At 41.6% G+C, this 62,270-nt stretch overlaps 1 long non-coding RNA gene across 1 annotated transcript; it reads left to right on the forward strand.

The window, feature by feature from the left end:
- Positions 1-33,750: 33,750 nt before the first annotated feature.
- Positions 33,751-36,747, forward strand: LOC131502399 (uncharacterized). Its single transcript, XR_009257039.1, has 2 exons — positions 33,751-34,987; positions 35,418-36,747. It is a non-coding gene; the product is annotated as an uncharacterized LOC131502399 (long non-coding RNA).
- The last annotated feature ends 25,523 nt before the right edge of the window (positions 36,748-62,270 follow it).

Consider the following 62,270-nt stretch of genomic DNA (forward strand, 5'->3'; position numbering starts at 1 on the left):
TCCACCAAAGAATAGAAAGAACTGGTGAAAAATAAACACTAGAGCTCAGAGGGAAAGCAAACCTAAATAAAAAACGCAGATCCTGAAATTACTTCTCACAGCTCACAAAAGCCTTGTGGTGAATTTGGCCTCGATGACTCCTTTCATTTCAGCATCCACTTGGTGCAATTTAGAGTTAGGAAATTTAAGAGGAAATTCTTTCTTTATCTTCATCTTCTTTTTTTTTTCTTTTTTTAGAGTAAATGTCTTGTAAAAATTAAAAGCAAGCCCATATTTGACTCTCACCTGGGACCCCCACACTCATTTTTTATAGGAGAAAAAAACAAAACCAAACAAAACAATCGTCCCCTCTTCTTCCATTTCTTCTGCTCTTAGTTTTAGTCATTAAAAAATGCCGCCTTCGCTCTGTTTAAGTGTGGAAATTCTCATTTTTCTGCAGTGCTTCAGACGCTCATAGACTCCTTGGGGACATAGTGAGGAGCTAACCAGTGCACATGGGAAATGAGAATTTTCGTGGTTAGGAAAACTGCAGCGTTTGGTAATTTTCCACATGGAGTACGAGTCAGCAGTGACTTTTTTCTTTTAAACATAATGACTTTACTCAAGCACTTGGTATATAGAGTTGTAGGTTCGAGTTCGAACATTTGAACGCGTGGGAAGTTCTTACAAAATTTAACTAGACCCATCTTTATAAACATTGTCACTGTTTCCGAGTGCATAATAAATAGGTTGGAAGAGGATCCCCTCCCTTCTCCCCGCCACCCCCGACAGAATTATAAAAGGCTACTGTCTATAAATGAGAAATAACCCTGGAGGACCCACCAGCCGGTCATGCAGTATATGACACAGACCACCAGGGGCTGAAATGAAACCACGAACACTTTTTTCATAGGATCATTAGCTAGAGTGAAACAAGGTGTCCGAGTGAAAAGACGGGGAGGTTGACCTGGCTCCTTACCTTTGCATGCCTTCACTTTAATTATTTTTTGCATTAAAATTAAACACTAATATTCCATTTTATAATTTAAACACGTGGTCACCCAAAGACAATACGCCGCTTTTTGTGTTGTTAAGCGATTCATAATGTGTTATTCTGTGGTTCCTATTTATGGCCCGTTTTCAATAGATACTAACCATCTTGTGAAAATGCCAATTTAGATTTCAGGCTAAGGGGAGGTTATTTTTAAAATTTTCCCTGTTGTACTTTATGAGGCAAAATTAATTGATTGGTTTTTGAAATTTGGGTCTTAAGTTAAAATCTGCCTCCAACCAAGATGGGTAGGTCTAGGGTTCACGGAGTAAGTTTGCTTAAGTTCTTGACCTTGTACTGACAGTTACTGGGAAGGATATGTTCTCTTTATAATAGCTGCTTTACCATTTCAGAGACATTGCTCAGCTCTCGCATGTGCTAATGCTAGTTGCCCCCTGTACCTTAAGTAAAGCCAATCCAATAAATTTACGATTGTGGTTGGGAAATAAATGTCACGTCAGTAACTCTCAACCAGGTATCAGAAGAAGGAGTATGTGATTGTTTAGTCCAAAAATTAAGTTTCGTGTTTTTAATTGGTGTCATATCCTGTCCCAAGCCTATAGTGCTTCTATCAAAGGCACCTATATTAACCTGAAGGGGAATCATGATAGCAACTCCTTTTATCCCCTGGCTCACATGTTTGGGTGTGCAACCCTAATTTTTGTTAAAACACTTTCAGGCCAAGGCAACAGGAAATCGTAAACGTGGCTACACCATGAAAATAATTTTCGAGTACGTTATTTCTCTCCGTGTTCAGAGTGACTTGTGCAAGCTGCAGAGGAAACTGTTGTATCATTAAACCCAGTGCGACGAAAACAGCCACTCTTCCAGCAAAATAACTACCCTCCTCCTTTCATAAATCTTGATTCCAACTAGACGGAGGCCAGAAATTGACTCTGTCTCTCACATCAGTGGCTTAAAACTGTTGCATCACAGTAGTATGTTCAAAGGGAATCAGAACTATCCAACAACAACTTCAGGGGCAGGGAGGCAATTATAACTGACAGCCAGATGTCTGGCCTGGCTGCTTTAATACCCATCAAGACTGCAGATGGTCTTGAGACCTCTGCATCCAAACAGTGAGTCCCAGTGAATGATAAACAACAATACCACAAATCATCAGCGCAAACCAAAAATGCCACTGGGACTGATCAAGATTTCAGATGTCAAGAGTTGGCCACCTTCTCTCCCTTCTTCTCCCCCTCCCCCACGCCTGACCCCTCTCCCAAACAAAAAGCTTGTTAGTGGTGGAGGGCCCAGCAGGAAATGTTTTTACACCCAGGGCCAAATGCTAATCCTTCACTGAAGCTTTTAATATATTTAAATGTTTACATGAAGGAGGCAAGAAACGGATTCCAGTAGAAATCACTTGACATGTGGGATATGGAGATTTCATAATTTGGTTAAGTCTATATCACATTCAGTGGACTTCCTCTTCAATTTAGGATTACCTTAAAGGAGCACATTCTAATTCAAAGAGAAAGGGAATTGGCTTGAATTATCCTTTAAGCAACTACCAGCATGAAACTTTTCGTTCCTTAAATGCGTGTTTCTGGGACAAAGCACGAATAAGTTCTTAACCTATCCAGGTGCACGTATTTCTTCATTTCTTCATTTTCACTGGCTGCACATTGTGTTGTCTTGAAATACTTCTTTGGGCATAACTAGACTTGACATGTACTTGCGATTCATAAACTATTACAAATCTCAAACCACGCTCCTCCAAATACGGCTAAAGGATTCTGGGGAAAACTCGGTAAAATTGTCTTGGTGTGTAAAGTGGTTTGAATTTTTCATGATGGCATCAAATCTTTGCAAACCTGAAAGAACTAGGTTCTTCCAATAAGCAGTGGTGGATTTTCACCCGTGTCTCTTAAAGTAACTACAAATATGCCTTCTCAAGCAAATTCCTTTCTATGAAGTCTTCACAAAGGTGTTTCAAGTTCCCATTTCAGATACATCTCCCTTTTGTGACGTTCTCCCCAAGAGCTGCGGTGCACACTCCTGTAGTTATCTGTCCCAAACCCATTTTGAAACTCGGCTTTCTCAATAAAAATGTCAAAACCAGGGGCCTTTCAGAGTAGCTGCTATGAACACGAGCCCTTCCTTCACAGCCGGCCTGACCGTGTCTTCAGTCTCCATCAGAGACCTGCCGCGTGTGGACACGCATAGCAGTTTTCCCAACAGAGACGCATCGAATGCCCTTTTCCGGAAACAACACTTCCAGAAATGTGCTGACCAAGAAGAAACAGCAGGGGTGAGAGAGGTGGCCAAAGCACTCACAACATCTTAACAAGCACTAATTAAATGTCTTTCTTTAAAAATATGGCTTAAGAAAGCCAAATACAATAACTTCTTACAGATGGTTTTAGGAACTAACAAGACCCATAGGAAATGGTGCAGTCATTAAGATTAGTGTCCCCAAAGTCTCCTACAACCATTAGTGACTGGAGGTGCTGTGCACTTTAGGAAGAAATGATGAGAGTCTGTCTGATGTGAAGTGCCCCCCACCCCCCCGCCCACCATCACCATTTGTCTCCGAAGGGAACTTTGCATCTGTGTTAGTGCATTACACAGTCAATTATTGAAAGAGCTAGTCAATTGAATATAAAAAGAGTATTAGCAGCCTTAAAATCTAGTTTTCTGTCGGGGGGCCAAAGTTATCGTGAAAAAGGATCGTCAGTACCAAAAAGGCAGGAACTGTGTGTTATCATATCAATACCTCAAGTTCCAACACATAGTGGGCATGTGGTAAGTGCTCATTCATTTATTGGACAAATATTCCTTTAGTGGTTACCCTGTGCAGGCACGGGCGAAGCTTTGGAAATAAAGTAAACGAGAAGACAGATAAGGCACCTACCTTTTAGAATAGATAGCCTGTGTGAAGATGTTTGTTAAAGGGATGGATGGACGGATGGATAAATGATCTAATAAAAGTATTTCTCAGACGCACTTCTGACTTTCTTTTAGGATAGGAGCCTTGGGCTGAGCTCATTCAAAGAAATGTAGAGCCAGGTTCCCAAGAGAGATGGCTCAAGACAATCCCCGTGGCAGTGATTGGCTTCAGCGTGGGCTTGGAAATAGATGCTTCCACGGCAATCTGAGTTTCAGACAAAGGAGCTACTAGTGTGAAATGAAGTTTAAAGGATCTTAGAACCCGTTTGAGATTACTATTAGCACTAGTGTTCTTAAATTTTTTTTTTTTCAACGTTTTTTATTTATTTTTGGGACAGAGAGAGACAGAGCATGAACGGGGGAGGGGCAGAGAGAGAGGGAGACACAGAATCGGAAACAGGCTCCAGGCTCCGAGCCATCAGCCCAGAGCCCGACGCGGGGCTCGAACTCACGGACCGCGAGATCGTGACCTGGCTGAAGTCGGACGCTTAACCGACTGCGCCACCCAGGCGCCCCAGCACTAGTGTTCTTAATAGGATCTGAAGACGCGCCTCTGGTAATAAAGGAAAACCCAGGCCTAACACTCAGAAAAAAGATTTTCACCTTCAAAATATAACTAAAAGACTAAAAGGTAAGTGTGTGTCTGAATGTATGTTTCAGAAAAGGCCTCTTGTTTCTAGCTATGTGTGTAATCCCCCTCTGGAAGACGTGTCTTGACAGCCCCCAACTGCTTTTCACTCTGGCAGGCTTCTTGATCTCTTTGCTGTTTTGTTTTTCTTAAAAAATTCTATTCCCATTTGCCATTATTCAGCTGCTTAATGCTGATGTTCTACAGCTTGTAGATGCAGGCTTCATGATGCAGACTGGCATCCAGGAGCAAAATGACTGTTTGGAACCAGTAAGACCAGAGGGACAGGAGACCTTCACACCCGCTCCCCAGGGCAGTTGGCTGAGTGCTTTGGGGACGTGGGCCCTGTCACAGAAAGCATCAGGTAAAACTTCTTGGTGGGAAACAATAAGTCAACCTAGCCTGGCCGTGGGGGAGGTGGGGGAAGGGATTCAGGGGGAAAACTCCTGCCTAGGCGTTTTCTGTAAAACAGCTAGTTAACTGGATGGTTGCTGGTTGCTTTGCAGTATGATGAGAGAGAATTTCCAAGTTATTGGGTTGATGGGCCAGCACCGGACCCCATAGAAACACCTGTGCCAAGTCACTCCGTTTGTCAACATGACTTACCAACCACCACCACCACCCTTCACAAACAAAGAATCCTTACGGCGACCAGTGGGAGAAAACAAACTCGCTTTGGATGTGGTGTGATTTATTTCATGCATTCACTCAACAAACACTTACTAAGAAACTCTTCAGTGTCATTTGCCGAATAACTCTACCTGAGCAACTTGGCAGAAAACAAAGAGCTGCTAAAGAAGCTATTAGGGGAAAACATTAAAATTATAGCATTACAAATCAAATCTTCAGGCTTGGGGACAGAGTTGGGGGAAAAGTTGCTGCATGTGGCTACCATTCACAAGGTGATTGCTCGCCACAAGACCCCACTGCGCTCCATTCCTTCCTTTCATTTTGTTGTTTAATGGCTACAATGAATCTGTTAAGTAGGACTCATTAGTCTCATCTCATAGATGAAGAAACTGACGGCCAAAGAGGTTCAGTAACATCTAGTAAGTGGGAAGATGTGGTTTGCACTTTCAGTCTCTGCAAACCTCCCTCCAAAGCCCACAGGACTCTCCGGCTTCTCTCACATGCTCTACTGCTCACATTTGAGGCCAATTAATATTCAAGTCGAAACTTTAGGTGATTGTCACTAACGCATCTCACACATGTGAGAGTTGAGTGAGTGTCTTTTAAATGCATGTGTTAAATGCAACATTCACAGGTATGGTCCAAAAATGTTAGTAATATTTTATGAACTCCAAATCTCATTCTTTGTGTTCTCTTTTACATCAGACCTCTCTCAGAGGGGCTATAGATACAACGTTTCAGATCAAAAGTTGTTGATCTTGAGGGCATTTTGCTAAGTGAAATATGCCAGACAAAGAAAGGAATGCAGCGCAATCTCACTTACATGTGGAATTTTTAAAAATCAGATATGGTGGAAATGGGGATCCGATTTGTAGTTGGTGGGAGTGGGGCAGGAGGGTGATTTAGGTAAAGGTGGCCAAATGGTACAAACTTCCAGTTGTAAGATAAATAAGTCCTGGAGACGTAACGTACAACGTGACGGCTATGGTTAGCAATGCTGTATTGTAGATTTGAGAGTTGCTAAGAGAGGTGTGTGTGTGTGTGTGTGTGTGTGTGTGTGTGTTTGAGGTGGGGTGCAGAGACAGAGGGAGAATCTTAAGCAGGTTCCATGCCTAGTGCAGAGCCCAATAAGGAACTTGATCTCATGACCGTGAGAGCATGACTTCCACCAAAATCAAGAGTCAGGTGCTTAACTGACTGAACCACCCAGGCTCCTGGAGGGTAGATCTTAAACGTTCTCATATGTAAGAACTACGTGATTGGATGGGGCCCCTATGTGTGGTGATGAATATTAACTAATCTTATTGTGGTAGTCATTTTGCAATCTAGACAAATATCAAATCATTCTGGTGTGCATCTTAAACATACACAATGCCATATGTTAATTCTGCCTCAATAAAAACGAGGAGGGGGAAGGTGTTGCCTTTTCCTCTCCCCGACAGCACAGTCTTGCCTATGTTCCTATGGCAGCTGTGATGGTCAAGGAGCCCACATAAGTGATGCCTGACAGGAATGTCCCTCAGGGGTCTGAGGTGCTGGTAGGGAAGAGGAAAGAGGAGGGGAGGAAAAGCAAAGCTAGCAAAGCAGAGGAAGAAGCAAGGCAGAAGGAGAGAGAAAACCGCTCTCCTGTCTTCCTCTCGCATCCTTGTAGCCAGTTCTGTGGTCACTTCACAAACAGCCAGCCATTTGTCACCATCTTCCAGGTGGCCTCCCCCCTCACCCAGGCTGCTTTCAGAAATGAGCAAAAGAAGTGTGTGGGGGCAGAAGACCCAGAAATTTTGGCTTGTCATCTGAAACTTATGAACCCAGGCAAACCATGAGCCTCTCTGGGTCTGTTTCCTCATCTGTAAAAATAATAAGGTGCTCTTCACCAAATATTGAACATCTAATGAGATTGTGCATTTTCAATAGTTTCATTGAGTTATAATTGATACATGACAAACTGCATATGTTTAAGAGACAGCACATTTAAAAGAGCATTTGTAAACCATAGAATTTTCTTCTCCACCAGGCTTAAAATCTCTCAGTAGTGCCTGAATTTTTGAAGACAGTTTCTGCTTAATCTTTTTGATGTTTGTTTGCTTGTTTGTTTGTTTGTTTGAGACAAAGCACAAGCAAGGAAGGGGCAGAGAGAGAGAGAGAGAGGGAGACTGAGGATCCAAAGTGGACTCCCAGCACCCCTTTATTATTTATTTATTTATTTATTTATTTTTATTTTTTTAAGTGTTGAGACAGAGACAGAGAGAGAAGAAGGGAAGGAAGGAGGGGGAGGGGCAGAGAGAGGAGGGAAGGAGAGAATCCCAAGCAGGCTCCACACTGTCAGTGCAGAGCCCGACATGGGGCTCGAACTCACAAACCGTGAGATCATGACCTGAGCCGAAATCAAGTCAGATGCCTGACCAACTGAGCCACCCAGGCGCCCCTTCCTTCCTTCCTTCATTCTTTTTTCTTTTTCTTTTTTTTTTTTAAATCTGCTTAATTTTTAAGAGCCCTTCATAACCAGGCTGTGCCTTAGCTGGTCAACCTCATTTCTCACCACTTCCTGATTCAGTCACTCTGATACAATAAGACTAACCTTCCTCATTTCACATTCTTTCAGCTGGCTTTTCCCTGGAACAGTACCATAAACTCCAAGCTCCCACCACTCATGGGCCAACACCTTCATAGTCCTGCATTCATTCAGCCCTTGACTGAGCACAGACTGTCTGCCAAGCACTGATCCAGGCCCTGGGGCTGCTTCTGCGAGCCAGCAAGACAAGTCTGCTGTCCTCAAGGACCTCCGAGAGGGCCCTCTGCAGTCTACCTGGTGCTCTCTTGCCGGAATCGTCCCTCCCTGGACAAGTCCTCCCAGCTTCCAGTTCCCTCTCCTCTATGAAGCCTTTCTGAATTCCTATTAACTCATGATCTTGTCCCTCTTTGTTTCCTACGGCACCTGAAGGCTGTTTCATACAATTCGATGTGTGTCATTTTATTTCATAAAATTCCCACAGATTGAAAGCACCGTGCAGGAATCTATTTTTCCACATCCTCACAACCCCGAATAGACGCACGAAATGCCTATTGATTTCAGAAGAGTACACCAGAAAGGCGGGGCATGTGGGAGAAACTTTCTGAGGGAACAGAACCCCCCATGGCCACTCTGTGTCACATGCACGATGGGCTGGTTGGCTCCTTGGGAAGGGCAGCACCAGCGAGGACAGACTGATTCATGGCTTGTCCAAAGCCAACCACAGGGGAAGCCACGCTCAAGGACATGTTCCTGCCGCCAGCGAAAGACGAGTGTCTCCTAGCAACCAGATTCCAGTGGCTTCCTGGCCTCCAGAGTTTGCCCCTGCTCACTGCTTTGTTGCCTCTGGGTTTGCATTTTGGCGTTTGCTGACCATGGCATTCATTCTTGATTCCAAAACTTGAGGAAGAATGTCTGATCCGCAAGCTAGCTGACTGGACTAGCTCTGAGAACCATTTCATTCATGACATCCTTTCGGTAATGCTATAACTTTCAAGGAACAGAATGTTTGCTCTTAGCTTAAAAAGGGTGAATACATTTTCCCCCAAGATTTTTATTTATATCAGAGCAGCTGGTTTGAAAGATACATAAAAAGGGAAGAGCATACATTCTTTCCATCAAATAATCAAAAAGTACTCAGACATTTTCAAAAAAGATACACTGTCATTCAAAACCTGTTTGAGCAATAAACTTTAACTTGGCAAATTCACAGATGCAGAAGGAAAGGCAAGTCAAATTTGAAGAAAATGACTCAAGGTCCTTAAAAGTTTGGATGGCTAATAAAATTATGTCTGCTGCAATATATGGCCTCAGCATCAATTCTTTCAGGGTTCTTTCTAGAGATTTCCAGCCTCAGCTCTGTTGTAGGTAGTGCTACGTTTTTAAACTAGCGGGACGACATTTAGCAGCTAACATTGTCTTTTTTGTTTTCTCTTGTTCTAATCAAATATTCATCAAGACACAGTTACTCACCCATTTTTTAAAAAATGTAGTTCAGACTTCATGGTGAGGAGCTCAAAACCAACTCTATAGCCTTAATTCCCCAAGCCCCATAAATGCGCGTGAAAATTCGGATGACTTTTCTCTTTCAAAAATAACAACTCGGAGACTGAAAGGTGAATGAAGTGCCTGCGTCATGTTCTCAGAGGACTGGTACCCCCTGATACCCGAGCCAACCCCGAACCACCGCGGCCTGAAATTGCCTTTGATTCGCGAGGAGCAAACCCAGGCTTGCAGAGCCCGCTGCTTCTCCATTCGCACAGTGAGCTTGGTCTCCGTCGAGTTATGAGTCCTTTGGAGGTATCTCTCCCGTTTCCTCTCCCTTTCCCTCCCCTTCCCCCAGCAAGAACAGTCACAAAGTCTCAAGTTGAAGATTCATTCTAACTATTTCAGTGGTGGGGGAGGAGTCTCACTAAACCTAAAATCGAGACTTTGAGGGATGGGTTTGTACTAAAGCAGTGTTGAATATTCCCTAGAACAACTTAACGAGCTCTTTGATACGCTCTTCTGGGGCTCTGTGCACGTTCGTTTTAAGGGTGCAGAATTCATCACGTGGTTAAAACCATGCACCCCTGCGTTACCCACGGCTTGCTCGTTGAGAGACCTTATTTGTGAATCGAGGCTTTTCTTATTGTCTCAGGTTGTTCTTCTTTCCCTGAAATGGTTAGGACACCCACCAACTCTCTTTGGAGAGTGGGTATCCTTAAAGTCCCCCGGTGAAAAGGAAAACCTGTGCTGTCCCACACTTGTCTAAGGTCTGGTTCCTCACTCTCTTTTCCATGCAACTCCATTCACGCGTTGCGTGAGGACTAAGTCAGCTAAGTTTAGCATCGTCATGGCTTTTCAAAGGGGGAAAAGTAATCCTGACTTCTCTGCAGGCCCTTTTTAAGCACCAGTTGGGGATAGCCCCTGGGAGGCAGCGCTGTATCTCACTCCCTTGAGCCCAGCATTCAGATCACTGCACAAGACACAGATGATTCAAGAAGAGTGGGCCTAGGTTTCAGCCTTAATCATTTCCATTTTCACCAGGACTTATACAATCGTAAATGACCAGATTGCTTAGGGGTTCTATAAAGCCAAGCAGACTGGGAGGCAGTGTAGAATAGTGGTCAACTGACTGCATAGCTTTTACATTCCCATGGCCCTGGGTTAAACTTCCACGTCTGTCATTCCCTAGCTGTGTGACCTTGGGAAAGTCCCTTGACTTCTCTGAGCTTCATCTGCCTTACCTGTAAAACACACATTGATAACTCCCTGTATGAAGGTCAGTGTGAGGAGGAAGTAAAATGACATATAGAAGAATTCAGCATAGTGCCTGCAATTGCTGCTTATTAAATCATAGATTATACTGGAGAATGCTTTGATATGTATTGGTACATTGACTTATCAGTTTTCTGTTACTTCGATACAAGCCACTGTGCTTAGTATAAGGACTTCCTCCCCACCCCTCACCCCGACCCTGCAATTTGAACTCTCTCTTTCCCTAAAAACTGTTAGCTAATGGTTAATTGAGAAACAATATAGAATTCCACAGGAAAAGTAAAAGAGCAGTTGGGCACAACTTTTCCTGGGGCTCTATCTATTCTCAGTAGCGTCGAGACCTGAGGCTGATACATGTGTCCCCATGGGTCACACCTGAACGACCAGTGCAGTCAATGAAATAACATTCAACACTCATCCAACAAGCATTGATTGACATCTACTATGTGCCAGGTGATGGATATGTCAATCTCCCTGGGGTTTGTTTTAAGCAGCGCTCAAGGTCTGTTTTAAACATTTTCATATAAATTAACTCTTTTTTAAATTGTTGTAATGTTCATTTATTTGACAGAGAGAGAGAGACATGGAGACAGAGACAGGGTGTGAGCAGGGGAGGGGCAGAGAGAGAGGGAGAAGCAGGCTCCAGCCTCTGAGCTGTCAGAGCCAGAGCCCGATGTGGGGCTCAAACCCACAAGCTGTGAGATCATGACCTGAGCTGAAGTCAGACGCTTAACCGACTGAGCCACCCAGGCGACCCTAAATGAGCTCTTTTCACCCTTCAACTAAAGGTGGGAGGTACTAGCATTGGTCCCATTTTACAGATAAAGAAACTGAGCACAGAGAGGTAACGTGTCCAAGGCCACACAAGTATTATGCAGAATTGGATCAAGACCCAGCAAAGTAGTTGTAGGGTCTTTCCTCATCATCCCCATGTCTTACTGCTAACTGCATTTGCTCATCTGAGCGGCCAATGTCATGCCTCCAGCTTGGTTTCTTTACTCCCCTTTTCGAAGCTGGATTCCCTAGATGATAGGATTGGGGCTTCACTCTTTCCTCTCTGCTCTGAATACCTCAGAAGGGGCTGTAAAATCCCCCGGACGCTGGTTAGGCCCTCCATTGATCAAGCCGTGTGTCATCAGTTACTGTGTTGAAGACAATCTCTTGCTCTTTCGAGTAAGAATTATAAACATACTTTGATGCATTAAAAATATCTACCTTAGGGGAGGTTTGCTTCATAATCTAATAAAACAGATTTCTAACTTGCAGGTTATTACAGCCTTTGAAGTATTATTTAAATTGTCCTAGACACAAATTACTTATAAAATTGAACTGTCACTTTATAGCAGAATTAAAATTAATATGCTCCTCTTGATTCCCGTACTTGGGTATAAATTCCCTTATGTAAAATGCCCTGAAATTTGGAAAGCTCAAAATCTGCACCCATTTCTCTGTCCACTCTTGTGTCTCTTGGTAAAAGGGAAAGAATACAAACTGTCACTAACAACCAGAGTGAAGGAAGAATGTTTATTCAGAGCCAAATGTCACTTTCTTTCAGCTATGTTAAAAAACATCACTTGAAAAAGAGGAAAAAAAAAACCCCTGTCATATTTGCAAATGGAAAACACTATAAAAAAGAGAAAAATGGCTGCCCAAATAATCCCAAGATGTAAATTTTTCTTAAGGGGTGGGTGCTATCCTTCATATGCTCTTTTCAGAACCTAGACCGTCCTGCACACACAGTAGACTATTAGACCAGGCACTAAGTTTCATCCCTGGTTAGCAAATGACATACAAAGAACAAAATTGCTCCCTTGAAGTTGAAATCAAAGAGCCCTGGTGAGCAGCCGTATGTCCATCAGGACGGGAGAGCACACACATGTGGGTGATGGAGGCAATCCAGAGAGGGGCATGCCTCCCAGGGGTTGTTTTAAACAATGACAGACTGCAAAATCTGAAAGTGATGTGTTGGAACATGAAACACACACGCACGCATGCACACACACACACACACACACACACACATACACACACTTGTAAAAAAGATCACCAAAGTCCCTCAGAGCCAAAGTTTAAAAGAACACGTGCTCTGGACATAGTAACAGTAATTTCAAAATCACTCCATTTATGACTCTATTCCTCATCTCTTTGATCACTTTGGCACACTATTCAGGAAATAACAGAAAAAGAAATATGAAGCTGGAGACAGAAAATTTGATTATAAAACAAAGCCACCCACCTTGCTTTCAGGGTCAGGAAGTACAATGGCCTTCTTTTGCAGCAAGAATGAACTTAACACCAGTGTGTTAAATAATCATGTATATATTTAAAGGAAAAGGAAATGGTTCTTTAAAAAAAAAACTGCAACATCTCAGTCCTCTTAGCAAGTCTTACCAAAAAAATAAAAATAAAATAAAAGCAGCATACTGTGGTTCTTTGGCACAAGGCAGAGAGCGGCGTCTTCAAGTCACTATTTCCCTGTTTTGCAAAACCGAACAAAAAGCAACGGCAGAAGATGCGGGGAAGGACCTTCAAACATCTCTTGCCCTCCTGGGTCCCTCCCAGTGCCTCCTCTCCGTAAGGGCTGTAGCAGCCGCAAAGATCAACACCAATGTCACCATCGGCTGCTTAAATGCCACAAAAGTACACTTAGAAATGAGAGGAAAGTGACTGACACGGATTTGCTGAGCCAGCCCCACTGCCACTAGAACAGCCTTAAATGCCCACACAAGGAGAATAAAAAGAAAAGCACATTTTGCAATAGAATAAATTCTTTTTTTTTTTTTATTGAGACCGCGGAAAGTCACATGACCCTGCATGTAGCCTTTTAGGAAAGCAACCGAAATGGTAAAGAAAGGCGTGGGGGCTGCCTCCTTCCTCCCGCCGCCTCTCAGCCGGTCCCGCCGCGTGTCCGCATTCTTCTGGGCGCATCTGTGGAGCTATTAAGTGGGATAATCCCTCTGGCCTTTGATACATTTCTGGACATGATTATTTCATTACTCGCAGTATATCAGTAGGATCATAATAAAAAGGACTTCTGACAACCTGCCAAGAGTTTTGTGGCCTTGTAAACACAAAAGTGCTCTAATAAAATTTTATTAAGTGTTAAAAAGTCATAAAAAGTGAAATAACATAAACTACAAAATTTACTGTCCTCAGCAAATGCTGAAAATATCGTCCACAGTAAAATTAAATTAGCATGTAATAGACAGAGAAGCAGTGTGGAGTGGATTTAAAAGAGGATCCAGGGAAAATGACACTGTAACCCAATCTGGGTCACGGGGATTTAATTCGGATTCTTCTCCCTAAATGTGAATAAATGTGCTGATTACAGACAAGAGCTCCGGGGTTATTGGAGTCTCACACATTGTCAATACTTTGGGAGAAATAATATATTGCAGATTGTAATGAGCGGGGGAGCCCGAGAGAGCGCTGCGCGGAGCGGGCTAGGGGCAGGGCGTCCACTAGGGCGCGCTGCGAGACCGGGAATCCCCGCCCGGCGCCCGCGGGGCCGCGCCGCCCCAGCCGCGCGCGCACGCCTCGGCCCTTGCCCCCTCCCCCGAAATCATATTTAGAGGGTTTTTTTCTTTCTTTCTTCATCCCCCCCCTCCTGTGACATTTTCTCCAAATCGGATAGTGAAGTGTAAGTCGAGCTTCGCCGCAGGCAACCCTCGGTCTCCGCCTTCAGACTCGGGGTCCCTGAGTGGGGTGCGCTGCCCCAGCGCTGCTAACCCAGGGGACGGTGTGGGGTCCCCCCCACACACACCCCCACCCAGCCGAGCGCCGTGGGCCCGGCCGTTCCACCGAGGCCGAGGAGCGCGTGAGGCCCACGCCCGTCTCGGGCCGGTGCACTGGTGCGCTCCGAGCACGACGGGTGGCCGGCCTCGCGGCGGGTTCAAGTGCACGCCCGGGGTTGGAGCCCGCGGCTCGGCGAGCGAGTTCTCTCCTGCTCAGCCCCCTCTCCGGAGTTCAGTGTGCCCCGCTGCTCCTGGGACCCCCCTCTCCCAGCCCTCCCAGTCGCGATGAGCCGGCGGCCTGGGGCGCGAACCCGGGCGCGCTCCACCCCGGGCCCCAGCCCACGGCGCGGGCTCCCCAAGAGCAACGTGGAGGCTCCGCCTGGAAAAGAAGTCCGACTTCCTCTCCGCGCTGCTCTGGTGCGATCTGGAATCGGCAGGAAATGGCTCGAACACCCGTCCCGCGCCTTTGCAGTCAGCCCTCGCTTTGCTGAAGGGAAGCAGCTCCTACTAAAGTCTTACCGCCCCCTCCCCCACGAAAGACCCGCGCAGGTTTGTAAAGAAGGGTGCGAGATCTGAAAAGTATTTGTCTTCTAGGGAGAAAGATGTTGGTGACGGAGCCCAATGAAAGATGGGGTGCTTTTTAGGTAGAGATGATCAGTGGGCCACATCTTGTTTTGCAGTTCCAAAATGATGCAAACGCGGCCAGCTGCGGAGTCAGTATTAGGAGCGTATTGATGAGAAGTTAGTGAAATAGGAAATAAATGGGAGTGACATTTCGTGGCATCGTTTTTCCTCCCGGATGTTCAAGGTTTTAAGCTGCATTTAACAATTAGCTACATTCTGCCAGAAAGTAAATACTAAGCAAACTGGTTGCCGAAGCTCAGAAGAGGTAAGTGCAGCTTCCCATATAAGACCTTCCAGTTTCCTGTTGAGGCTTGCACAGGTTACTGGGATGAGGATACCTGATACTTGTGATTTGACAGATGGCAAGAACGTTTGATTTTGATGTGGCAAGGTAATGTTTAAAGCAAACGGAGCACCCAAGGATCTTTTTGATAAAGTAGTGTTCACTTCTAGCCCGAAAGAAATGTAACTCATTTATAGTGGTAGCTATAGCCCCATGTTTTAGATTTTTTTTTTTTGTTATAACACACATGAAAAAAAAAAGCGGTCTTTTAATAATTTTTTTAAACACTGTCTATTGTCATTTGCGAAGTATTGAATTCAAAATAGCCTGGATGGGATCATTGGAGTTAAAAAAGCAAACAAGTCCATTTAACTACGGTTTGACATTTGCTAGCCAAGGCTTTGAGAGCTACTAAAAACAGAATTAAAAGAGGAATTGAGCCATTCCCTGCAAACAGCAATTGTAATGTGGTCAGTCAGTGTTGCCTTTGAAAACGAAGGCCAAGTATGTTTATGGAAGTACGGAAACAAATATTTTACTGCATAAGATTTTCTCAGTTCAGACTAAAAGTTTTGTATTTAAAATTTTATGATACACATTTTTTCGTTCATTTATGAAGTCCAAAAGGAAACTTTCTGTGTTCACATTTCAGATTGAAGTTCATCTGTCCTTCAGAAAAAGTATTTTCATAACTACTAAAACACCATCATGACTAGTATTTTTAATTCTCTTCAGGTAGATATATGACTGGTGTAATTTTTTTTTTTTTTAAACAAGATTAGTACAGCCCTATTCAAGGAGTTCAGGGGAGTGAACAAGGTTTCCAAACCTGTGAGTGCATCTGTGTAAAATGGTAAAATCAAAGATTGTTGTAAGGAAACTTGGGAATTAACACATTTTAAATGAATATAAAAACACTTTTGAGAGGGGTTCTTCCCCACTATTTCTGTTTTCCAGAAAAAAAAAATCAGAGACTGTTTTCCATTCTATAGATCTACTATAATCAGGTATAAGAAAAATTATTACATAACAACAGGTCCATCAAGATGGTGGATATTTTGAATGTATTACGAAGGAAAAAGAGCATCTTGGCCTTTGGTATGTTGGAGGTACTTGAAAAGGCAAGAAGTGTGTAGAAATATTTTACTACTGAAATCGACAAGACCATTAAAATGTGCAAGTAATTATATTCTAAGTGGCTGAGAAGTATTTTTTCCAACTGCTTTTGAAACTTGAAAAATTTTGTGTGTACTTTAATTAGTACCTTTGTTAAACGTTCCAAATATTTTGTTATATGAGCTGTATGGTAGAACTATTATTGGACTTTGTGGTTTTCCTTTTACATGAACAGTTAAGAAATGTTTTATTTAAATCTTCTCTTATATGTACCATGGGATAAATTTGAACATGTACCCTGTTGGAGTAAAGATCAACCCAAGTTCATTTTTCTCTCCAAAACCTGACATTGATCCTGATCTCACAGTTTTTATGTACACAATCTGCTATTGAAATCAATTTGGACATCCCAGTTTGTAGGGAAATTTTAAGACAGTGCAAGTTTTCCATGGAAGAATATATATTAAGGCAGGAACTAGCTAATAACCAAAATTAAATCAGGAGCTGTGCTTGTAGCGTTCACTCATTTGGATGATAACTTTTAAAGGTAGTTTTGCACTCAGGAAGGATTTCCTTGTGCTCTGTATTTATGTATATCTAAAGTATGCTACCCTGCAGTGTAAAAACTCAATAACCAGATAGTAAATTTATGTATTTTGAAGGTAACTAAGGCCAAGGCTATGAGGAGCAGATTGGCTCCAAGAAAGAAAGCGAGCATTTAAAATTATATTTTAAAATATAAACTTAATTTTAGTTTCTGACAGAAATCTTGTGGCCAGCTCATCAGTTTTCCAGATCAGTTTTAAAGCAGCATGTGAAAACTACCTTTTCCACATTAGAAGTTCATATTTAAGTTTCCTTAGCTGCAAAATCACTCTGAAACAGAGTGTTTTATGTTAAGGACCGTTCATGTGTTGGTCCCATTGATTACATACGAATGTATAAAAATCTTGTTTAAAGACCAGTAAAAGTGAGGAAATTCCAAGTCAAGTTGGCTAATTCCATTCATAATTCATCCCGAGTGCCTGACTTAAGAAACTTGCAAACAGTTTATAGCTATACATACAAAATCGGTTGACTTGCTTTGTAAGCAGGGAAGCAGGGTCAACTTTGACCTCCTTGTTCAGAGAGGCTTAAGTTGATAAAACTATGGAATGTAGGTTAAGCTTTTCGGTTACGCAGGAATTTTCCAATCTCACCCTTTTTTTTTGATTTTCACTTTTTGAAAATGTAAACAGGGAAGGACAACTTTTGTGCTCTGAAATGGGATTGACTTTCACCCACCCATTTCCTTCCCGCTTGCACATTTGTTCAGTAATACTTCTGAGTGCTGGGAGAGCAAGAGGCCCTGCAAGGAGAAAACGGCATGCACCGTAGCTCTGTCCCCTTCAGCCATGCCTACCCCCAGCCCTTTTATTCTGAGAGAACTGGACGCGAATTTAGTACTCCTATTAACATGGTTCAAACTGCTGCATCTGTGGCCATAAGTCCTTTTGGGGATTGGCAAGAAATCCCTGGAGACTTTGCATTCTGAGTGGGGGTGGGGAGCTACTGGGGAGTCCTGTGCCTTGATAATGGGGAGCTTCTGGGCTGACCTTCAAACTGAAGCAATCATCGCTCATTTTCCAAGGCTGCACCATAGGCCAATGCCTTCCCCGAGTTTTCATGTTCAGGAAGACATTAAGACATTTTCAGAGTTTCTTAAACATTCTGAGCTACTGTAATCTTAAACCAGATGAATTTTAAGAGTGAAAACTGGCCCAGAGAGAGTCTTTACATAGTAACCTCAATCTGATGTGAACTCCAGCGACTTTTTAAAAATAAGGTCTTGAAAAGGTGAGTTTCTGGTGGAAAGGCTGCGGTCTCCTTAGAGTAGGGATCCTCGAGACCCGTTAATATCCACCAGACACGCTTCATTAAACTGGAACAAACATGACTCTGAATCACCGGCTCCCCGTTTTCCTGAATGTAGGTCATTTCGTGTCCTTACAATTTAACGTCCGAAGGGATTTCCTGTCTTTGAAGTGTAGCACTTTGTCACCTGTTTGGATAGGCTCCCTAAAAGTAAGGGCTCTGTTCCTACTTTGCAAGACTTAGTGACTCCATGTTCCCTGGCTGGAGTTTCCCAGATCACTGAAGGTCGCGCACTGCAGGTGTGGGTCTTTCCTTTACAAGTCGGCGCCTGCAGATCCCATATTCCAGACTTCATTCCTCTAGGTCAGAGCCTACGAGAAAAGCCCGGAGCCATCCACTCACCTGGGTGAGGCCATAAAGAGGTAAGCTTTCATAATGAGGAGCCATCTATCAAAATTCATAGCTTCTGAGAACCGGAATAACTAGTGCTTAGGCATTAGAGTCTCTTGCTAGAGCAAAACACAACAACTGGGGATAAATGTGCCACAGTGGGCGACACCCATTTAAGTAACGACCCACGTACAAATGTGCTTTTAAAAATGTATTATTTTTTCCAAAGAATGCATATTATTTCATCACCTTTTAGTATATGGATCCTACAGTTAAATATTTTTAGCGAAAATTTGCATATTTACGAGGAAAATGCGATTCCCGTTGAATAACGTGTTAGGAGACGGCCATGAATTGATTCTAGGAACTGCAGGTATGCTTATTTTTGCCAAATGATGCAACATGTGCCAAACCTCTTTATAAACTATAACACACCCTGCGAATGAAAAGGTATTTGTGTAGATTGAAATGACCATTTAGCCTTAGTATGTCCACCAACTGATCTGTTAGTTAGGCACATCCACCAACGAATCACTACAAAGACTCAACTTGTTCTCTTTTGGAGAGGTTCACTACTTGTTTGAAAGCTTGGGCACAAATCAGGCATCTTCACAGTATCCCTCACCAAGAGTGTTTTCATGTGAATATTAAGTAAACTATCAGAAGTTTACACATTTGGGGTGCTTTCTTTTCAGAGAACTGGATGCTCGTATACATGAAATTAAGACCTTTTGGTTAAGTAAGAGGGAGAAAATCAAGATAGATTTCTACACAGCTCCGGTTTAAGGTCATGATCAGAGAAGAAACTGAGCGTGCCTAAAGGAAGGAGTATGGGGCTAAATATGTATCTGATTTTTTTCATAATGAATGGAAATGCAGTTTTGATGTCTAGACATTTTTCTTTAGGTGGGTATTAATCACTTTGATCCATTTGATTTCTCGGGAAGAAATTGTAGCCGTTGTAACTGAGTCCATCCTACTGGGTTGCTTTCTCACGAGTGGCATAGGAATCATCTAGAAAGAAACATCACGTGCACAAAGCATCCACCCAAGGGGCACACCTCTCTCATCTCTCACAAAGCAAATGGTAGGCTGTCCAGCAGAGGAAGTAGACTCAGATTCATGCACTTGTCTCATGTTTTTGGTGATCTTCTCCCTGGTCCCTGCTCTTGGTAACTGTAAGCCAAGTGTGTGTGTGTGAGTATCAGACGGATTCTCTAGCTCCCAAATGAAAATTCTGTCTTTAGTCACACACTCCTGCACCTTTCACATGGGGAAAATGTTCCAATTATTCCTTGATTACATCACAGATCATATGAGAACCAGACGGGTGGAAACAGGGTACAGAGCAGCTGAATATCTCTGCAAACTCGGAGCACTTAAAAATACTTTGAAGACACACAGCTGCTCTCTCTTTTTTTAATTGTTTTCAGTAAAACTCCAAAACCCCCACAATGTGTACCTTAAAAGCATCAGGAGTATTTTAATTGGGTAATAACCATCCATATTTTCCTTCTGATAAAAGGATTTAAGAATGAAATTTTATGATGATTATAAACTGTAGTACTGACCCAAGGGACAAGAACAATTATGAAAAACATGTCCTACGTATTTGGCGTGATGTGAATTTAGACTTCGAAATCATTCATCTTAAAGGCTCCAGCAACTTATTAAAGCTTATAAAATAATATTCACATAATGACAACAGGGTAACTTACAATCACGATTGAGATGATGTCATCAATATTGCAGTGGGGCTCCTCACCAAAGACTGAAGCTGACTTGGTCTTTGCCCCTTGGGCTTCTGATAAAACTAGATATACAATAAAAGAGGTCAAAGACGGTAACAGATTTTGTGTATCCGAGATCCCCTTTTGGTCAATGACTGTTTTACAAATGCTTTTAGCACATCATATCGTTTCCCCTTCTCCCCCTCCTGTTCTCTTCTCTTTCTTTCTTTTTTTTCTTCTCTCCTCCAGTTAAAATTACCAACCACGAGAAGGAAAAGTGATTTTTGGAAAACATGAAACATTGGTGAATCGCAGTCTGACTACTAAATTTGGGAGTGGATCTGGACAGAATGAAAGTTTACATCTAGCAGCTGAACAGCTGAGGATGAGTTCGGCTCACATGAACGTGAATCCCCAGGTGAGGGTAAACCACCACACTTAGCCCAGCTTCAGCCAGGCCCCAGGATGAGAGTCCTCTCTGAGGGCAGGAGCATGTCTAGCTTTGAGTCAGTGCTTGCTGCCAGCCCTCCTGATATATTAATTCTCACAATAACCCTTTTCTTTTTTTTACATTTATATTTATTTTTGAGAGAGAGAGAGAGAGACAGAGCGTGAGCAGAGGAGGGGCAGATACAGAGGGAGGCACAGAATCCGAAGCAGGCTCTGGGCCCTGAGCTGTCAGCCCAGAGCCCGATGCGGGGCTCGAACCCACAGACTGTGAGGTCGTGACCTGAGCCAAAGTCGGACACTCGACGGACTGAGCCCCCCAGGCGCCTCTCTCACAGTAAACTTTCTGAATGAATTCAAGACCGCTAGGGAAATTGCCAGATTTCCACGATGTGGGCGAGAACGGGCATGCTAAGTGGAGGGGCTGCCTGTATCCGAATTTGTCTTAAGCCCAGCCCTGCAGAACCCCAGCACTTGTTCCTCAGACACGTATTCTATGTTAGCAGAATTAAGCCCTTTCGAGTATACATGTAGCTGTAAGTGGCTTGTACCACTGAAGTATTAGTACTTTTTAGCATGACCTGCCTCTGTTATGATGATAGAAAATAGCCAAAGATTTAACCTCTGCCCACAGGCCTGGGTTTTGTTCCAGCTCCGTTGTGTGACCTCTGGCAGGTTACTTAACCGGTCTGAGCCTTGGTTTCCTCACTTATAAAATGAAGGCAGTGACACCTCTTTGCAGTATCAGTGTATTAAGTGACCTAATGTTTGTAAATCTGGAACACAGCTTGCAGTCAGTAAATACATATTATAGGAGTTGCAAGGAGAAAAACACGATTGAATCTTTGATCTCGCCTTTTCGTTACCTAAAATTTTAGAGATTGTTCAAGAAAAAAAGGGCAACTAAATGCACAGGTATAACACTAGCATCTGCTTTCCACCCAGAGACATAGCTCCGACCTCAAACTTGAGATTTCAGTGTGAAATCCCATCATAATCTGAAGGAGAAAAAAAAATTTTGAACACAAAAGAACTTAATTCTTTTTACTCCAAGTGATAACCTTTACTAGGCAACTCAGGTTAAAAACTGACCCACACGGGGCGCCTGGGTGGCGCAGTCGGTTAAGCGTCCGACTTCAGCCAGGTCACGATCTCGCGGTCTGTGAGTTCGAGCCCCACGTCAGGCTCTGGGCTGATGGCTCGGAGCCTGGAGCCTGTTTCCGATTCTGTGTCTCCCTCTCTCTCTGCCCCTCCCCCGTTCATGCTCTGTCTCTCTGTGTCCCAAAAATAAATAAAAAATGTTAAAAAAAAAAAAAAAAGTCGGACACTTAACCGACTAAAAAAAATAAATAAATAAAAACTGACCCACAGGCCTTGAAGTACACTGTTTACCTAGAGAAAGGAAAAAACAAGAAGGGAAAAGTGTTTGGGGTCTATGGATAACCCAAGAATGGCAAAGCCCGTGCAGCTTTTTTCTGATTTGCATTTTACACAAATTCTTGCGGGAAGTGGCTTTTATATGCCAAGTTTCCTTCTGTGGTTAGTTTCTATGGGCACTTCATGAACTCCTGAATGTAAGGACCTGGAATAGAAATACTCACACACCTGCAGCTAGCGTGGTATGATTGGCATCCCCATCGTGTTGTCACTGACACACAAAATAAACTTAGGATAATTGCTGCGTAGTTTAGGCAACAGAAGACCTACAATAACTGTTATGTCTGAGTGTATTGTAACAGTCTGACAAACCGTTTGATCTACTCCAGAAATAGAGCTGTTCCTACACGTGTCATTCCATTGCTATCCTTGGATAGCAAAACCAACCGTATTGAGGTTTGTGGTCATTATGTTTTTGGCCACACTTCACTGAATTTTGGGCTTGAGATCTTACTGGATATCCTTGTGGCAACTGCCTAGTTGGGATTTGAGATTTGCTTTTAAACTTTGGATAGTCTGTCTTTGCTCTTTACAAGTGCCCAGTTGTCTAAGAGGACTTTCCAATTTTTTTTTTCTTGATTACACTCAACTAAATTATAGGCAAATAATACCTCTAAAGCTTAGTTTTTCCCCTCTGGTTTTCCCTGCTGAACTACATCCATATGCCTAGATGTCCTCACATCTAAAGTATGACTCCAGGGGCGCCTGGGTGGCTCAGTCGGTTAAGCGTCCGAATTCGGCTCAGGTCATGATCTCACGGTCCGTGAGTTCAAGCCCCGCATCAGGCTCTGTGCTGACTGCTCAGAGCCTGGAGCCTGTTTCGGATTCTGTGTCTTCCTCTCTCTCTGACCCTCCCCCATTCATGCTCTGTCTCTCTCTGTCTCAAAAATAAATAAACGTTAAAAAAAAAATAAAATAAAGTATGACTCCATAAAGAGTCATTCTAAGATTACAAATTAAAATATATATTCAATCACCTGGACCTAAATCAAATGGTACCTTTTGGAAGACTCTGGTTTGTTCTCATCCTTTTGTAGGTCGGTGGGGAGAAGGTGGGTGGGATGTGGGGTCCTCGTTTGCAAGGAGAGAGCATCCTACTTGGAGTAATAAAGGATCAGGTTATTCAAGAAAGTAGAGCATTAAGAGCTAAATTTTGTGGTGCCTACCTCAGTGCTTTAGGAGATCAAAGGAAAGAAATACCAACGAGGACAGGAAAAGCTAGGAAGGGATTCTCCAGAAGAGATGGGTTTGCAACTGTGTTTGGGGAAGGTGGGTGGCTTTGGGTGGATGAAAAGAACATATCCAGTAACGGGGACATAGTGGGTGAAAAGTGCTGAGGCAGGAACGAGCTCAGTATGTTCCTAGACCTGTAAGGATTCCAAGTGTGCCGTGCTTACTAGTCTTTTTGTCCAGAGACCGCTAGTTTTCCCAGGGACAGATTTGACAGTCTGCGCACACAGAGGTCTACTTCATTTTAGCTTTGTGTCTTGCTTCTCTCAGATCCGGTTAAAATGCTATTCTGGATCGTGTCCTTTCCCCGCTTAAGACCCGGGCTTGGCTCTCCATTGTTCAGTCTCCCTTAGATTGCTAGCAAGGCCTTCATGACCCACTCCCTCCCCACCTTGAACTTCATTGCACCTCTGGCCCCTTCTTGCTCCTCTCAACCCAGCTTTAAGCCACCTGGGACCCACCATATTCTCTTTTGTCTCTGACTTCACATTGTCCCTTCTGCAGGAAGACCAGGTGAAGGCTCCCCCACCATTTGCTCTCACAGCTCCCTGCAGGAAGCATATTTTGTCTTGATTTCTTACCTGATATCTATCTTTCCCACAAGACTATAAACTCCTTGCAATGAGAAACCATGTCGGGTTGATCATGAGTGGCCAGCACAGAGCCTGCTCACCGCCCCCCCCCCCCCCATCATTTATTCATTCAGTCAAAAATCCGTATTAAACACCATACGCCAGGCCCCAATGCAACGGGGAGCAAAATAAGCAAAAACCCTCTGTTTTTATATTCTGCTTGGGAGAACAAACGCCAAAACTAGCTAAACATAAAATACATACAATGTATGTATTTATAGGCTAGCATAAACGCGTAAGAGAAAATAAGGCAGGAAACGAAAACAGAAGTGTCTGGTGTGCAAGGAGCTTTAAGTGGAGTGGCCAGGGAAGGCCTCCTGAAGACCGTGACGTTTGAACAAAGACCTAGAGGAGGTGAGGTGGTGAGACGTGCAGATACTGGGGAGGAACAGGCGGACTGGGGAAGGAGTAGGTGCAAAGGCCAGGACTGGTGTGCCCCAAGAGCATCCACAGGTCAGTGGGCTGGAGTGCAGAGAGCAAAGAAAGTAGAACGTGAGGTCAGAGCACGAGGACAGTGTGGGGAAGACATTAATCATAGGTATAGGATTGTTGCTTGTTGCTGCTATTACTTCCTATAAGCACTTTGGATTGGGAGACCCAGAGAAACCGGGCTGTGCCTTTTCTGCTTTAAAGACTATTTCAATGACAATTTGGATGATTTACAACATGGAACAAAGCTCCGCTATCGCTATCGTAAGCCAGTTGAGTAAAAAGATACCAACCTAAGCACCCCCTGAGGGTCTTGAGCAAAATGCAGAAGGACCCTATGTGACATTAAGGGGCACCTGCCCCCAACTCGTGTTTTGGTTGGAGATTTATGCCTGGAGGTGAAAGAGCATGAAAGTTGGTAACTTCAGTTACCAAAGGGTTTGGGTTTAGAGTCCTCCCTTTACAGCAGAAGGCAGAGGAGTGTGTGATTATCTAATGACAACAATATAGAAAATAGTTGTGGTTTGAGTTCCAAGAACTCAGTTTTGGGAAGCCTTGTTCTTTGTCTTCTCCTCCTTTACTTAGCAATTAACTCATTTTATCAGGTGACACTCAGCACCATAAGGAATGAAATACCTAGTCACTCTAAGCCCAGGACAGGAGTTTCAGACATTCCAGAAAGGGAATGGAAGGGGAAGAAATTCCTTTTTCGAAATACCTCTCCATGGCTGCAGACTGCAGGGTTCGTAACGTGTGGGGGTCATGGCAGTGCCTTCTGTGCAGGACACCTGGCCCAGCTGGCCGTGTGGAACGTCACTCAGCACGCCCGAGGGGCTCCCTCACCGCCCGCGCTCCGCCAGCACAGCCTGCACACCAGCCTTCCTTCTCTCAACACTTGGCTGCCAGCCATCTGGCCCCCATGACCGGAGCCTCCCGAGCAAAAGGTACACAAGAAACGGGCTGAATGCATACCACGTCTTTTTCAAAACTGGCAAACTGGTCATGAGAACGGCCTTCCAAGCCCTAAGGCTTGGGTTCAGCTCTCTCGCAACAAAGAAAAACAAATCTCTGTGTTTGTCCAGAGTCTAGAACACATCCAAGCCCTCTGACTGCCGTAGCACACAGGACATGGCATGGAGAACATAAATGCACCAGACAAAGAAACAGCACTATAGAGAAAGCTATTGGTGCTCAAGAACTACGTAACAGGAAGGAAATGCGAAAAGACACGATATCCATGAGGGAGGTGTTGATGCTTCTGTTCTGACCTAAGTAAGGCTGAGACAGGGTTTGTGAGGCAGACATTAGCTGCTTCTCCACATAATGTTATGCCCTTAGCATGTGATTGGAGTTTGGGGGTCTTTCTTTCTTTTCTCTGATCTCCCCCTTTTGTCATTGTTCGTGAAAGTAGCTGAGCTTCAGGTTGGCCTGAAATCCCGTGGCACTTAGAGCTACATGATCAAAGTCTGTTGTAGGCATTTGGGCTGGTGCCAACAAAGTTCAGGTTGTGCTTCAAACAGGGCTTCGGGCACCTCTCAGCCACGGGCGAGGGGCTGACTGGGTTTGATCTCGAACTGTGCGCATTTGGGGAGTCTCAGGTCCCTTGTTGATAAGCCCTGCTTGGCAGAGCTCTGCTTTAATTAACATGGCCCTCGGGTTGGTTCAATTTCCCATGTTTCAGCACCTCACTGGGTGTAACCTTATCTTTCCATTTCGTACGCATGATGGATCTGAAACGGCACAGGTGAAGTTTGTCTTTGACTTGACAGCTGGATTACTTCCAAGTTTCACAACTACAGAAAAAAAGTCCCAAATCCCAGCTCTTCCTATCATTTGGCATTTTATGGAGCAGGCGCAGTGGGTGAGATGTTAACATGGTTAGACACGCTTCCAGCAAAATGAACTTATCGCTTAAAAGTTTATGCATCTACTAAGTATGAGTGTTAGAGGCAAGGGAAATAAATGAATGATAGATGTAGTTGGGGGTGACGGCGAGGCGTCTCTGAGAAGCTTGGAAAGAGGGCAAGTGATTGTCGCCAAGCATTAACCTACTTAAATAAATGAATATAATTGAAGGAGACAACATGTTTCATTACCTTTCGGGAAGAGTGTTCAGATGAAAAAGGAGGACAGTGTCCTGAGGAGCACAAGTCCTGCAAGACGCTTCTCTAGTCAGTTTGAGGCAATCTTTGGTAGATAGTCACACGCCCCTTTTCCTTTGGTTACATTTCCATTTCTCTCAACCTTTTTTTTTTTTTAAACCATGAAACCTCATCACCACCCCCAAACTTTGTTTTTTAAATCATGCTCATTAGCATACTGAGAAACTCATTTGCAAAACATACCTGCTCTGGGACTATAGCATGGCCCAGAACACAAGGAGAGGAATCACTCCGGTAGTCTGAGACTGTGTGTGTGTGTGTGTGTGTGTGTGTGTATGTGTGTGTCTTGAAGTGTTATCTGTCCTTATCATGGTCCACATGGAGCATCTTCCGATACTATTCACTCTCCCTGTGCAGATTTCTAGATAATGACAGCTTCTCAGCTAGTGTGATACCAGGAAAGTGTTGTTAAGGGTAGGAGAAAAGGTATTTCTGTACCCTGGAAAGGGATAGCCTTCACTATAGGTAGTCAACACCTTCACATATTCATCAGTTTCTCGTGAGTTAACGCGAGACCATGACCAGCTTTGAAAGATGTGGGTCCAGGTAATACCTTTGCCACTTTCTAGATGTGTAGTTTTCGCCCTGGCTCTGTGGCTCGGTTTCTTCACTTGTATACTGGGGTTATGAAAATATTTTGGAATGGCTGTAAGTATTAAACAAGCCAACATATGCGTAGTGCCTGCCACAAATATATTTCATATTGTTTTGTTTCTATTATGATTCCTTATTTCAGAGATCAGCAGATGTCAACATGATTTTTATAACACACTAGAACTCTCTAAACAAGTTCCCCAAAAGGCCATTGTTAACAAAATGTGCATTGTTTCTTTTATTCACCATTGCAGAGATATAGCCAAGCATTCAAAGCCGCCACTCACAAGTGGCTCTCATCTTGCAAAAGCCAAAGAGGTTTATAAATAGAGTCCCTACTTTAAGAATTTTACTTCCTGGGGGCACCTGGGTGGCTCAGTCAGTTAAGCATCCAACTTCAGCCTAGGTCATGATCTCACCATTCTGAGTTCAAGGCCCACATCGGGCTCTGTGCTGACAGCTCAGAGCCTGGAGCCTGTTTCTGATTCTGTCTGCCTCTGTCTCTGCCCCTCCCCTTCTCATGCTCTGTCTCTCTCTCAAAAATAAATAAACAAAATCAGGAGACTATAGATGCTGGAGAGGATGTGGAGAAATGGGAACCCTCTTGCACTATTGGTGGGAATGCAAATTGGTGCAGCCACTCTGGAAAACAGTGTGGAGGTTCCTCAAAAAATTAAAAATAGACCTACCCTATGACCCAGCAATAGCACTGCTAGGAATTTACCCAAGGGATACAGGAGTGCTGATGCATAGGGGCACTTGTACCCCAATGTTTATAGCAGCACTCTCAACAATAGCCAAATTATGGAAAGAGCCTAAATGTTCATCAACTGATGAATGGATAAAGAAATTGTGGTTTATATACACAATGGAGTACTACGTGGCAATGAGAAAGAATGAAATATGGCCCTTTGTAGCAACGTGGATGGAACTGGAGAGTGTGATGCTAAGTGAAATAAGCCATACAGAGAAAGACAGATACCATATGTTTTCACTCTTATGTGGATCCTGAGAAACTTAACAGAAACCCATGCGGGAGGGGAAGGAAAAAAAAAAAAGAGGTTAGAGTGGGAGAGAGCCAAAGCATAAGAGACTCTTAAAAACTGAGAACAAACTGAGGGTTGATGGGGGGTGGGAGGGAGGGGAGGGTGGGTGATGGGTATTGAGGAGGGCACCTTTTGGGGTGAGCACTGGGTGTTGTATGGAAACCAATTTGACAATAAACTTCATATATTGAAAAATTAATTAATTAATTAATTAATTTAAATAAATAAACATAAAAAAAATTTTTTTTAAAGAATTTTACTTCTTTTTGTTGTGGGTCTGTGATTTTCCAGCCGGTGAAGGTCATAAGATAAGGGCATAGGTAAGGATTTGGCTAGTTATGCTGTCACATCTTCTCTTGTACAAGATCAAATATTTGTGAGTGATGCTAAGCTGGGAACATAGAAAATCGGCTTCCTGGCCTTCCTTGGCCCTGCCAGCCACAAACATATAGTGGTATTTGAGCAAGTTGATGGTTTTTAATTTATTTGTTATACGTTTAAAAATCTGTTGAAGCTTTTTCTTTATTAACATGCATTATGCTTTCTAATAAACAGACTCAGAAAGTGAAAAATCGACATTTAAGTTTGACTTGGTGGCATTTAGCATACAAACATTGGAAGGCCAGCAAAACAAATTTTCGGATGCAAGTCGTGTGCAATAGAAAGAAATGAGGAACCATGTATCAAGGATGGCTTATATACTCTCTTGCCACCCAGAAATTCTCTGCATCGCTGCTCTGGGTATGGAAGTGACCGGTGACTGTGACTGGTTACAACACTGATCCTATTTTCATGGGGTTCTTTTCTGTTTGGCTGACTTGTAAGAGTTTCACCATCACCTGGTTCCAACATCATCACAGCCCCATCACCAGCAGGAAAGATGCTTTTCCTGCCAGGACCACTGCTGCTAGGAGAGCCAGATCTTTGGGCACAGCGAAGACTCAGGACCCCATGGCATGGAATGTGAATCCTGAACAAAATATAGCTGTGTCTTGAACCAGGAGCCATATTCTTTGTACTTGCCTCACACTGTGAGCCACACCCAGCAGCTGCTACCAAATTTGTACACCTGTTGAAAGTTGTTAAGATTCCCTAAGACTATCACAGCACTAACTTCTGGAAAACAATGATAGCAGAGTAACGGGTGGAGGATCTCCTGTGGGAGCTGACCTGGGAGGTGCTACAAAAGATTGGGTTTTTAGATTTCTAGAAGAAAAGGGGCAATCTGAAAACAGAATCAAAGAAGTCTCGCATAGTGAAGGGAAATCACGGAGCTGGGGTTGGTAGACTGGAATCTAATCACACATTCAGAAAATATTGAGCTCTAGGTTTCTTCCATCTATGACTTTGGGTGACACCGTGTATCTAAGTCATAGCTTCCTCTTCTTGAAGGCGAGTTTAATAGAACCTCCTCTACTTTGCATGATACTGTTGAGGCAAAATGAGTGATGATATATACAAAAAGTGAAAGGATATCTATATATATGCAAGACTTCTATCTTCTCTCCTAGACTCGGAGCTCTTAGAACACAGGGTCTTACATCTGTATACCCAGAAGGCACTTATATTAAATGATTGGATATGCTAATTGCTGACCGTTGACCCCGAAAAAGAATGTTGCCATTGGAGGTGTTGAGTAGAGCAGTAGTAGAAAGCAGGTCCCGGAAGGGAACACTAGCTTGGAGCATGCATGTGAGAAGTGGGCCCCTAAGAAGCTATTGCTGTCTGGGACTATAGAGAAAAGAAAGTTTAGATTGGGAGAGGGAATAGCCTAAAGGATTCCTGTCCAGGTCTTTATTCTGACAGAAACTTGTGGGAAAAGGTCCCAGCTCTCTGATGCTGTGAATGCCCATCTGAGTGAAGCAGAAAAGTCAGGTGAAATCAGTTAGGGTGTTCTGCTCAGTGCGGCTGAGTGTGATGGATGGCTTGGTATGCTGTTTATCTGGTGCAGGTTGGTATTTCACCTCTGTTTTCATTAGACTGATGGTAAGGTAATAATTCTTTCCTCTGGCTGAAAAATCTGTCTTCAGCCATTTGTTGATCTTCTTGAACAGGCACTTCAGGTGCACAGAAGTCACCCTAAAGGAGATTTTGAATGAAAACTTAAATAATGCTGGTCGGCGTCCGTGGAGCTCTGGAGCAACACAGGCCATCTGTGAGACTTGCTGTGGCGGTTTGGCGCACAGAGTCCCATTTACTCAAAGAGAACCAGCCTTGGGGGTGCCTGGGTGGCTCAGTGGGTTAAGCGGCCAACTTCAGCTCAGGTCATGATCCCACGGCTCGTGAGTTCGAGCCCGGTGTCTGGCTCTGTGCTGACAGCTCAGAGCCTGGAGCCTGCTTCGGATTCTGTGTCTCCCTCTTTCTCTGCCCCTCCCCTGCTTGCTCTCTGTCTCCCTCTTTCTCTCAAAAAGACATAAACATTAGAAGAGAGAGAAAGAGAGAGAGAAGCAGCCTAAAAAATGGACCAAGGTAACCACACCTCCAGGAAACAAAGAGCCAATGTCATACTTTTGTCTCGAAAATTTCAAGTTTATTTGCAAACTAAGTGAAGCCAGGGCAATCTTCATGGTGTGTTTCCCCAAAGTTGTGTGTGGCAGTGGGAAGTGCCCCAGACAGGGATTCAGAAATCTACTCCCTGGTTCTCACTATGGGCAGATTTTTTCCTATCTCTAAGACTCAATTTCTTCATCTCTGAAACAAATAATAGTATATGCAGTGGTTTTAATTGAAAGCTCTTACCAAGATAACATAGCTTTTGGGTTTTCTCGAAGGCTAGTAGGAACACATTGGAAACAATGACAGAGGCTTGTGGCGTTAATGAGTTGCAGCTCTATGGCCCCTCCCTCTTTCCAACCACTTTGATGAGGAGCATAGAAAGCAAGAGAAAGATGTTAGCTCAGTTAGCATTGGTCAAGGAAGCCATCTTCCCACAACTGACAGGATAGGTCCTTCCAAGCAATGTTATGGGTTTGTGAGCTGAGGAGTAGGTGATCAGACCTCTACTCACAGAGTGCATGAAGTTGATTTATCTGCAGGGACCAGCTGTAAAGTTTCACCCACTTAGTATAGTCCAGCCATCAGGGGACGTAGTCGGGATCTTGAACTACTTGTCTCCTCTTAGGTTTCCCATTCACAGTGAGAGTTGCTTCCATCCCATCAACCTGTGGGGACAGCTCGTCCATCCTTTCTGTACCACAGGCCCCTTATCTTGACAAATTGTTCTTATTTAATATAACTAGGGTGAATGTATATCCTGATTTGTCCTTAACAGCCCTTTTTGTGCCAGAATAAATATTATAACACTCTCATTAACTTTCAAAATGTTTGGGTTTGGACAGAAAATTATATGACACCCCAAATACAACAGATTAATTTTTCTGTAGGAACCTTCTCCACCCCCAAGGAATGCCTCATGTATGTCACTAATATCCTCTCTGCCATCATCTTTGTTTATGACATGCAAATACATATAAATTGTTACTTTATAATTTTCACGTGGCAATCTGTATTCAGCAATATAATTTTCAAGCTACTCCTGACTGGATGGGGGGAGTCATTATGAAGAATTGTAACTACTACAATATAATGCTTCCAATGAGGAAGGATTTTCCCCCAAATCCTTTGGTGAAGATAAACTAATATAACTTCTGTGGCATGTCAAGCAAATGTAAGCTGTAAGCATTATTAATAATTCTGAAATAACAATTCCAACTAAAGAATTATTTTTATTCACTCCCCCTTCAATTAAGCAATTAGTCAACAAATATTTGTGTAATGTTTCCTGGCTCTATTTCCTGGAAATACAAAAATGAAAGACAATCTCTGACCACAAGGAATTGATAGAAAAATGGGATAAAGAGACAAGCTCGTGAAGACAGTCTGGCTATGGTAGCACAGAACAGAAGGATCCAACTCAACTTTAGGCCACATTACGGAGGTGCAGGATGCTGGTGAGGGATGGCTTCCAAGAGACATGGAGTGTCTTAAAGGGCAAGGAAGAAAGATATGAAAAGTATTTTCTTCCAGATCTTTTTAAAAAGTTTTTAGAAGTTTATTTATTTATTTTGAGAGAAAGAAGGAGAGACTGAGTAGAGGAGGGGCAGAGAGAGGGAAAGAGAATCCCAAGGCTCTGAGCTGTCAGCAGGGAGCCCAACCCAGGGCCGTTTCCCACAAACCATGAGATCATGACCTGAGCCAAAACCAAGAGTTGGACGCTTAACCAACTGAGCCACCCAGGTGCCCCCAGATTGTTTCTAATATTAGGAAAATAAGGAAGAAAATTCAAAAATCAGGAAACATTTCTTTGCTCGCATACTGACGTCTTCCTGTTGATTCTAAAGGAAGCTCTTGTTACCAGCAGAGGCTTCTGGTAGTCTGGAGGACTCAATGGTTGAATAAGCTTTCACAGTTAGAAGACCCTTAAGAAGCTAGAATTCTATGAAATCACCTTCCAGTACAAAGTTGTGATCCACATATGGAATTTCAAATTTTCCAGTAATCATATTACGAAAGTAAGAAGAAACAGGTGAAACTCATTTTGATAATATGTTGTATTTAACCCAATATATCCAGAGATATTATCTTATCATATAATTCATTGAACTATTTTTGCAATCTCATTTCCACACTGACATTTCAAAATCCAGCATGTATTTTACACCTAGAACACATTTTTAGTTCATAGTAGTCATACGTGAGGGCTAGTGGCTCTCGTATTGCACAGTGTGGTTTCATGACATCAGAGCTCACTGTGGTCACAAGTAAAAATGAACCCAAAGTGCCCTGACTTGGCTTATTCCTGTATCTTAATTCTCTCACATATATGAGGAGCATATACTTCTTCAAGAAGGGATAAACAAAGATTCCACAAAGATCTGTGTTCTTTCCTAAGTATTCCCTTATATTTGACTACCAGCAGTTTATGGCAATAAGCCCTATACCTCAAAATATAAATGTTTTCATTGTGGGTACAAAGCATTTTGGGCTTCACAGGTTAATTATAGAGTCCACTGCCACAGGGGCCAGTTTGTGAATATGATACAATTCAGAACCAATTATTCCATCACAAAAGATGTGCTCTAGGCAACCCTTCATGTGTAACATCACTTATGGTAAGTGTTTTTCTTTCTGAAATAGTTGCATTGCTATCTGTATATGACTTACTACATTTTGTGGGCCAAGACAGAAGAACGATATCAGGATGAAAGTCCTGCTAATGAGTCCCCTTGGGAAGGCAGTGATCTCTGGATCTCCACTTCTGTACCTGTACAATGGCAATCATAATTTGGGGCCCAAGGTCTTAGTACCATGAAGGTAGGAACAGATACCTCTTATCTTTCTTATTCTCAGTTTAGCACAGTGCTGATGTCAGAACAAATTTCTCCATCTCTAAAAGTGTCCGTGAGGGGCACCTGGGTGGCTCTGTCGGTTAAGCGTCCAAATTCGGCTCAGGTCATGATCCCATGGTTTGTGGGTTCGAGCCCTGCATCAGGCTCTGTCCTGACAGCTCAGAGCCTGGAACCTGCTTTGGATTCTGTGTGTGTCTCTCTCTCTGCCCCTCTCCCACTTGTGTTCTCTCTCTCTCTCTCTCTCTCTCTCTCTGTCAAAAAAGAATAAAGACATTTAAAAAAAATTTTAAAGTGTCTGTGAGATACACAGTCATCCAGTGAGTCACTTTTTCTTAATTCTCTTTAATGGGTCACTCACAGTTTGTGACAAGAACGTTACTAATTGCATACCCAGTGCCAGTGGCAGTGTGGAGTCATCGAGGAAATCACTGTTAGCTACAACCCGTATAAAAACGGATTATTCTCTAGAGAGGCCACATGCCATCCTGAGAGAATGCGGGGCTGGTGCCTCAAAGTTCTTAGGCAGATGAGGTACACAGCCTGGGGCCCACTATGTTAACTGCAGCCTTCTCAGCTGTGAAAAATGAGAACAGCAATCCTTCCTGCTCTAGAAGAGAGTTGTGCTTATTAATTAGTTTGTATTTCAAAGTGCTTCCCAACTGGCAAGTTTCACTATCGAATTAAGGAAAACTTCCTTTCATTTTATCCCCCGCCACATTAGGATGAAAAGAAACTGTGCTCACTGAGGCTGTGAGAAAATTGGAGGGGATTCAGGCAAAAAAGCTAACAAACCTGACTTCCAAAGGTAGTGGCTCATTTCCCCAACTGCAAGATGGCACCCATTAACGGAGCTTGGTAAATTAGGTATCTCAAAGGGCAACCGAATCTGCTTTCTGAAGAATTACATTCGTTTTAGATTTAATTTTTATGATCCCTTCAAGAAAAAAAAAAAGAAAATGAGCCAAATCACACTGTGATGGTGGATTTGAAAATGGAAACTTCCCCTTCTTCCGTACGAAGTGGTATAAACACTACCGTGTTTTCTTGACACTTGCTTGTATCCCAACTTTTAGATCTTCAGATCACTTTGTCTTTCTAGTTTCTATGCTAGTTTATACTAGAAATTATGCCCACCAGACTTCTCTTACTAAGGGTTCTATTGTCATCTGAAGACTAACTGTTCAAAAAAAGAGAGTTCGCTCCTACTCTCCTTGTGGGTAACTGTCCACTCACCTTTTTGTTTCCTTCCATCCTGTGGAAATGCAGCTGCCCAGCTGGGACTGTGCTTCCCAGTCTCCTTTGCATCTCGCTGGGGTCATGCAACAAGTTTTCACCAGTGGAAAATGAGGAGAAGGAGGGCTTCTAAGAAGTGAGTATGCCTCTTCACTGTCTCGGAAGGCTGAAAATGATTCTGAGACGTAGATAGAAACCTGAATCCTTTAACCCACAGATAAGGAACATCTGCTTTGGATTATTATCTGAGTAAGAAACACTCTTCTGTTGTGTTAAGCCATTTTTTTTTAGTTTATTGTTACAACAACTAATGTAACCCTAACACATACACTGCCAAAGCTGACACTCTTCTCCAAATTTCCTATTATAGTTGTCTTTTGCATGTCTGCCAGACCACAAAATTTCTTTAGGACTTTGATGACACCCAGTATAGCTCAGAGCATATAAGGTATTTTAATAAATGCATGTGAAATGGGGGGAAAGAAGGAAGAAAGGAGGGAAGGAGGGAGGGTAGAAGGTAAGTAAGAAGAAAGGGAGACAGGAAGGGAAGGAGGAAGGAAAGAAGAAAGAAAGGAAAGGAGGGAGGGGGGGAGGAAGGAAGAAAGGGAGACAGGGAGGGGGGAGGAGCGATTGAATCAATGTGGACGCATTAAAGGTGACTCCCTTATTTTCCTTTAAGCTTTCCAGCTCAACATGCCCATCCCTCCCCCACCCTCCATTAAGTTGTAAAGCAGGGAAATATTTTTCTTTTCTTCATGGCCTTCCAAAGAATGGACACAGAACCACGAGAGAAATCGCTGGCCAGAGGAAAGCAATCCCTTAGAGAAAGCAATCCAACTATCATCACCCTAGAGAGCTGGGCCACCGCCAACATCTCCATCAGCAAGTTGGAAGAGTTGTCTGACTTCCCAACACAATAAAAATGGAGACATGAGCATCCAGAGCCCCAGCCAGCACAATTACATGAAGCCAAAGAACATTATCACTTCTGGGTTGCAGGATTTATGACCAACTGTGATGGAAAATAAAGACAGGGATACTTGCCTGAATTCATCATTCACAAAAGGCAATACGTTTTAATCACAGAGAAGTTGTATATATTGTACTTTTTAAATGAAAACCCTAGCAAACAGAGCAGAAACAGATGTCAGCATCCTAGAGAAAAAAGAAACATGAAAAAGATTGCCAGTTTGCTCCTGTTGAGAAGATACGCAAGTGATATCCTTTATTGTTGAAAAACTTTTAAATGCACCGAGGCAAGCATTTCTATCGTGGTGGTTTCCTGGATTTGGGAAACTGCTTCTAAGGAGTAGGCTTGTATTCGGCATAGTGTCTGCTGATCTAGGAATCAAGTAGTGAGGATAATATGCCACTTCGAGGAAGCCTGTGATTTCCATGTGCCATGAATATTACTTTCTTGCCAGTGCATCTGCCCTGAACTCCCCTGGAACCATGCTCTTTGCCCAGCAGAGCACTCTTAGGTATTATTACTGTTCTCAATGGTTGTCTCCACTCTAAGACATATACCCACCCTATGAGTGAAGGCTCATGGTGTTCCTGGCCCAGGGCTGGCACGTGATGAATACTTAGAAAATATCGAAGAGCTCTGATTAAGTTGTGATTTTATGTAATTAAAATTCTTCACACAGATGATCTGTTTTCACTGTTGGCAATGAAAAGGTAAACCAGTATGGTTTTAAAGTTCAGCTGTTTATCAGAACCAAAATTAGCCTCAGAACCACTGAAAGTTTAAAAAGACTGCTTGAGGAAGGAAGGAAGGGTCTACATAATCCTTCAAACACAAGATTCATTCTATCAATGCTTGGAATAGCTCCTCGAACCCTAAAAGTGAGTTTGTTTCCAGAACACCTGAAACAGAGACCACATTTTTATGATGTTTGCCTTCCACAGTCAAGTTTACATTAGGGAGCTGTATTTTCCTTATATTTATTTTGAAATCATTTGAGTTTTCCAATGAAATAACATTCTCATTTTCTTCCCTCTTCCCAGATGAACACATTTATTGTTTTAATCATGAAGGGTTCTACATGGGACTGTGGTTGGTGGTTGGGATGCTCTGGAGTGGTGCACTTGGAAAAGAATGTGTTATTTGCATTTAAGAAAAATACTTAGTGGGCTGAATGTCTAGCCACTAAAATAACAGTTCATGAAAACACAGTTATCCCAGATAGCCTTCCAAGAGTGGCAATCAGATTTCCTAGAGTCCAAGAAGAGGATGAGAACTGTGAGGAGGGGCAGACCAGAGGGACAAACTATATTTGGAAGCAAGAGTAGGTCAAGGAACTAAGGATTTGAAATAGAGGAAAATAAAGGGGGAACACATGGGTCATCTCCTCTGTAGATATCCAGTTTGAACCTAATCTTAGTGGGAAGTAAAATCATTATCTGACATCTTGTGGCCACCTCAGAAATATGTTGGTAATTTCAGCCAGAGTCAACATTGAAAAATCACCAGCACCACTGACAGGCTGCACAGCACAACTATGGCCCAAACCTGCCCAAAAAGGTCCAGTGCCATTTATGCTCACGTAATGGGGCACCACATTGAGACCTCCACTCCTGGGCTACACATTCAACCCCTCTCTGGAGCAATAAAGAAATGGCAAAAGGTTACGCTCCTTTAGTTAATCTTCTAAGGTGACCATAGATTCAAAGATTTATTTTTTTTATTCAGTAATGACTTAGAGTTTAAGTATTTGTACATGCATATATATGCCTATATATAGTCCTATATATGCCTGCATATATATGCCTACATATAGTCCTATATATGCCTATATATATATATATATAGTCCTATATATATAGGACTATATATATATATATATATAACCCTATATATATAGGACATTATAGGACTATATATATATATATATATATATAGGCATATATAGGACTATATGTAGGCATATATATATATGTACAAATACTTAAACTCTCAGTCATTACTGAATGACTATATATATATAATGACTATATATATATATAGTCATATATATATGACTATATATAGGCATATATATGCATATATATGTACCTGCATATATATGCCTATATATATATATACATATATATGCCTATATATATGTATATATATATGTACCTGCATGATTATTATTTATATAAATGTGAATGAATTAAAGCATTCACAGAGGCAGAGGGAGAGGAAGAGAGTATCTTAAACAGGCTCCACACCCGGCACAGAGTCCAGTGTGGGGCTTAATCTCATGCCCATGAAATCATGACCTGAGCTGAAATCAAGAGTCGGATGTTGAACCAGCTGAGCCACACAGGTGCCCCTGAATTACAACACTCTAATCTTAGATGGTGGTGATGGTTGCACAACTCTGAAAATGCTAATGCCCCTTAAATTGTAAGTTTAAATGGATAAATTGTATCTGTGAATTGCATCTCACTGAAGATGTTTTTTTTTTAATTTTTTTAATTAAAAAAAAATTTTTTTTCAACGTTCTTTATTTATTTTTGGGACAGAGAGAGACAGAGCATGAACGGGGGAGGAGCAGAGAGAGAGGGAGACACAGAATCGGAAACAGGCTCCAGGCTCCGAGCCATCAGCCCAGAGCCTGACGCGGGGCTCGAACTCACGGACCGCGAGATCGTGACCTGGCTGAAGTCGGACCCTTAACCGACTGCGCCACCCAGGCGCCCCGAAGATGTTTTTTTAAAATGAACATATTCATCCCTTTATTTTTCTACACATAAAAAATCATACACTGGGCTCTGTCATTATTATTAACTTCCTTTCTTCTATGCTTTCCTTTCTTTTTCTTTTTTTCTTTTTTTTTTTCCACTTCTCGAAGTCTTGGTAATCCCAGGGTATACGCCAGGATCAGTAAATGCTGGCTGATGGATTATAGCTTTATTCCAATTTTAAAGCTGCCAGGCCAGGTCCATGTGATGCTTCTGGGTCAGCCAGAAAAACTACCAAAGATGAAAGTGACCCAGAGTGGTGATCTACATGTGTGGCACTCCTGCCCACCAACCTTCCCACTTCTCTTTGCCTCTAAGGGTGTGGATGTTTATTGTGGTCTCAGGCACCACCAGGTAAAGATGATGTTTTCAGTGATACCTTCTTCTTTTTTTTTTAATTTTTAAAATGTTTTTATTTATTTTTGAGACAGAGAGAGACAGAGCATGAGCAGGGGAGGGGCAGAGAGATAGAGGGAGACACAGAATCCGAAAAAGGCTCCAGGCTCTGAGCCGTCAGTACAGGGCCAGATGCGGGGCCCGAAGTCACAGACCGCGAGATCATGACCTGAGCTGAAGTCAGATGCCCAACCGACTGAGCCGCCCAGGCGCCCCAGTAATACCTTCTTCTAACATGCTATGATGTGGATTATGTGGATGAGATTGGTGTAAGTTGTTGAGAATGTCAAAACTGGTGGTGGTGTTTTTTATTGAAGCATAACTGAAATACAATATCATATTGGTTTTAGGTGTACAGCATAGCAATTCAATGTTAATATATATTGTAAAATGGTCACCATAAAAGTCTAGTTTTGTGGTTATTTTAAAACCTGTCTTCAGAGTCAGTTCATATGCAATAATTCAGCTGTACACAGTCACGGGTGGTATAATTGCTGTTGTAATTGTAGTTGTTGTTATAATAGATGATAAAATCTTAAAGGGTTATATTCCTCAGTTGCATAGGAGCTATTCATCTCTCTTTTTTTTTTTTCTGATGGGTTGATAAATCAAGTGAAAGCAAAGAGCAATGCTTCTCAAACTATTGTGGAAGATCTAATCTTACAAAATTTCCAACAGATGGGTAACTTTTATAAAACCAATAAAAATAAATTACCAGTAAAAAAACAAAGGCATACAAAATACATGCTCCCATTTTAATATTAGGTTCAATAGACATTAAATTATATTTCATTAAATATCAAAACAAATATAGATTGAATTTTTTAAAAACTATATACATCGTTCATTGAAAACATCTGTAGAGGTAAATAATGGAGAAAATTTCTGTTACACTCATACTTTTGATGATTGTGCCATCGTAACACAAAATCACTACTGGAATACATTCCCATATTAAACACCTATATTCACGCTTTTAACGGCCAATTTTTATATTAATATTTAATGTTAATGTAATGGATGAATTTGCCTCTTGCTTCTTAACTTACCTCATCTAGGTTAGATTGATGACAATGCTTTTCATAGGAGAAAATGTATATCAAAACTCTTTCTGTGTCTTCATAATACTTAAAATAGAGAAACCAGTCTTGCAGGGATGTATACATGGAAACAAGGACAAAACAGGATATTCATTTTTAACTTTTTCCAAAATGAATTAGTGATACTCTATTTGTAAACTTTCTCAATTCTTTATCAGCAGTGAGTTCCAGCTATTTATTCTGTAAAATTAGTTACATTTAAGTTAACTTTTGAAGAAAGATAGGAATTCTGTCTTTATATACTTTGGGGTTATAGTTGGCAAATTAACTTTAGAATATCGTGTTTTAGACAGCCCTACTTCTCACCACATATGACTTACCTCACAAGTTCAACACTTTCGTAAAAAAAAATTCTAATATTTATTTATTTTAGAGAGAGAGAGAGAGAGCACAAGCAGGGGAGAGGCAGAGAGAGAGGGAGACACAGAATCTGAAGCAGGCTCCAGGCTCTGAGCTGTCAGCAGAAATCAGATCTGAGCCAAAATCAGACACTCAACTGACTGAGCCACCCAGGTGCCCCTCAAGTTCAATACTTTCTGATCTGGCCTATGTGCTGTTCAGTGAAATAGTTCATTGGCAAGTGCATTTGAATGTCAAGGCAATGCCAAATTGTTATACAAATTTGTACCCACTTACTCTCAATTTCTGTACATATCTCATTGTGGACCAGTAACAGTTGAGGGACCAGCACTGATTCTTAGACCACATTTTGAGTAACACTACTATGTAGATATAGCATTCCTTAACTTATCAAACCAATTGAAATAATCTCTTGAGATGAACACTAGCATAAGATGGGTGTTTGGACTCTAAAAACTGAGATTTTAGAGAGGAGCTAAGATGGCAGAGTAGGAGGAGGACCCTATGCTTGCTTTGTCGCTCAAACACAGCTAGAGAAACATCAGATCGTTCTGAACACCCAAGAAATCTACCTGAGGACGAATAGAACAAACTGTATAACTAGAGGGGAGAAGAGGCCACATCATGGAAGGCAGGAGATGCGGAGATGTGGTTTGGGGGAGAAACAGATTGTGGGTGCTGTGGAGGGGAGGGAGCCCTGGTCATGGAAAGAGAAGAGAGAGAGAGAGAGAGAGGAACACACGGGTGATCACACAAGGAAAACGCTTGCCTAAAGCCTTGGGGAAAATGAGAGGGACAGATTTTTGTAGTTTTTAGAAGCAGCGGGGCTCAAAGACTGGAGTTTTACAGGTCTGTGTCATGGCTGGTGTAAAGCCCTGAGGGTGCTGCAGTGCTCCTGTGGTAAAGGAAGGCAGAGCCTGGGAGCAGACAGCATGATCTGAGGATCCCTTGGGATGCACTAGGAGAGACGGTTCCCCCTTCCTGGAGTGTATCTGGGAGAAGCGGCATTGCTTCTCAGTGAACAAAGAGTTGGTGGGCACCATTGCACTCCCATGCCTCTCAGCATAGGTGCAGAGACACCTGCTGAGGGTGGCTAACCTGGACACTGGTTCTTCACTGTGCTTTACTCCAAACTCCATGCCCCCGCACTTTGGTGCAAATGCCCTTCTGGGACAAACCTGCATCAATCCCAGTGCAGTGAGACCCTCCCCCAGAGGACCGGAGCAAGTTCGCACCATGCCAGGTCTCTAAAATTTGGTGTTTTAAAACTCATCTGGCCTGCCTGGGATAGACCACAGGTGTACTGTGCTACTGGGGGGGCAGACAGCTCAGACACAAACAAGGTGGAGGCAGGGATCTGAGAGAAGCCTGGAACACATGAAGAGAGATTTTTCACTCTTCCGGGTGGGCTTCCTAGACAGCGGAGGGTGCAAACTCCCCTCTCCAGGGATGAGAGAGGGGAGCTGGTGCCATTTCTCTCCCTTGCCCCTCCCTTACTAACTTCAGTAAGCAGCACAGTGCCAACAGTGTGCCTAAACAGCTTGCACCAAGCCCCACCCACCAGTGCTCTGCACATGCTGCTTTCCTTCAGCAAGTGTGCCTGAGATCCAGAGCAGCAGGCCCCTCCCCCAGAAGACCAGCACAACTCCCCCCCCCACTACACACACACATACACACACACACACACACACACACTACATATACTGACCATAGAGTGCTGCAAAGCTTCAGCTCTAGTGGAAATAGCATTGGGTCTCTTTTAACAAGCAGACCAGAGCACACCTACTTAAAATTCACCACACTCTGGCCAAGGTCCAGCACTCCCCACAGCAGGCAAGGAAAAATTCTGCAGAGAACTGACCTGGGGGAAAGAGCAGCCAAAACACAACAGCAGAGTGCACACAGCATACGCTAGAGGCACTTCCTGAAGTGCCAGGCCCTGGACAGTATATGACCTCTTCTTCATAAAACCATTACTCTCAGGAGCAAGAAACATAATAAGCTTTCTCAACACAGAGAATAAGAGACCTAGACAAAATGCCAAGATGGAGGAATTCAATCCAAAAGAAAGAACAAGGAAAGGTCACAGCCAAGGATCTAATTGTAACAGATATAAGTAATATGGCTGATCCAGAATTTAAAGCAACAATCATATGGATAGTAGCTGGGCTTGGGAAAAGCATAGAAGACATCAGGTAGTCCCTTACAACAGAGATAAAAGACCTAAAAACTAGTCGGTCTGAAATGAAAAATGAAATAACCGAGATTTGAAACTGACTGGATGTGGGGCGCCTGGGTGGCGCAGTCGGTTAAGCGTCCGACTTCAGCCAGGTCACGATCTCGTGGTCTGTGAGTTCGAGCCCCGCGTCGGGCTCTGGGCTGATGGCTCAGAGCCTGGAGCCTGTTTCCGATTCTGTGTCTCCCTCTCTCTCTGTCCCTCCCCCGTTCATGCTCTGTCTCTCTCTGTCCCAAAAATAAATAAAAAACGTTGGAAAAAAAAAAGAAACTGACTGGATGTAATGACAGGAATGGAAGAAGCAGAGGAACAAATAAGTGATATAGAAGATAAAACTATGGAAAATAATTTTAAAAAATAAATAAAACTATGGAAAATAATGAAGCTAAAAAGCAGAGGGAAAGAAAAACTAGATCACAAATGTAGACTCAGAGAACTCAGTGACTTCATAAAGCATAATAACATTCATATGATAGGAGTCCCAGAAGAAGAGAGGGAAAAGGGGTAGAAAATTTACTTGAGGAAATTGTAACTTAAAACTTCTATAACCTAGGGAAGGAAACAGACATCCAAATCCAGGAGGCACAGGGAACTTCCATCAAAATCAACAAAAGCAGGCTAGCATCAAGACATATTGCAGTTAAATTTGCAAAATATAGAGAAAAAGAGAAAATCCTAAAAGCAACAAGACAAAAGAAGTCCCTAACTTACAAAGGAAGACAAATAAAGTTAGCAGCAGATCTTTCCACAGAAACTTGGCAGGCAAGAAGGGAGTGGTGTGTTATATTCAACATGCTGAATGAGAAAAATATGCAGCCAAGAATACTCTATCCAGCAAGGCTGTCATTCAGAATAGAAGGAAAAATAGTTTCTCAGACAAACAAAAACTAGAGGAGTTCATGATCACTAAACCAGTCCTGCAAGAAATATTAAAGGGGACTCTTTATGTAGGAAAGAAAGACCAAAAAGTGACAAAGACTAGAAAGGAACAGAGAGAGTATACAGAAACAACAACAAAAGTAATAAAATGGCACTAAATTAATATCTATCAATAATTACTCTGAATGTAAATGGACTAACTGCTCCAATCAAAAGACATAGGGTGTTAGAATGGATAAAAAAACCAAAACAAGACCTATATATATGTTGCTTTTTAGGCATAAAGACACCTGCAGATTGAAAGTGGGATGGAGAACCATTTATCATACTAATGGACATCAAAAGAAAGCCAGAGTGGCAATACTTATGTCAGATAAACTAGATTTTATACCAAAGACTATAAGAAGAGATGAAGAAGGGCACTGTATCATAATAAAAGAGTCTATCCAACAAGAAGATCTAACAATTATAAATATTTATGCCCTAACTTGAAAGCACCCAAATATATAAAACAATTATAACAAACATAAAGGAGCTCACTGATAGTAATACAATAATGTTAGGGGGCTTTAACATCCCACTTACATCAATGGACAGATGACTTAAGCAGAAAATCTACAAGGAAACAATGGCTTTGAATGACATACTGAGACGGATGGACTTAACAGATATAACCAGAACATTTCATCCTAAAGCAGCAGAAAACACAGTCTTTTCAAGTGCAGATGGGACATTCTCCAGAATAGATCACATATACTAGGCCACAAATCAGACTTCAATAAGGTTGAGATGATACCATGCATATTTTCCAACCACAAAACTATGAACCTTGAAGTCAACCACAAGAAAAAATGTAAATGACCACAAATGCATGGAGGTTAAAGAGTATCCAGCTAAAGAATGAATGGGTCAAGCAGGAAATTAAAGAAGAAATAAAATAAAACACATGGAAACAAGTGACAAAACACAACAGTCCAAAACCCTCTGGAATGCAGCAAAAGCAATCATAAGAGGGAAGTATATTGCAACACTGGTCCACTTCAAGAAGCAAGAAAAATCTCAAATATGCAACCTAAGTTTACACTTAAGGAGCTAGAAAAAGAACAACAAATGAAACCTAAATCCAGAAGAAAAAGGGAAATGTTAAAGATTAGAGCAGAAATAAATGATATAGAAACAAACAAAGAAACAAAACACCACTAGAACAGATCAATGAAACCAGGAGCTGGTTCTTTGAAAAAATTAATAAAATTGATAAACACCTATTCAGACTTATCAAAAAGAAAAGAGAAAGGACCCAAATAAATAAAACCACACATGAGATAAGAGAGATCACAACCAACACCACAGAAATACGAACAATTAATAAGAGAATATTATAAAAAATTATATGCCAACAAATTGGGCAATCGGGAAGAAATGGATAAATTCTTAGAAACTTAAAACATAAACTACCAAAACTGAAACAGGAAGAAATAGAGAACTCTAATAGACCAATAACCAGCAAAGAAATTAAATCAGTAATCAAAAATCTCCCAACAAACAAAAGTCCTAGACCAGATGGCTTCCCAGGAGAATTCTATCAACCATTCAAAGAAGAGTTAATACCTATTCTTCTCAAACCGTTATAGAAAAATAGAAATTCATTCTATAAGGCCAGCATTACCTTGATTCCAAAACCAGACAAAGACCCCACTAAAAAAGAGAATTACAGGCCAATATCCCTAATGAACATGGATGCAAAAACTCTCAACAAAATACTTGCAAATTGAATCCAACAGTACATTAAAAGAATAATTCATGATGATAAGGTGGGATTTATTCCTGGGCTGCAAGTGTGGTTCAGTATTCTCAAATCAATCAACATATTATACCACATTAATAATAATTTTAAAAAAAGGATAAGAACTATAAGTTCCTCTCAATAAACGCAGAAAAAGCATTTAAGAAAATACAGCAACCATTCTTGATAAAAACCCTCAACAAATTAAGGATAAGAGAAAACAGACTTCAACATCATAAAGGTCATATACAGAAGAGCCACAGCTAATGCCATTCTCAATGGGGGAAAAACTAAGAGCTTTTCCTCTATGGTCGGGAATAAGACAGGAATGTCTTACTATTTAACATAGTAATGTTACTATTACCATTACTATTTATCCATTACTATTTAACAGAGTACTGGAAGTCCTAGCCTCAGCAATCAGACAACAAAAAGAAATAAAAGGCATCCAAATCAGCAAGGAAGAAGTCAAACTTTCACTATTCACAGACAACATGATACTGTATGTAGGTAACACATAAGATTCCACCAAAAAACTGCTAGAACTGATAACACAAATTCAGTAAAGTTTCAGGATATAATCAACATACAGAAATCTGTTGCATTTCTATACACCAATAATGAAAGCAAAAAGAGAAATCAAAGAATCAATCCCATTTACAATTACACCAAAAAATATAAGATACCTAGGAATAAACCTAACCAAAGAGGTAAAAGATTTGCACTCTGAAAACTTTAGAACACTTATGAAAGAAATTGAAGATGACACAAAGAAATGGAGAAATATTCCATGCTCAAGGATTGGAAAAGCAAATATAGTTAAAATATTTTTAAAAATTGTTATGTGTCTACACTACTCACAGTAATCTACAGATTTAATGCAATCCCTATCAAAATACCACCAGCATTTTTCTTTTTTTTAAATGTTTTTTTACATTTATTTATTTTTGAGAGACAGAGAGAGACAGAGCGTGAGCAAGGGAGGAGCAGAGAGAGACACACACACAGAATCTGAAGCAGGCTCCAGGCTCTGAGCTGTCAGCACAGAGCCTGATGCGGGGCTCGAACCCACGAATTGTGAGATCATGACCTGAGCCAAAGTTGGACGCTTAACCGACTGAGCCACCCAGGTGCCCCACCATTTTTCACAGCGCTAGAATGAACAATCCTAATATTTGCATAGAACCACAAAAACCCCAAATAGCCAAAGCAATCTTGAAAACGGAAAATAAACCTGGAGGCATCATAATTCCAGACTTCAAGATACATTACAAAGCTATAGTAATTAAGACGACAGTACAGTACTGTCATAAACACAGACACATAGATCAGTGGAACAGATTTAAAAAACCCAGAAATGGACTCACAACTATATGGTCAACCAATCTTTGACAAAGCAGGAAAGGATATCCAATGGAAAACAGATAGTCTCTTTAACAAATGGTGTTGAGAAAACTGGACAGCCATGTGCAAAAGAATGAAACTGGATCCTCCCCCCCCCTTTTTTTTACACCATACACAAAAATAAATTGAAATGGATGAAAGGCCTAAATGTGAGTTAGGAAACTATCAAAACACTAGAGGAGAACACAGGCATCAACTTCTTTGACGTTGGCCATATCAACTTTTTACTAGATACATCTCTGGAGGCAAGGAAAACAAAAAGCAAAAATGAACTATTGGGACTTCATCAAGATAAAAAGCTTCTGCACAGCAAAGGAAAGAATCAACAAAACTAAAGGGGAACCTTTGGAATGAGAGAAGATATTTGCAAATGACCTATCTGATAAAGGGTTAATATTCAAAATATGTAAAGAACTTATCAAACTCAACACCCAAAAAATAAATAATCCAGTTAAAAAATAGGTAGAAGACATGAATAGACACTTTTCCAAGGAATATATACAGAGCGCTAACAAACACATGAAAAGATGCTCAACATCACTCATCATCAGGGAAATACAAATCAAAACTACAATGAGATATCACCTCACACCTATCAAAATGGCTAAAATTAACAACACAGGAAACAACAGATATTGGTGATTATGCAGAGAAAGGAGAATCCTCTTACACTATTGGCGGGAATGCAAACTGGTGCAGCCACTGTGGAAAACAGTATGGAGATCCACAGAAAGTTAAAAATAGAACTACCCTATGATCCAGCAATTACACAACTAGGTATTTACCCAAAGGATAAAAAAATACTGATTTGAAGGGACACGTGCATCCTGATGTGTCAGGGTTGATGTATGATTATCAACAATAGCCAAATATGGAAAGAGTCCAAATGTCCATCAACTGATGAATGGATAAATAAAATGTCACACACACACACACACACACACACACACACACACACAATGGAATATTATTACCAAGCCATCAAAAAGAATGAAATCTTGCCAATTGCAATGACACAGATGAAGCTAGGGTGTATTATATCAGAGAAAGACAAATACATTATGATTTCACTCATATGTGGAATTTAAGAAATGAAACAGATGAACATAGGGGCAAAAAGAAAAGAGAGAGAGAGAGAGAGAGGCAAACCATAAAACAGACTCTCAATTATAGAGAACAAACTGAGCATTGCTGGAATGGATGTGGGTGGGGGGATGGGCTAGATGGGGGGTGGGCATTGAAGAGGGCACTTGTTGTGATGAACCCTGGGTGTTATATGTAAGTGATGAGTCACTAAATTCTACTCCTGAAATTAACATTATACTATATGTAAACTAACTGGAATTTCAATAAAACTTGAAAGAAAAAAACAAAAAAATGAAAAAGAACCCTGAGATTTTATGATCCCATGTATTGATGTTAACCTAAAGGGAAGGCTCAGAAAATTGCTGTTGCATTCTTCATTTGAACCTTTTTAATTCATTTTTACCAATGACTTAGATGAAGGTATGAAGTTATACTCATCTGACTTATGTACATATGTGTATATATATATTTTAAAATAATAAGCACTAGTTTGTGTGATCCATATACCAAGCTAACTGTTTTACGATTAGTATTTTATTCAGTCTTTTTTTTAATTTTTATTTATTTTTTTAGTAATCTGTACACCTAACATGGGACTTGAACACATAACTCAAGATGAGGAGTCACACACTCTTCTGACTGAGCCAGCTAGACATCCCTATTTTATTTAAATTTTAGAACAATAATTTTGTTGGGTAGGTACTGCAATCATCCCCAATTTATGGTTTATAGTAACTTCTTCAAGGAAGTTACCACTTAGCACTACTTAGTGTGGAGTTGGGATTTGAGTTCAAGCCAGTCCACTCCATATCCAGACCTTCCAACTCACCATGACTGGCACAATTGTAAGTGAAAGAAACAGAATATTTAAAGTATTCTCTAGGCAAATTTGCTAGTAAAAAATCAATATTATGAAATTTAAGAGGAATAAATGTCAATTACAGTAAAACCTTAGGTTGTGAGTAGCTTATTCTGTGAGTGTTCCACAAGATGAACAAACATTTCTAATAAATTTTAACTTGATAAACGAACGATGTCTTGCCATACCAGTAGTACGTGATGCCCAACATCACATGATCACTGAGCCAATGGTTCTTGAAATTCACTTTGATATACAAGTGCTTTGGATTACAAGCATGTTCCCAGAATAAGTTATGCACTCTATCAGATAGATTAACATGAGTCAATTATAGAAAAGATGGTTGAGGAAGGCCTGGCACATCAGAGTCCCTTGGGATCACCTCATATCCTTCCAGCTTCACCTCTAATACCATCTACTACTGCAGCACATGTCCTTAGAGACACTGCAGACCACTTCTGCCAACACCACGTAATGTAAAGAACCCACCTTTCTGCCCTGCGATGCTTAGGAACCACACTGGGGGAAGAGTGCTCAGGTTACATGCAATAGCAACTGGAGAAACTCTTAACAAACTGGAAATAAGAGCTGATGGACAAATTTGCTTGTCAGTACTTTCATTGTGAGCAATTCTGGTCAGTATTCTACAGTCTCAGATGGTCCTAGTAAGATGCAGTCCCAGCTGCCTGCTGCCTGGACCACTCCATAAAGCACCGTTGATTGGCTTTTCTTTCCTCTCCGTTTCATGCTCCCTGGTTCTCGCTTCTGATCCCAGCCACACAAGTTCTGCACACAAGTTCTTGTCTCAGACTCTACTTTTGGAAAAATCCAAGTGTCTCGGTTCAGGCTGCTTTGACAAAAATACTATAGACTGGGTGACTTTTTTTTTTAAGTTTTATTTATTTAAGTAATCTCTACATCCAACATGGGGCTTGAATCCACAATCCCAAGATCAAGAGTCACATGCTTTTCCAACTGAGCCAGCCAGGAGTCCCTAGACTGGGTGCCTTAAACAGCAAACGTTTATCTCTAACATTCCTGGAAGCTAGGAAGACCAAGATCAAGACACTGGCAGATTCAGTGTCTGGTGAACCAAGAAGAACCCCCTTCTTGGTTCATAGAAAACTATCTTCTCACTGTATCCTCACATGGTGGAGGGGATAAGGGAGTCTTATCAGACTTAAGTCTGAAGTCTTTTCAATAAGGGCACAAATCCCATTCATGAGGGTGCCACCCTCATGGCCTAATCACATCCCAAAGACCCTACCTCCACATACCATCACACTGGAGATTAGGTTTCAACATGGTGGTTTCAGGGAGGCCTTAATGCTCAATCTATTGCACCAGGTGAAGACAGTGGCCTGGCAGTAAATCATGTAAACATTAGATGGTAATAGATGACAAATTCAGCTGAAGACAGGAACATGATATGGTAGAAAGAAAAAAAGGAGAGGAGAGAGAAAGAAAAGAAGGAGGGAAAGGTGTAGGAGTTGGCATAAAAGCATTACCATCTGAAGACCTGGGAGACATCAGTTGGCAGTATTACCTACAATTCTCAGCATCCACAGAGACTCAGTCCTTCTCATGTTAGGGCTCTTTGAATCATTTTGTGAGTACCAGAACGGTTTGATTGACAACCCTCCAGACACACAACACACAACTTCATGAGCCCAGTGATTTAGTCCCCTTGCAATGCTATTCTTCAGCTCTGTGTCCAGCCCTGAGCAGCCTTCACAGGCCAGAGCTCCCCCACCCATTGAAAGATGCTTAGCTGGGCACTCCGGAACTTACTCCAGGTGTTTGCCATTTGCTTTGTTTGTGTTGTTTTTGTTTTGATTTTTGTTTTCTGTCTTTTGCTTATTGGGCTTTTTATGAATGGATCCAATGCCACAGTATCCTTTATGAAGAAGTCCTGCTAGAACAATCAATCTGAAGAATGATAATAATAACTTGGGTATATTTTGCATCTCTGTTTCTAATGCTTGATGTGTCTTCACATCTATGGTCTCTATCCTCACGACATCCCTTTGGAAAGGGCTAAAACAGAGAGCACACACACCAGGATCTAGCCCATCAGGTTTCCAATGTTTCTGGTAGAAAGTTTAAGAGACATTCGACTGAGTCATTGGCACTTTCAAAGTTTTGCATCTTCTAAACTAACAGATCATTTGTCTAATTGTTTTCTTTGTTTTTGGGCTCTTTCCAAAGTTAATTACCAACCTTAATTAGTTCTAGTTATGAGATCTCTAAGAGTATATTCTTTGTTAATATATGCTACTTTATTAGCTAAGTCTAAATATTTACAAAATCTTCTAATCTATTAGTTTGGCTTCCTTGATAATGACTAATTTTATCTCTTTCTAAAAGGAGACATTGAGAGATCCGGCCTTAATCCCAAAGCTTGCGGGAAACAGAAGAGCTTCTTCTCCTTATTTTGTCTTCTGTTATTTATTTTTAATTGGAACCTCTGTGGGCGACAGACATTGGAATAGAGTGAAACAGGTAAATTGCCATGGCATTAGAGGTGTTGAGTGTATCAAAGATAAGGAAAGGACCAAATTTGTAAGCATAAGTGAAGGCCACCTGACGTTTTTCAACATTGATGGTTTTGTAGGACCCAAAAATGACAAATTCTTTTTAAGGTGCCCCTGAATGACCCATTCCTGCCCACGTCTCTCCAGGGTGCCTTGACTGTGCCTACACATTACACAGCTCAACCAAGACTCTGAGCCATTTGTCTGAATCTGAAATTATTCCCCCATAGATGCTTAGAGAAGACCCATGGGTATGCTCACTTCAGTAAGAAAATTGGTCCATAGCTTAACTGCTGTGTTTCTTAGCTAAGGTCTTTGGATAAACTCCAAAGCAATAAATCATCACATGTGCCAGGAGAGAATTTTTTGTGATAGTTTGATCTATCTATATGACCCTTATATATACTGTCACAAAATAACAATAATAATAATGGACACCTTGCATTTGTATACCACTGTCCATATTACAAAGTACTTTCTCACTTATAATAAACATGTCAGTAGAGGTACCTTGGACTGACCTATTAATGTAGTATGGTATAGGAAGGTTCTTTCTCAAGACTGTAAATGGAGATAAACAGATCATATGAAGGTAAACAGTAAATGCTAAAAAAATTGCAGAGCATATTATTTGGATAGGGGTCAAGGGCATGAGTAGTCATAGAAAACCAAGTGAAAGTTAAGAGATAGAAAAAAATTATGAATAAGCAGAAGGAAGTACAGAAAATATATACAGAGGACAGTGGCTGCAAACTCAAATGTTTTCATCTGAATGAAGTAACTGTGTGAACTTGTAACTATATGAGAATAGCACATGCTTTGCCAAAAACATTCATATTCAAAATTTGATCTAAATGTTGAGGTAGTCAGGGACGCGTGGATGGCTTAGTCGGTTAAGCATCAGACTATGGCTCAGGTCATGATCTCGCAGTTCATGAGTTCGAGCTCTGCATTGGGCTCTGTGCTGACAGCTCAGAGCCTGGAACCTGCTTCAGAGTCTGTGTCTCCCTCTTTTCTCTGTCCCTCCCCTGCTCACGCTGTGTCTATCTCTCTCTCAAAAATAAATAAGTGTTAAAAAATTTAAATGTTTGAGGTAGTCAAATAAAGCACTTCTTCACTCTGTATTTGGCTTCTTGGCCTCCATTTTCTAAGCCTTGGAGGATAGGGAAGGAAGAAGCCAGTTGGTGTGGAAAGAGCAGTGGGTGCACCAAGAGAACAGCAAGGTCACAGAGAACAGTTACCATGAGGGCAAGACCATGTCACCTGCATGTGAGAGAAGAGCAAGAAAGAAATGGCCAGAAGTGACCCTACAGTGCCCTCTGTCTTTTGGGACTCTGTTTTCCCTCCCAATCTATCCATCCACATGTGATCCTGCAATAAATGTCTTTTCTGCTAGAGTCAGAGATTCTTCTTCCTCATCCAAACAGCCTAACAGAAACCACCTCCATACGCTTTTGATTTTCACAAAACCCCAAATAGTAGAAGGTTGGAAATCAGGGCTTCTTGAGTCTTGTCTAATGCTGCTCTCAACACACACACAATATTTACCTGCAGCATAGGATAACTGAGAAGCAAGGGTACATGTGTTCTCCTCGTATGGCATTACATTCCAAACCTACTTGGTTCCCAGTGGCCTTGAGATAATCTCTTTTCAGCCCTTTAAAAAAAATGTGCTCCATAAAGAGGAATTAGTGGTGGTCCTACCAGTACTAGGAGAGTTACCCTCTCAAACTCATCCAATTTAATCTTCAAAAAAAACCACACAGAGGATCTGCACACCTAAATATGTCATCATGTGAAGAATATAAAGTAAATACGTAAAATAATACAGCCATACATTAACTTAAATAGTGCTAATAAATTGTTAGGCTTAGCAGGAAATGGAAAATAGCTAATGGAATAATGAAGAGTTTGTTTATTCCTGGAGCAGACCGCTATCATTCGTCATGTTCCCAGTTCCCCTGCCAAGAGCAGCAGCTAACAGGCTTGCTTGGGGTGATGAGGTGAGCCCAGGAAACCACTGTTTTCTAAATTTTAAAGGAAGTGCGGTTGTCACTCTAGGACTGAGAGGGGCAACAGGGAGAATAATCCACACAAGGGGCCTTTGTAATGTGAACCCACACTAAGGCAGGATTAGTAGAAGTTAGGGATGTGACATTTGGAGGCAGTTGGGTTTGGATTCATGAACAGATTTTTGGAGCAGGGTTGGGTCCCTAACCCAAAGGAAATTAGTCCATAGGCTAGCAACTGACCTATTGTGTGGGTAGCCTTCCTAGTCTTGCTAAGTCCCACTTTCTCCTTTGTAAAATGAGAAAATAACAATACCTAACTCAAAGGACTAGGTACTGTCTGAGATCCAGCAAGCGAAGTGCCAAGCACAGTGCCTAGGACACGAACACTCAACAACTGTTAGTTACCACTAACATGTGGCCAAAGACGCAGCGACATAGCCCAGAAGCCAAAAAGCCATGTCTTTAAAGCCAAACTAGGAAGGCAGATTTTTCCAAATTCTAGTCACTATTAGAGTGAAAGAGAAGTCCATTAGTTTATGTGGGCAGATCACAATTCACTTATTCAGTCATTCAGGAAACAAAATACACTCTTGGATTAAAGTAGAGAAATGGACAACTGGGCGGCTCAGTCAGTTGAGCATCTGAATCTTGATTTTGGCTCAGGTCACGATACTAGGGTGGTGGGATGGAGCCCTGTGTCAGGATGAGCGTGGAGCCTGCTTGAGATTCTTTCTCTCTCTCCCTCTCCCCCCACTCCTGCTGTCTCTCTAAAATAAAAATTAAAGGGGTGCCTGGGTGGCTCTGTTGGTTAAGTATCCAACTCTTCATTTTAGCTCAGGTCATGCATGATCTCAAGTTTCGTGAGTTTGAGCCCCATGTCGGTTCTGCTCTGACCCTGAGGAGTCTGCTTGGGATTCCCTCTCTCTCTTCCTCTCTCTCTCTCTCTGCCCCTCTCCTGCTCATGCTCTCTTTCTGTCTCTCTTAAAATAAATAAACTTAAAAAACCTATAAAATAAAAATTTTTTAATAGAGAAAAACCTAATCACTGTTCAGAAATTATCAAAACTTAGTTTGTAGGATAATATTTTATTTTGTAACAAAAATTAGAGAAAGAAAATCATTTTTCTATTTGATTATGAAGAGAAAATATCGCAATCACATGTTGATGATATAAGGCAAGATGCATAACATACACCAACAATCTTGCACTGATGTGTAAGTCCTTGTAAGTTAATGCCGACAATGCCGCCAGTGTATCAACGGGCACCGTGAGAGATTTCCCAAGCCCATTGTGAATGACGCGCACCTGTTCCCCACGCTCCCATCTCCCTTGCAACAGTGTGACATAAAGAGGGATTAAAGGCTGAGAGATTACTTAGAGGCTATGTATTTTTGTTATGATTTTCAATTTTAAGGTTCTCGCAGGCAGGAACTGTATCTCATTCATGTTCTCCGGGGTATATTTATGGGTATCAATTACCAAATTAAAGAAATCTTGGAAATAAAAAATGTACAGTTCTTCACTGCAATAACCTTAGTTTTCAGGAGACATTTTCTTTCTTCGAAGTGCTATATGATCTTGAGCCAGGTGTTCATATAGTCCAAGGTCAATTTGAGGGCTAGGTTTTTTCAGCTTGCTTGTGGTGATTACAAGTGAGGCAAACAAACTGGACTAGAAATAGGGGATTTGGGCACCTTGGCCTCCACACTCTTTCTCCCCCCTGGCCCAAGGCCAACTCATCACTCCAGGTAGTAATGGAGGCAGGCAAAACAGAGAGGCCTGACTAGCGGAGAGGCTGGGCATCTTCAGACCTCACTGAAGGTCACTTTCTTTTCAGCTTGTCTTCTTCCGATTCTTTAGAGCCATTGCTCCAGACCCACAAGAAATAGTCTCATAAAGTGCTGGTTGTCACTGGGCACAGATGGGGCGTGATGACGTTTTCTCCCTTGTCACTGACGCAAACAGCAATGACTCTGTCAGGAGATAATACCTAGTGCCACATTATTGTATCTTGGAACTCAGATATATGATCTTTCTTATGTCTAACACACAGCAAGAACACAGGGAAACTAAAATAAATGCTCCTAATTAACAAATGAAAATATATCTGAGCCAAGTGAGAGCTGTCAGCTGTTTAAGAGGCCTCCTTGGCTGCTGGGGCTGCCCATGACAGATCAAACCATCTAAACACATTATAACCACAAAAGGCATGGGATTTTCAGACTCATATCCATGGAATGGCTTTTTAGTTCACTCTGCAGAAGAATTTTTTCCTTACTTGTAATAAATGAGTTTAAGCCAAAATCAAATTTTGATACTGATAAAAAAAATCAGCCAGTACAATTGATAGCACCAGTTTAAGGAATGAAACACTTCTTCATGGAAACAGTGATTCATGAGCTGCTCTTCCCTATAGGAGATGAAGCCATTTGGGCTTTCCTCAGAGATGCTTATATTACTGGCAACGTTTAAAAAAACTTCATTATATAGAGAAAATTCCAGCCTTCAATTTTTCTTCTTGAGAGGGTTCAGTGGCTGCTTTGGTATATGTGTGTCTCTTGGTGAGTGTGTGTGTGTGTGTGTGTACGTGTGTGCGCACACACACACACGAGTGTGTTTCATAAAATTAGATTCTAGCAAAGGGAAAGTGCATTTATGCAAAAGCAATTCATCAACCACTTCTGCGCTCAGAATTCACCGAGGTAATTTAGATACTTTAATGGCAAGGTAGTTTAGGTAGGTAGGAGGCGATGTCCCCTCCCCCATCCGACTGCTATGGTAATAGAAAACGTGTGCTCTAAATGAATCTTTTCAGAAAAGTAATTCTAGTTTTAATTATTTATCCACTACCAAATATAAAATATAATTACACAGCCAATGTCCATGGGAACAAATCCACAGCCCAGTGTAGAGCAGAAGAGCTTTCTGCTTTTAGAAATTTTCCATTTAAAAAAGAAGATATTAAAAAAAAATAAGATTAGCCAAATGCAGCTTTTAGTGCTAATCTGATTTTCATGATGTTAGTGTTTAGTAAGAGCCCACTGCTTGCTCAAACACAATGGCTCCAGAATTTGCAGTGTTTTTACCATGGCCTTGACCTTTATGATGTCAGACATATATTACTTCTCTGCTATAATTTACTATTGACATCATGGATTAAATTTGTTGTTTCAGCTAATGTAACTGAGCAAGCAAGGTAGATTGTGAAACCAAAGCCAGCTACTGAAATACGAGGGTTGTCAAGTATAAATTTACAAAAGATATTCAGACTGGGTGTGGAAGACAAAAATAAATGGACAAAGAAGCTGTTTTTGACAGACTGCAAGGGGCTAGAGACTTCAACTTGAACATTGTAAATCCAAATGTCATGAAACACTGCTGCGGAGTGAGAGACACATCTATTCCTCAGGAATATAAATGGTGATGGGAAACCAAACTTTCAAGACACTGTGTGTTTGTGAAAAGTATATTCCTGCTGCCTGGTAACAAACTCACTGATCTCTTCTTCCTCTCTTCCCACCCAGCTTGGAAATCATTGCAAGTCCCTACCCTGGAACCAGCAATGACCACAAAGCCAGTGTTCCTCAGGACATCATTTGGACAAGAAGCCAAGATTATATTCCCTAACATGAGCCATGACCAGTTTTCACATCTCTGACAAATAATGTTTTAGCATCAAAATGTAAGTGGTTTGAGAGGGAATACTGTAACCACCAGAACTATAAAGGTGTTTCATCATCAGCATTGTGACCCCCCAGAAAGTAACTCAGCCACACCCATGCCTGGTCTCAGAACAACAGTCTGGCCTCCAGGACTGTGTCTGTATGAGACTGCTCATTCATAGTCAGGCTTTCTTTGTAACCTTCCTAATGTATTTTCCCAGATACTTTGCAAGCTAAAAGCACTTCAGAATAACTGAAATCAGGACACAATAAATGTGGGCTACACTTGGATGCATTGATGGGTGGATAACAAAAGAAGAACAGAAGTGTATGAAGTAAAATGCTTTTCCACGTCAGAACTTATTACTATGGATAATGCCCACTTGGATTTCTCAATCTAGTCCAAGGTTAGACTAGATGTTATGGATGGTATACAGTGGTTATACATTTGGGACAATTTTAAGAGGATGGAGAGCTTAGGGTTCCTCTTGTCCCTATAAAGTCACTTAATAAGCTGGCTGTTACCGAGCCTTTTCTATGGAAGGTGAGAGAACACCATCTAAGTCCATGAGTCGGAAATACAATGAGTATTTATGGAATAACACATAATACTTATGCTGTACTGGGCTTTAAAATTACATAGTCATCATTACAAATAGACTTTTCCCTCAAGTTGATAGTCCAATGTCCCCGTGTGTCTATGTGTAAGAGAGAAAATACAGATTCTAAGAGCAATGTTAGTGTGGAAAATGAGCACATGAATACATTCTTTGCTCCTGATTCAAATTATGCTTTTGAATAAGCTGTTAAAAGCCTCTCATGGGGCCAGACAGTATTTTCAGGTAGACTGAAAAAAAATGAAAAAAAAAAATGACACAGAAGGCTCTCCTTTACATCTACTTTGGTTAGCCATGGAGATGTCACGATTGAGAATGGGGTGAACTTCAAAGACCAATCACCCTTTTGGGTGTGAGAAGCTGGAAGGAAGATGTGCTGTGAACCTAATCCAAAATAAGGGACCAAGAGCCCCTGGAGCTGACTCTAGATGCAACCTTAGAGAGAAATCCACAATCTACAAAGAAAGCTCCAACTTGCCTCAATCTCCTGACACCTCTTCAAATTAATTTGCGGGTGATTGACTGCAAGTTAATTGGACACCCTCTAGAGCTCCCTCTCTTGGTGTAATTCAAATGCCCATTTTCCCGTGTCTCCTTGATTTTCAGGCCTTATGTGGGTGGGAAATTTTATTGTATAAGTTGATGGCTTAATTACTCCTGAAGAAAGTACCACATTTCTTTATTTAGAAAAATAGTTCCTTTGTTTAGGAAAATCAACTCTTCCTTTGCCTCACCCTAGCACTTAGTTAACATCCCATGTCATTTTCATGAGCTATTGATATTGGGTTGCAGCCACCATATATTGATTTATCTCTGTCTCCCACCAAGACAGTGACTTTGTTAGGATGTGTTCAGCTACATTAAAAAATATATAAATACAGTGGTTTGATCAATATCTTCTCATATGTCACAAAGTTCACAAGTAGTATCTGCACAATTGGTATGTTCACTTTAAACCATCAAGGGCCAGGCCCCTTCCAGCTCTTTGCTCCACCGTCTTAACATGTGGCTTTCATCCCCAGGGTTTCATCAAGGAAGGAGAAAATGACAGAGATGTAGGAAGAAGTGGAGCCTTTTTCAGAAAAGGAAACCTTTCCCAGAAATCCTTAGCAAAATTCTACTTCGTCAAAACTAGGTTATTCTTAACTGCAAAGGAGAGTAGAAAACAGAGATGTTATAAGGGTATAATGCCATCATGAACAAAATAAGGTTCTGTGGGCAAGGAGAAAGGAAAGGACCAGAGATTAGGTAGATGGTGCATTGTATGCCACAGCCATGTACCTGGCAACTCTGCCATATGTGTTTGTTGAAATGAGTTATAGATGATGCAAAGATGATGCTCTCAATTTTTCTAACACACACACACACACACACACACACGCACGCACACACACAGCAAAGCTCTCCATAATGTTTTTTCTGAAGACTAGGAAGATGATAAACTTTCCAGATGCTCCTGTATAAACAGTAATTAAAGTTCCTTGGACAGGGGCGCCTGGGTGGCTCAGTCAGCTAAGCAGCCAACTTCGGCTCAGGTCATGATCTCACAGCATGTGAGTTCGAGCCCCATGTTGGGCTTGGTGCTGACAGCTTAGAGCCTGGAGCCTCTTCAGATTCTGTCTCTTTCTCTTTCTCTCTGCCATTTCCCTGCTCACACTCTCTGTCTCTCAAAAATAAATAAACATTAAAAAAATTTAAAGTTCCTTGGACATTTTCTTATTTGAAAAATGACAAGCACACTAGACCTTGAGGAGAAAACCTGGGTTCTGGAACTGATTCTGGTACCAATGATGTTATTTTCCCTCTCTGGGCCTCAGTTTCCTAACTGGTCTCACTGCCTACAGTCTTGCTACTTCTTCAAGTCCATTCTCCATCTAACAGATACATATCTCTCCACTGCTCAAAAACCTTCAGTGGCTTGGGTTGAAACCAAAGTCTTCTGGATCTATCCTTGTCTATGTCTCCCACATCATCTGGTACCACTCTTCCCTTTGCTCCTTCACTCTGCCACACTGGCCTCCTTTGTTTCCCTAACTACTTCAGGCTCACTGTTGGCCTTTGCACTTGCTCCCCTCTTCAGAATGTTCTGCCCCAACATCTTCAGTGACAGGCTTCTTCTTATTGTTCATTTCTCAGTTCAGATGTCACCTCTTAGCAATGATATCTAAACTACAATCTTCCACCCAAACCTTCTCTATCACCCCATTTATTATAGAACCCTGTTTATTCCCTTCAGAGCATATATCACAGGCCCTTAATTATCTTGATAATTTATTTATTTGTTTATTGTCTGACTCCCACTGAGAATGTAAATTTCTTAATAAGCACAGGGACTTCTCTCTTATTCGCCATGGGTAATTCTGGCATGGTTTCTGTCAAGTCCACATACAACAAATATTGTTGAGTGAATGAATGAAGAATGAAAATCTCAAATTTGATCTCACAGTTCCCTTCCAACTCTAAAACCCTATGACTTCTGTCTCATAGGGTGACTATGTGCATGAAATGAGGTAATATATGTAAGCGTTTAAGCTAGTAAACAGTACACTAATGTTAAGGCTATTTTAAAAATAGTGTGATATAGGGCAATTTGTAAACTGTTAAACAAAATTTGGCTCTTTGAACATTGTTTACAAAACAAAGCTGGAGATGATAAAAATTAGATCCAGAGCAAATGAACCATTTTGAAACAAAGTGTTTTCCAAAAAGGTGATATTCTGGAAAACAATACCAACAGAGTAATTTTTCCCTCAATCGGCTCTGTTGAAAGTAATATTCTTCCCCTACCCTATAATATTTGAGGTAGTTCTATTTGCAAGTCATTTCTAAAGGGCAGCAATTTATTTTGTATTAGTGATTCTGTGAACTGCAGATCCCACTCTGTGAGATCATAAATCTCTGTAATATCTGCCAGATATGAAACTGCATTGATGTGAGTTCAAGATTATAGAAGACATACCCATTTAAAAACTTTCATTGGCCCAATTGTGTTTCCAGATGGAGTACTGGACAAGAAATGGAACCTGAGAGTCTGCCTCGATGTTCTTTAGTGGTCTGCCAGACTTAGCAGGAGCCAGTCAATACTTATCTTAATGATAGAACAAGTGTGTAATGATTCCCAAGCACTGATTTGAAGCAGTCACCTCATTTCACTTGAACACTCATTAGAACATTCATTAGAATTTTGTTAGGAATACCAGGCCTCATGTCGCTCTCTACATCTAAATAGCCAGTGGCTCCCCCAGCCCCTATCTTCTGGCCCTCAGGACACCACAACATGGCCCAGCCTAATTCCTAAGCACATGATGTCTCTGCTCCTATGTGTAACCACTATATTCCAGCCAAAGTGAATTGAATTGTCAGAATATGTCTGATACTCTCTTACCTGCCTGGCTCTGCCATGCAGTCCCCAACTCGAGATTCCCCTTCTACAACCCCCACCATCCCTACTATACAAAAAAATTACCTCCTTCTTAAATCCTACAGTCTTCCTCTTGGAAGCCATCTCTCCATAGTCTTTAATTTAATTTAATTTAATTATATTATAATATAATTTATAATAATTTAATTTATTTAATTATAATAATTACAAGTTGCATTTATTGAGATAATGCACCAAACACTGTTCTAAATATTGTCCATAGCTTATCCTACAGCCTTCAGATAACTCCGTAAGTACTACTGTAATTCCGCTTTCCAGATGAAGATGCTGGAGTCAAAAGGAGCTATGAACTACTACATAGCTAGTACATGCCACGGTTGACTCAAGAATAGACATATGACCTCTAGAACCAGTGACGTGCAGGTGCCAGCTTGGACCAGCTTGAGAGAGCCAACAGTATCTCCTTCCAGCTCTGCATTGGGTGACGTCGTACTGGTAGCTTAACATAGGCTGTAGTGAGAATATCTACACCATGGAAAAGGCATGAGCCACAAACCATTACAGCCCTCATTTTATTCCAGACCATCACTTGTTAGACATCTACCAGTACACCACTGCCTAAAGCTTGCCCTCTCAACCATTGCATCACACTGCCTCGCCTATTTGCGTAAACATTTTTCCCACTAGACTGTGAGTTCCTCCAGGCAAGGGACTATGTCACACTCATTTATATCTCATGCTTTCTGGGCACATTGCCTTCTTTTCCACAGTAAGTATGCAATACACAGTTATTGGAATGATTCATAATTCATTGCTAAAGTAGCTAATACCAATTATGAGATGAAAATACTTACATACTTAATGCTATTATAAGATGAAAAACATAGTGGTAGCTTCTCTTCTAGTTAAACAAAATATTTCTCACTTTAAAAAATTTTATATACTTTACATATTTATGCCTTTATTATAAGGGACTGACATGATTATGGAAGCTGAGAAAACCCATGATCTGTCTTCTGCAAGCTGGAGATCCAGAAAAGCCAGTGGTAGAGTTCCAGTCCAAGCCCAAAGCCCCGGGAACCAGGAGAACCTGTGGCATAAGTTCTAGTCCAAATTGAAAGGCCTGGGAGTGAAAATCCTATCAATGGTGTTTAAGTTCCAGTCTGAAGGCAGAAGACCAATGCCCCAGCTCGAACAGTCAGTCAGAAAGAAGAAAATTTCCCTTCTTCCCTCTTTTTGTTTTATTCAGTCCTTCTGTGGGTTGGATGAGGCCCAGTCACATTAAGGAGGTCAATCCGCTTTACTCAGTTTCAGGATTCAAATACTAATCTCCTTTCTAAACACCTGTGCATACACACCCAGAAATAATGTTTAACCAGATAACTGGGCATCCTGTGGCCCAGTCAAATTGACAAATAAAATTAACCATTACACTAACCAACAAATAGGAGGGATGCTGGGTAATGATTGGCCTTTTCCCAACCTCATC

This window comes from Neofelis nebulosa, chromosome 2 (assembly GCF_028018385.1).
Source record: "Neofelis nebulosa isolate mNeoNeb1 chromosome 2, mNeoNeb1.pri, whole genome shotgun sequence".
Taxonomy (NCBI): Eukaryota; Metazoa; Chordata; class Mammalia; order Carnivora; family Felidae; genus Neofelis; species Neofelis nebulosa.